The 72,089-nt window shown below is 38.5% G+C and overlaps 4 protein-coding genes across 23 annotated transcripts; 2 read left to right on the plus strand and 2 right to left on the minus strand.

The window, feature by feature from the left end:
* The first annotated feature begins 328 nt into the window (after positions 1-328).
* On the plus strand, positions 329-9,538 carry LOC105051154 (pentatricopeptide repeat-containing protein At2g33680-like). 4 transcript variants are annotated; one of them, XM_019853747.3, is made up of 6 exons: positions 329-2,871; positions 3,816-4,157; positions 4,259-4,459; positions 4,549-4,713; positions 8,616-8,945; positions 9,162-9,538. In XM_019853747.3, exon 1 carries the CDS (start codon positions 555-557, stop codon positions 2,856-2,858), a length of 2,304 nt encoding a protein of 767 aa, XP_019709306.1. In that variant the 5' UTR covers positions 329-554; the 3' UTR covers positions 2,859-2,871; positions 3,816-4,157; positions 4,259-4,459; positions 4,549-4,713; positions 8,616-8,945; positions 9,162-9,538. The 4 variants fall into 4 exon arrangements, with proteins under 4 accessions (XP_019709306.1, XP_073107091.1, XP_073107092.1 ...); XM_073250990.1 differs by having other exon boundaries at positions 8,616-8,861; XM_073250991.1 differs by having other exon boundaries at positions 8,627-8,861.
* Positions 9,539-9,996: 458 nt separating this feature from the next.
* Positions 9,997-37,653, minus strand: LOC105051076 (protein PHOTOPERIOD-INDEPENDENT EARLY FLOWERING 1). 14 transcript variants are annotated; one of them, XM_019853742.3, is made up of 22 exons: positions 37,557-37,653; positions 32,538-32,596; positions 32,320-32,390; positions 30,204-30,287; positions 29,964-30,071; positions 29,748-29,828; positions 29,557-29,645; positions 29,267-29,409; positions 29,134-29,195; positions 26,458-26,593; positions 26,279-26,350; positions 26,035-26,183; positions 25,812-25,955; positions 22,103-22,141; positions 21,366-21,434; positions 20,621-20,683; positions 17,424-20,544; positions 16,928-16,992; positions 16,779-16,849; positions 15,638-16,403; positions 12,031-12,542; positions 9,997-10,852 (listed from the first exon to the last, which is right to left on the minus strand). In XM_019853742.3, exons 3-22 carry the CDS (start codon positions 32,377-32,379, stop codon positions 10,405-10,407), a joined length of 6,282 nt encoding a protein of 2,093 aa, XP_019709301.1. In that variant the 5' UTR covers positions 32,380-32,390; positions 32,538-32,596; positions 37,557-37,653; the 3' UTR covers positions 9,997-10,404. The 14 variants fall into 14 exon arrangements, with proteins under 14 accessions (XP_019709301.1, XP_073107079.1, XP_073107083.1 ...); XM_073250978.1 differs by having other exon boundaries at positions 32,320-32,400; positions 37,557-37,651; XM_073250982.1 differs by having other exon boundaries at positions 32,320-32,412; positions 37,557-37,643.
* Positions 37,654-50,625: 12,972 nt separating this feature from the next.
* LOC105050910 (protein PIGMENT DEFECTIVE 338, chloroplastic) lies at positions 50,626-59,465 on the minus strand. Its single transcript, XM_029263059.2, is given in 8 exon segments — positions 50,626-53,568; positions 55,904-55,974; positions 56,081-56,151; positions 58,658-59,006; positions 59,008-59,066; positions 59,068-59,149; positions 59,151-59,401; positions 59,403-59,465. Coding segments are annotated over 5 exon segments (525 nt in total). The 5' UTR covers positions 59,451-59,465; the 3' UTR covers positions 50,626-53,568; positions 55,904-55,974; positions 56,081-56,151; positions 58,658-58,921.
* Positions 59,466-61,560: 2,095 nt separating this feature from the next.
* Positions 61,561-68,707, plus strand: LOC105050843 (uncharacterized). Of its 4 annotated transcripts, none has more exons than XM_073250993.1 (4): positions 61,561-61,955; positions 62,966-64,593; positions 67,177-68,056; positions 68,250-68,707. In XM_073250993.1, exons 1-2 carry the CDS (start codon positions 61,662-61,664, stop codon positions 64,265-64,267), a joined length of 1,596 nt encoding a protein of 531 aa, XP_073107094.1. In that variant the 5' UTR covers positions 61,561-61,661; the 3' UTR covers positions 64,268-64,593; positions 67,177-68,056; positions 68,250-68,707. The 4 variants fall into 4 exon arrangements, with proteins under 4 accessions (XP_073107094.1, XP_073107095.1, XP_073107093.1 ...); XM_073250994.1 differs by having other exon boundaries at positions 67,177-67,207; XM_073250992.1 differs by having other exon boundaries at positions 67,177-68,707.
* Positions 68,708-72,089: the final 3,382 nt, after the last annotated feature.

A 72,089-nucleotide genomic window follows, 5' to 3' on the forward strand; every position in this document is an offset into this window, starting at 1 on the left:
GAATGGAGACACTCGTTGTACAAAGGTAATGCCGGCAGTATCTGTACTAATGAATTCAGCAAGAATTGAAGGAAAGCCTCTTCCAGTACTTTCTGATATTATTCAATGCACGCCATATTTGCCAAACAATTTTGTCAAATTTTTAGAATGCGACCGTTGGCGTTAGCACCAAGTTGAGAACGGTTCATTGATTCCATCCATGTCTTGTGTTTTTGGATTTTAAATTATCGTTTTGGATTTTTTTTTATTATAAAGCTTTCGATAAAGAAATCATCATATATCACATAAGTATATGATTAGGAAAAATAATGGGCCCCACCAGCAGTTCCCCCATGTGCAATGTGGGCCGCTGATTAGGCCTCCGGCCCATCCTGGACGGCTTCGTCATCCTCCTCTAGACGGCCGCTTTCCTCCTGCGCCGCCTCTATCCGGTGTGGGACTAAACGCTTATATTATGCGTTATGTTTTCTTCCATATAATTTTCCATCACAGGCTCCGATGCTCTCCGTATGAGCCACCCGAACGGATTTGCCTTTTGATGTGATACAGAGCAAATGCTAGAGCTGCTGATGCTCAGGAAGCAGATCCAAATCCTCAATTCCCCTCTGTTTCCTATAAAATTTCTAAATTTTCGATCCTTGACGATTTGCTCTTCGCAAAGCATTGATGTTACTTCACTAAACAAACGGATCATGTGCTTCTCTAAAGCTGGTGATTTGGTCTCTGCCCGGAGGCTGTTTGATCAAATGCCAGAACGAGATGCCGTCTCCTGGAATTCAATCATGACTGCTTATGCAGAGAACGGTCGTTGCGATGAAGTTATTCGAGTCTTCTCGGAGATGAATGATTCCAGACTGATGCCAAACCATACGTCCATTTCGACCATTTTGTCAGCTTGTGCGAAGCTCAGAGCGTTGGAGCTGGGCAAACAGATTCACGGGCTGTCTATAAAGACCGGTTCTTCGGTGAATGTATTTGTGGGCACTTCTTTGGTTACAATGTATTCGAAGTGCAAGGTCTCCGATTGCTTGTTTCGGGTGTTTGATGATATAGTTCACCCAAATCTTGCTACGTGGAATGCTTTGATATCGGGCTTTGCAATCAACCGCAGGATTAGCTATGCTCGTGAAGCTTTTGATCGGATGCCGAGGCGCAATGTTGTTTCTTGGACTGCCATGATTAATGGGTATATCGAGGTTAAGAAAGTGAGAATTGCACTGGAGTTGTTCGACTTGATGCCTGCCAAGAATACAGTAACTTGGTCTGTAATGTTAGGAGGCTTTGTTAGTGATGGACAATTGGAAGAGGCAATTGAATTCTTTGCCAAGATGATGAATGATGGAGTTCCAGCTACCGCAGCTAGCATTATCAAGGTAGCCAATGCATGTTCTGGTATGAAAAATGTCAAACAGGGCAGGAAAATTCATGGCTATGCTATAAAATTGGGATTTCATCTTGATCAGAGCGTTGAGGCTTCTTTGGTTTTAATGTATTGTGAATGTCTGAACATAGAAGCAGCTAAGCTAGAATTTGACAAATTGGAAGGTAAGTTTATCGGATCATGGAACTCCTTACTACGTGGTTATATAAATAAGAAAAATATCAATGAGGCTCGGATATTTTTTGATCTTATAGATAAAAAGGACAAGATTTCTTGGAACTCAATGATTAATGGTTATTTGAAACATAAGAGAATTGATGCTGCTCTAGAATTGTTCTCAGATATGCCTGAGCCAACTGTGGAGTCAGCTACAGCTTTGATGTCAAGTTTTCTAGAAAATGGAAATCTAAATGGAGCACAGAAACTATTTAACAAAATGCTTGAAAAAGATGTAATGGCATATACGACTTTGATACATGGTTACATGGAAGAAGGCCTAGTGGACAAGGCATTGCAGCTTTTCAACAAGATGCCGGAAAGAAATGCTGTCGCTTATAATGTTATGATCTCTGGTTTACTTCAGAACAGGAAGGTTGCTGAAGCCTATAAGCTCTTTAATGAATCTCCCGAGCATGATGGTACAACTTGGGATGCTTTAATATCAGGGATTGTCCAAAACAGGTTGTATGATGAGGCTTTTCCACTCTTTAAAAGGATGCTATTATCTGAAATAAGCCCGAGCGAGTTGGCTATAGCTAGCCTTCTCACTGCTTTATCAAGGCTATCTCTACTGATCCTTGGGGAACAAATCCATGCCATTGTTATCAAGCTTGGGCACGAATCATGCATGGTGATCGGAAACTCGCTAATAAATTTGTACTGCAAGTGTGGGGATATGTTGCTAGCTAAATTAATCTTTGACTGCATGCCTGAGCAGGATGTAGTGACATGGAATGCAGTTATTAATGGGTATGCATTTAATGGTCTTGGTAAAAATGCTATTGAAATGTTTGAGATTATGAAAAGGACGAGTACCAAACCTGATGAGGTCACTTTTCTTGGTATACTATCAGCTTGTACACATATGTGCCTTTTGGATGAAGCTCAGCATTACATTAGTTCTATGAAATATGATTATGGAATTTCACCTACATTAACGCATTATGCTTGTATAATTGATCTTTTATGTCGGATGGGCATGGTTGAGAAGGCTGAAAAATTGGCTTCCTCAATGCCATTTGAACCGGATTCTGTGATATGGACTTCACTTCTAAGTGGGTGCAGATTAAATTGCAATATTAAGTTAGCAGTAAATGCAGCTAACCAGCTATTTGCATGTGATGCAAGGGATCCCATGCCATATTTGCATCTTATCAGTGTTTATGGATCAGCTGGGAGATGGGATGATATGGAAAAATTGAGAACTCGAAAAAAGATACTTGGGTCTAATAAGCGAGCTGGCTGCAGCTGGATATAGACTTCCATCCAATGTAAGTATGATGAGCACTCCTCAGGAATTCTAAGATATCATTTTATAGCATATCAGTCTCTATAGTAGTAGTACTAAATTAAATTTTAAACTAATACTAGAGATCAATTTGTTGATAATTTGGTTGTATACTGATCATTTACTTATTTGACTGTTTTAGTAAATTGCTCAATGCTGTTTTTACATGGGTAGAGAATGCAAAGCATCATTGTTTACTATCTTTGAAACTGGGGCATCTTAAAAATGTTTTATCGTTGAAAGGAGCTTTCTAAGCAGTCCCAGGAATTTTATGCGGTAAGGACTGTTCATAGTTAAAATCGACGTTCTTTCTTCCATCCAGAGATCTGGGGTTTTATCTTTTCGACAGTCTAAAATTTTGAGACTGGTCTGCTCTCTCAGATACCACGACACTTTTTGGGTGGTTTAGGAGTGAATTCCTTTTTGAGTACGGTGAATGTGTACCCATCGAATCATGATTTTCTTTTCTCATCACTCAAGTTACTATGGGAATCTCTGTGTAGGTTTCTGGTGATATGGGCTTCTATTGGGTCTTGCCTTAATGCCTTTTGATGCTCGCAAGTTTCTTAGCCCATCGAAGAAGAATAGACTTGGATCCAGATGATTGATAAATTCTGATTGTTTATCATGGTAGTTTGGCAACTAGAAATTTATGTTATACAAAGCATAAAAATGACTTCTTGCGGAGTGGCAAGCACTCAGCGGCACAATTTGCACTTCCTTTTCAAGGAATTGTAGCGCATGATAATGCAGTACTTGGCAAAGGAGTTCTATTTTGAACTATCCAACAATATCTTATCATTTTTGTTATAAAAAAAAATCATTTTCTTACATTTCACTGATTCTCTGATAAATGTTTGTTTTTTAATTTCTTATATCCAAATTTCTAGAATGTTCTGTAGCTTATGTCCTTGCTTTTTGTGGAAGCTGTGATTGATGGAATGATCTTCTATCCATGTCACCTGTGGAGGCACTCTCTGGCAAGATCTTGGGAAAGAGCTCTGCGAAGATGGTGTTGTTTCACATAGATTATGAGAACTATGATGACCACCAGAATGTGATGAAGGTGGTTGGGATATGGAGATCAAATGCGGAGAAAACAGTTGATGACTATCATTATCAAGGAATCAAGAAGCTTACAGAGAGGGTTGCCCCCATGGCAGATGATGGTTGAATTGACGGGCTATATGGTTCAAAGGAGGGTAGATTCTTGATGAGCCTGCGGTCCTATGATCCTATCTAGAATGAATGGAACCATTGGCTTGTCAGGTATAAACTGGATGCTTTAAATTTTCACTGAGAACATGAAACCAAAGCTTTTCAAAGTTCTTTCAGTATGTAAATCATAGTTTTACTGTTGCTTGATGCAGTGATAAGGAGCTCGAGTTGACAAGTGCAAGGGCACCGGTTCGAATCCTGGATGTAGCTACATTGTGCAAAAAGTGTCAAAGGTTATGTCTGTTCCCAGTTCATCCCTCCCATGATCTTGGATGGCCAATATATTTACATTCCTTCGTAAATAAGTTTCAATGGTAACCCTGTGATGATGTACCTGGAGCCAAAGCCATGAGGTGGGCAAAAAGATGATTTTTGGATAAATAAGAACTGCTTAATATAGGCAAAGGCAATAATTGGTTTCTTTCTGTTCTTCATGACACAGCAGGGAAAATCTGCGTACCATGGTAAGGTGGTGGGCTTCTTTCCATCCACAGAAGTTGCGGTTAGAAAAATAAAGAGTAGATTATTGAGAATAAAGCACTTGCTGGAGTTAGTTGCTTTTTGTCATACAAAGGGTGACAACTGCTCGGAGGTCTTGGTGGAAGGAGTAAGTGTGCTTTTTAGTGACTCTTTCTATTTCAATGTTTTTTTTTTTTGGTTGACATGTCGCAAGCTCTCTCTACTGAAGGTTCCATAAGTTTCATTTATAACCATGCATCATCTACGTGTGGTGATAATATTGAAGAAATGAAAAGAAGCTTTGCTCAAATATCTAGCCTACCTGATCTGCTGTTGAGGGTTTGCCTTCAGATCAGTATATATATTTTTGAAGTGTATATTAAGCATGACGACAGGTACATGTCTGTTAAGGCCAGTTGGTTGGCAGGTAGATATCTTAAAAGAAAAATTTCCGGCATATTTTATCTACTGCCATGTATCTTAGGAGGAATGTATCTCTGTTGTTTCTCATTCTTTTTAATTAGATATCTATGTAATTATCCTGGTTACTTAAACGTCATTAATGAACAAGCTTGTGCTTCTTATTTTCGTGTATTCAGCTAAAATGACCTTCAGGCTTGTGTGGAGTGGTCATAGTTTTACTAGAGATTTCAAAAGATGTGCAACTTCTGCGGGAACAATGAAGTTGTCCAAAACATAATAAAGGAATAACTAGAGGGGCCTATTATTGATATTAGAAAAGATGGTTATTAAATGGAAATACAGAATCTGAATTCGAATGAAATTTTAGAAGAATCTGGGGACCTTCATTTTTTTGTTCTTTTTTGTTTCACATGTTCTACTTAGACTACTTGGTGACTACCATGTGAAAATATAAACGATGGACTTAAAGAAAATCGAAGTACAATCTAGGTACCTAGTTCTTTTTTTTTTTTTTTGCTGTACATGTTGCAACCTCTGAACCATTGTACAGGCATTATGTAAAGCTATGGAAAATGAATCAAAATGACCGAACTATCTAAGGATGTGGGTTAATTTTTTGGTTTTATGTGTTTCATAGAGTAACTACCTCATGGTCATTATATATTCCATGGGGAAGGCTAAATTATTAAAAGATCCCTATCTAATCTAAGGATTATTTTTTTGATCCTTCTCTCCTTAATCGGCAACGGAAGCTCATCACCAATACCAAGATTGGTGGGTAGTGGAGATTTGACGTCAGGAACGCTTGGACTAGAAATTGGGAACCCTCACAAAAATAAAAAGAAATGCACTAGCACCACCGAGCTGAAAAAATTGATGATCAAACAAAAAACTAATATCATCTCTTGCCATAAATCCACTAGCTCCTATTCCCATAGAGTCATAGACCCACATATTTGTGTGGTTTTGGTCCCAAGGTGATGTTTTTGTCTTTCTAGGTTTTTATTTTCTGAAATTCTTTGGCTTTGATACTTGAAGTTCTCTTTTTAGAACTTTCTTAGATTTCTCTTATCAATAGATCTTTTCTCCTTATCAAATTACCATTCTTTTTTCCTTAAGTCAACTGCATTAGATATTAAATTTTAGGTGAATGTCACTATTGACAACCTTCTTGAACTCATTCGGAATGAATGAATTTAGTGGATTTTTCCATATAATTGGTTAACCATAAGTTAGTCAAAACCAACTCAAATATAAATAGATCAGCTATGAATCTGGCATGTTGACCCAGCAGGTTAAGAGTGTAGCCCCAATAGGTCAGCATGGGATAGACAAACCGTTAAAATAATGGTAACTGATGTCTGGTAGGCTGCATGGTTCATGGTTAAGAGTGTAGAGCTTGGTGCACTACTCTCGCCATTTTTGATAGAGGTTTACCACTTATTGTGATATTCTAACATCAGTGTGGAGCCCTACTGCATCAGAGCTGATTGATCGCCACTTGACCATTTGCTACTAAAATATCTCGTTGATCATGGGAGTTTGTTATTTGTTCCTCCTCCTTATGTTAGAGTATGCTCAGCTTAAGGATCTTTGTTGTTGACGACTACCAAAACAAAAAAAATAGGATTTAGGATTAGACTTATTGGAGCATAGTATCCTGGTCAATGCATACACTAATGAGTGGCCTAAGGTGGGAGGAATGGAGTGTGAGACACTCTCTCCTCCCCTAATAAAAATCCCTTAAAAAGAAAAGAGTAGGTAGGTCAAATGCCTATTCTAGGCACATATATTAGATGGCATAAATAATGATTGCACATGGGAAGGTAAAATAAAGAGAGAGTAGTCCAGGTGCGAGATTCAGCAAAGCTCTTGAGTGTCTCCTCCAGCTCTGCCCTCTCACAATTTAGGACGATCCTCTCGAAGCCTCCAGCTGCTTGAGGATTAGAATGTTATGCTAGTGACTGACCATGACCCAAGAGGGGAGCATGAAGGGCTATTTACAGACGTCCTAAGGGAAGGATAAGGTCAACTTCCACTGCATTAAAATCATATGGTGGACAGGAGCTTCTGACGACAAAACACTGCTGTCAAAATGCTCCAACAGCAGAAGCTTGCTATTGGAAGGACCTGATGGTAGAATCATGCAATCAGGTATTGGCATGTGGTTAGGCCATTCCATGACATCATGGACGATTCCAAGGGTGTCAGAATTCAAAATATGAACCGATGCCAATGCTTCTTGTCAAAAAGTCCATGGGTTAAAAATCTGCCGCTAGACCCCCAAAGATGGGAAATTTGACAATTGTTTTCGAAGATAGGACTCCACCATCGAAAGGTCAGTGTTTCTGTTAGAACATCTAGGTCTAGGACTGGTTAGAGGTGATGCATGATGCATGAATGAATGATCAGAGGTGCAATAGGCTTAAATTTTGGGACATCACATCTTAAGACACCACCAAATGATATATAGAAGGCTAAAAATATGGGGGCTTTACAAAGAGGAAAAAAAGAAAGAGGAATAAAAAATATAATGCAAGGAATGACATTTTTAAATTTTTCCTCTTTTTTTTTCACTTTAAATTTTTTCATCTTTATTTTTCTCACTTGCTAAAGAAAGCAATTCTAAATTTTCTATCTTCTCTCATACTTTATTTCCATTTACTGAGATTGGCGGTACTAGTGCTATGATCCATATTTATTGCCTAGGCAGCTCTATGCGAAGACAACAGTAGCATAGGCTCTACGAAGCCTGAATCGAATCTTTCTATTGGCTTTCCTGTGAATAAGAAATGATGGGCACGGTGAAGCGAGCGCTTCTAGCTGTTTTGCTTGCTTTTTTCTTTTTGTGGCGGCTATTATAGGGTGGTGGATATGAATGAAAGGTAAAATGAACCTTATTTTCAAATTGATTAATAGATGGCCTGATGTATTCTGAGAGATCGAAAGAGTAGGAATGGATAGAGAAGAATGAATCTTTCAAAAATAGAAGAAATCCCCTATTTCTATCTATTGATGATAAAAGGACACAGGCGAGGAGAGAGAGGAGAAATTGATATCAAGGGATGGAAGTGGGGATTATTTATTTATTTATTTTTATAAATAATTTTGGGCAAACTAGGTCAGTATTACACAAAATTGGGCAGAATTGCTTGGTTTGGCATGGCTTTTCAAAAAATGGTCTGTTCAAGACGGTTCAATAATCATTGCTATTGGGTTAGACATGGATGTATACTTCTTGTTTTCAATCTGGATGAATGTGTCGGGTTTGGTTTTAAGGGTTTTCTTGCCCTACCCAAGTCCAACCAAACTCAAGCCATTGCCATCTGTAGTTCCAGTGGTAAAATGACAGCAACATCCACACACAAGCTTTTACATAACTATGATTCACAGCAGCAGGATGTGACATGAACCTTGATTGGGGCCTTGAAGTGATCTCAAAGGTAAGAACGACTGACCTGTTTTATTGTTTTATTCTTATTTTTATATTTGCCTGTTTTAATTTGGAGTCTTAGTCTCACATAGCTTGGCTCTTCCATGATGGTTTCATTTTCCTTTGAACTGTTTTTTAATTGATTTTGTCAGATAAAATAATCCGTTCTGTATTCATAACATGTGAATTTTCAGTTCCATGCCAGGACCATGATTTTGGAACATTTCCAACTAGATATGGCATGGTGAATGAAATCTTTGAAGCTTCGTGCCTCGCATAACACTAACATGGACGAGAATCTTCAGTTCCTGTTTATAGCCTCAAACGGCATGGTACGTACTACCGCGTTATATAGCCTAAATGGTGGGACCAGTTCTCAGAATTAGGCCTCATGACTGGGATCAACAACACCCTACAATTGTCTTGCGTCTTCGACTGAGGTATCCAATGAACGAATTATTCAATCCGTTAGCTGAGAACTTTCATCTCTTTACAGCAAAATCAGGGCATTTGAGATTCCTTGGGTATGGAAAATATTTGATTAGTTGAATGCTAGCATGTACCTTTTTCATATATACATCTTTACTGCTAGCAAGCAGAAATAATGGGAAAAAAATCTTGTAAATAGCCTTGTGATCAGGTTAAAACTTGAACATTTGATTTGAGGTTCTCATGTTTAAATGGATTATAGATACATCCAGAAACAGGGAAATGACAGCTTCCATATTTTATTCAAGCAGGAGCTACGAAAGCCTCAACGCAAACCAAAAATGTGCAAGATAAAAGGGCTTCAGTACTCCAACCGCTTCGCTGCAGCTACCTCAGCCCGAGTCAGGTATTATGCCATCATTCCCTCGATTACAATGTTTCAGTGCTGTACAGGTTCATGTAGCCGAAAGTAAACTAGTGAAGCCTCCGGAGCTAGACTTGAGCAACGCAGGAAGAGCACAGTTGTGTTAAGATACAGCAATCGTGGCATTATTGATTCTATTAGACTACCGTATCAGTGTATCACTATTAGCAGCAGGCAAAATAAGTATGCATTTCACTTGACAACAAATACGTTTTGGTAACAACTACTGGTATCAGCATACACACATACGCATCTGAGATGGAACCAACCGGCCCGAATTCGAAGCAATAGAACTTGAGTGTTTTGCTTCAACCCAAGCATGGACATCATCCTTTTCAGATCCTTCAGGATAGGATAAAAGCCAGAAGAATAGGACGGCGAATAACCCACTGATAACCATCTTCGAATCCCTGCCTCGGCTAGGGAGGCGGTAACACCATAAAGATGATATCCTCCTCCTGTGACCAGTGCCGCTCCCTCACTATGTATCACAAAGTCAATGCTGCCTGCCTTTGGCTGGGGGCCGCAAAAGAGTCAATTTTCCCAGCTGTCTCGATCCTCCCGTTAGCTTTAGTCAGAATGTGTTCAACTGCCTGCACCTTTATCTGATCTTAATCTACTTCATCCTTAGATAATTCTCAAATCATGTCTGACAAAATTGCTCAGCAGCATATAAAATTTTATGCCTCACAAAATTCTTAAGAACATCTAATCATCCATCATTGTTCAATTGCTCAAACGCTGGCTTTTTTTAAAAAAAAAATTAATTGGAGGCCCTTCATCTTTTCTTCTCAACGGGTATCCACCGAACAAAATTTTCTGCATGTGAAAATATTTCCTGTGGTAAGAATTACAAGCTTCCCCTGTGCATAAACAAGGGAAAAATATATTACATCACCGAAACCTAAACTAGTATTATACATGCATAAACACCCAATGACCACATCCATTGCCGTCCCTTCTTCTGTGCCTGCCACATACTGCTACCCTGTCCTGACTGGCCCATCCTTCAAAACCTGGATGCACATAATGTGCGTGGCCGGTCATCACATCAAACCGATCCTGCATGTAACAACAAGATCAGGATCCAGATGGCAATTTTGGACCAAATTCACCACTTGTTACAAGCATCATCCGATATCTATTATATCCAGCAATGATCCAGGATCCTCAAGGTCAGCAAGAAAGTTATCCTCAAGGTCAGCAAGAAAGTTAGGGTCATATTCATGCGGAACAAGTTCAAAGCCTTCGGTTTCTTGTGGGAATGCATCCATGTCAGGGAACAAAGAATAGTCACTCCCAGAATCCAAAATGACGTGAGGCAAGCTGTGGCTCTCGATAAGAGGAGTTTGCCTAGATGATGGCAAGAGGGATTTGCCAATCAAACCTGAATCTTCATTTGGTTCTGTAGTCCTCTGAATTTTGGATTTTGGAGGCTTGGTTGAATCAGATGCAAACTTATGCTTGCCTAAAGACTGAGACTTCGAACCAGATTTGTATCTGATAATATCCGCTGGAGGAAAAGCTGGTAATGCCCATCCTGAACCTTCACCTTCAAAGCAAGCTCCTAAAGCCAGCCTGCATTATAAATCAAAAAAAGAAACAATTATCAGATTTTTCTCTCCAAAAATACTTAGCTTCAAGACGTAGAAAGCTTTATCCCTGTATATGCATAAAATCACGTCAAAAAATGCAAGGCAAAGGGTATCAATCTTGATGTTGGATTCGGTTACAATGTTACCTTTCTAAACTTCAGTAAGAACCTCACGTTTACGTCAAATCAGGTGTTGGTGTCTAAAGATCAAAGTATTTAATGAGATCATATCAACACATTTCTCTGACATTTAAAAAGAAAAAAAAAATTCTTGCAGCCCACTCCCTCCTCTGAACAGTGAAAATAACTAAAAATCAATGCATATATGTCCCATTAAGGCATAAGACACAAGAAACATCTCAAGCGAGCCTCCCTATGTAGTTCCATGTTCACCACTTCCTTCACGGTGAGTCTCAAGTGTTTTTGAAGAGCCTCACTTTGAGGTGTAAAGCGAAGCGAGACTCACATCAGCCTTTCCAGATAATGCAACAGATCATGAAAAAGATTACTCAGATCAAGAAATTCAACACATAATCAGTTCAAGTGTTAAATGCGGAAGCTGACCTAGATTTTTCCATAACCAGCAATTAAAATGCACAATACACGCAACTAATTCAAAATGAGAAATAAATGGTAGCCCTGAGATTCTGTTAAATGATTAAATGTTCAGGATAAGCTATGTACATTGTCAATAAGCTGAGTATTTCATCAAATGTTTTCTGTTTTCATGGATGTCTGAAATCCCATTACTTTCAAACTCAAGTGATTCAATTAATAGTCACACTTGATGGACGGCTCCTTACACTGTCAACTGATTATTAAGGATTATGGTATCAGACTTCTTTAACAATGTAGATTATAACATTCTGTGTGATAAATATGTCCCCAAATCAGGAGCATTTGATGGTTTTTATAATCTAATCAATGAATGAAACATTTAGGACCATATTTTTCCTAACATTTATCACCATAATTTTTGTGTGATAAATATGCATCCAATTTTGCATCCCTAAAACATTATTTGCTGAGAGATACCAGGAATGCTTTTACTCAAAAAGTTTCTAGAGGATTCTTGGCTCATGGGAAGCATCCACCATTCTTCGTAGGCAGAACTACTAAATATTCAAAAGCTATATAGATGTAACAGTATGTTCCTGCTTACCTGAAGCGGTTCTCAGCAGTTCTGCAAGAAGATTCTGCTAGCAAAAATCGTTCAAGAGGTACATTGTCTTCTTGTCGAGGTTCTGGGCCACGTATTGACACAGTAATTGATGATGGAAAAGCAGTGTCTTGATTAACTTGGTCTATGGCGAAATTCAATGTTAGATCCAACTGATCAACTATAGAACAAGCCTCTGGCTGACTGGGCAGACCTACTGGTTCTTCTTGATGTTCCCTATAAGCATCAGCAATGGCTGTCATCACCAGCTTGCTGCTCTGTCTCAAATTTGCCAGCTTCATTTTTTCAGTTGGTCTTCTAGAATTCTTCCCAGATGAATCGGAGATAAGCCTGCTCGAATAAAAACTTTGTCTAGAAGATGGCGTGCTTTGACAGCGCTCGACACGACATCTTGCTCTCCATACAGAAGAAAGTATTGCAATAAAATGTTTTTGAAGAAGCAATTCATTGTCAGGCAGCTCACTTGTCACATTGACCAATGCATGAACTTGATCCTGCCACACAATGAAACCTAGTCACTTTTTCAGGGCATGTACTTCATAAGGATTGAACATGATCATAAGGTCCCCACACGAATATTAACCAAAATATCACTTAAATTGCCAACAGAAATTAAAAGTAGAGCAGCATGTTTTGAACAAGATTGGGACATTTAATAACAAGCAAATAATCACATATCTACCACTCATTCAAATGCACAAATATAGGGAACCTCTAATAAACGATAAGGACTAAACTAACATCGAGAACAAGAAATCAAACACTTACTCTAATGCATCAATGGATTTAACCATGGCGTGATGCCAAATATGTAACTAAAACCCAAACGTTAAGCTACATAAAAAAATAAGTAGAATATTTAATCCAGACTGGAATTACAAGAAGCAAATATCAAGAATTTCCCAGCTAACTTTTCCTAACCTCTGCCATATTTTTCATAGCTAATAAAACATCCAGTTGCCTTTCAACTTCAAATGAGTATATAACTATCAGAATTTTGCCACTTAAATCACCTTTTGATAGTAAATTAGTAAGACACGTTGTGGCTTTCCATCAAAGTGCACACAGAGAAATGGTCAACTGAAATGAGATCAAAATTTTGATAAAAGTGATAGCATCCTACACAGGAAAGGAATTCAATATCCATGTATAGACAAATCCAATCAGTACCCATTAACATTCCTATTACATATACTAAAACTAATTTATTCATAAAGGAGTATCACAAATAATTGCTTAGTCTTCCACTTTTCCTTCTAATAACAATTCCTTTGTTTCACCTATATCCATTGTTTCCTCATTCAAATGAAAGTGAAAGCTCAAAAATAATAGATCTGCAGCAATCACTACTAAACATAATTTCCACTGCAGAATAAGATTGATTTAATATCATTTACCAATTGCCACCAACAATATCAAAAACATAATACTCTGTTAACTGATCATATAGCAAATCTTGCTCATGATTAAACTAGCAAAAAATCTAAACTTGAGAAAGCACCAAGGAGAAACTTTCTACTTAGCTTGCTCAACAGGGAGGTAAGTAGGTTAGACTCGAACATGACCAGTACCGATCAAATATGGACCTAATCTGCACCCAGAGATGAGAGCTATAGGTTGTATACAGGTCAAAACTTGTTCTATTAAGCATACATCTCACAAAAATCAATTGAACTCTGATAACACCAATGGACCCAATCAAACTCAACAAAAATTAATTCATAGATTAGTCTAGCCATGTGCTCTTAAAACACATCAGGATCTAAAACAAGAAGTCCAACATTAATTCAATGGCTTGGATTTGAGTCCAAATCAAAATTTAAAGCACCAACCTATTTATCTATGCTACATGCTGGTAGGTTGTTGCATAGCTACATATGCCCCTAACATAAACACCCTACGCTGCATATTGACTTGTATCAATGTGTATTGAAGTGATGTTCAGTGCTAAATGGCAATAAGCAGCAACCAAGGCTGGTAATTTTTATCTCATTTGAAATTTAGTTCAATGAGCAGCCATTGCTTAGAGCATAGTAAAAGGCTGGGGACTGACAAGTACAGTGGCATGGGTTCAAGTCCTGGGGCAGCCACCTCAGGTCAAAGAAAAAAAAAGACAGACAAAGGTTAGTCTGTCCCAGTTTGCCACTCCTGGGACTCCAGACTACCTGAACCATAATTGGGTAATGTTGACTGGTGCTTTCATCACAAATTTGACATCTAGCTCAATTACACTGAAAAGCCTTGCATCTTTTTGAAAAAAATCAAAGACTCTTCCTGACTGAATTTTACTCAACAATTTCATCTTTGAGGCTTTGAAGGCACACATTGCGTTATAGAACAATTAATTGCCGATCCACATAAAGACGAGGACTAGCATCATGCAACTTTTAAGATCCTCACCTTACAGACTGTGTATGAATTTCTGATAATACTAGCATTACGTGTACAACACCTGTGAGACCGTTAATGCATGATCACACTTCCATATTGACCCAAGGTTTTTATCATGAAGTGTGAGTTTTATCTGTGTTGTCAACATAAGTTCATATAACAATTTACTTAAAGTAATGCAATACATACATGATCACTTGATTCATCTTTTATTAGAAACTATGTTTATCAGTCTAAAATTATCCTGTTTTCCAAAAGAAATTAAAATTATATAATGTATCTTCACATGCCAATTGCAAATTCTGACATTAGCATATCCTATTTTGGTTGGTGTGTGCCAAGTCTTGGTCTAGGTGAAAGCAAACTAAACGAAGGCACCCTCTCCTCATGTGGCTGAATCAATCAAAAAATTTTATTCCAAGACACTTTCAAGAATACCAAATTATAACTCAATGACATCCAAAGGAGGATCATAAGAAATAAGATGATCATACACTGCAAGTAATCAAGATGGAAACAATGCATTCCATAAATTATTGCATTATAAAAATATGTAGGTTAAGGGCTCTAGTAGGATTCTATTCTTCCATGTCATCAAGCATTTAAATCATCTCCAAGGTCACTGTCAAACAAAAGAATTTCATTTTTAGTAGAACCCAACAACTCTAACAGCCACTAGACTTCACATTCATGTTTGGGCCTATCTAGGATACTAAAGAATAAAACTCAATATGACATTGAGATAAAAGATGGATCAAGCAACCAACCAAACTAAAAGGAGTAAGCTTTGGAATAAAGATACAGTTCAACACAAATTATGGGTGTCAACACATACATGATTTGCATAATTTAATAGCGCTGCATGTATAATATGAAACAAGGAATGAGACAGAGATGCACGTATGCCATTAAAATATTTGCAGCTCCATATAGAAAACACATCCTAGGATTGATAAAAAAATGAAAGATGGAAAAATGATACCAAAAGTTAATAATAAATCCATGATTCCACGTGGCCTTGAAACAAAAAGCAATTGTCCTATTTGTCCCACTATTTTACAACAGCAATTTCAAAAACTAGTTTACAATCTGATAAAATCACCAACTACCAGCTACTAGTTAGACTGCTAGACCAAGGGTTTTACAAATATTAACTGATTTTGATGCCATAAGAATATGAAAATAAGATGCTAATTACCTCGGTCACTTTTAGGAGAGCCTTTCCAGATCCAGAAGGGTTAATCTTTTCAGTGTTAGAAGTGTCAACAGCAGACATAACATATTTAAAGAATAGTTCTCGAAACCTCTCACAACAATGGACAGGATGGCGAAACCTCCCTCTATAAAACCCACCACCAGGAATACCATAAAGCGTGTCACTCACAAGACTCCAATGTGCACCAAATTCATGTACAGCTGCACACAATATGGCATCCTCCTGGGATGACCAAGAATCTGGAGAAGGAAAGCAATCTTTTGACCAAACATGTCCCCTCTTTCTTAACCTTTCTGGCTTGACCACCACAACACGTTTTACTGGCATGTATGTGATTGAAATCCTGCCTCCTGTCTTGATTCTGTTTGCTTGTTTGAGATCAAGATCGTTAGTTCCCTCTCCATATTTGATGGCCCTGGTTTCCATAAGTTTCTTAACTGCTGAGTCAGAATCTGCTGCAGAATTACTCTCAGGAGCTTTCTTCATTTTTTTCAAGCATTTTCTTGAGCTCTTTTCTTCTGGTGCAGCTATAGCCTTCTTACGCTTTTTCATGGGAGGCGAATGTGATGGTGACTCAGGAGAGATGATCTCTGGAGAAAGAACCTTATCATCAACATGCATGGGATCTACTGGTGGTTCATGCACAGTTTCTGATTCAGATGCTAGAGGTCCCTTCTTCAGCGACTTGAACTTTGTCTTCTTCAACTTCTTTTTCGACTTAGGCTTACGTTCAACTGCTGCCACATTCCTGTGCACACTAAAAGGTTTAGTAAATCACAATTTAGACGTAGCACCAATTATCCTACAATGTGGCGACCAGGAGGGAAAAAAAAAGAAGAAAAAAACATCTAAAGCTTGCATGAATATATTAAGTGTTACAAAATGTGTCCCAAGTGTAAATTGCCAACTTGTTAGTTGATTACTTTTTGTATAGAGAACCAGCATGGAATTTAAAAATTGAAAAAAATATATGATAGTAGCTAATCTGGAGTCATAAGAAACATGACAATATTGCTCAGCAACCATATTCTTGCTTGATTTTTCCAAAAACAAATAACTCAAAAAACTGCAAATAAGCAGTGATGTAAATTCAAAATCCAAAAACTGATGTTCATACAGTTACCTGACAGCATCATAATTTTCATCATCTTCATCTTTTTTATCCTGAGCTTCACCTTCTAGTTCTTCCATCAACTGCAAAATGATGCAAAGTAAAAACAGGCTCACTGCCAAAATTAGAGCAGCATTAGCCATTAATTTGTACTGACAAACCTGGCGCTGAGTCAAAGCTTCAACATGTTGCCGGTATGCTGTAGTTGCAAAATCAGCATCCCATCCTGTGATTAGTGGAGCACTGATAAGTATCCCAACACAGATAAATGAATCAAAATAAAGCAAGTAATCAGTAAAACTGGGACACTAAAATATGGCATCAAAATACTTGTTCTAACATAAAATAATGTGGATACCTCATTTTGACATTAATAGAATAAAGTGATAAATCAAACAGACTACAAATATAACGTAGGTAATAGAATAGCAAAGGCTAAGTTTGAATATTATATAGAGTGATTAGAAGTAACAAGAGAACAACAGAGAAAAGCAGAGTGTCAGTTTTCAATCCAAGATTGAGGGCTTGAAAGTCGATACCCTTAATCATGGAAAAATAGCAGAAAGATCCTTTTCTCAAGGCAAAAAGAATTACCCAGAAAAAATGCTTCCTAGATCATGAATTTACATATATAAATGCATCCTAGACTGTGCTTACTTTCATATAAGAAGGGCTCCTGATCTTCATCAATCTCAGCTTCTAGATCCTCTTTGAATTTTTCAATCCGATCGAGCTCCCATTCTTTCTCTTCAATGTTCACTTGATATTCTATAGCTGATTTGTCAATTATTGGATCCCAAAGATCCAGAAAACGCATAGCATATCTATCTATTGGTCGAAGTTGATTTTCGAAAGATGAACTTGCTTGTCCAGCAGCAGCAGCTGCAGCAGCCATCTGCTTGACATCCGCAAGCATGTCAATATCTTCATCTCCCCCAGCCAACGTAAGAGCCTTTTCATCATTAACATTACTCCCACATAAAGTACTTTCATCATCCCTGTTTCCAACAGAAGTCCAGCAACTCTGTTCTTCAGCAATTTTTTCATCAGGCTTCATATCATCTTCATTAGCAAGATCGTCATCATCTAGCCTTCCAATAACCTCTTCACTGAATTCTTGATTATCTACAGCCTCTTCCTGCTCTACTTTCTTGAGGGCCATGTAATCTGCTTCATCTTCTGCATGTTTGATAGCTGCTTCAACATCCGCATTTGACAAATGCACCCCCATTTCATTGGTGGAACATTCAACAGCACTGGAGTTCCCCTTATGCAGATTTTCCATATGAAGTGCTCCATGACCAGAGAATAGTTCCATTGGATCCAGCTTTTTAAAGAACTCTGTATTGTAACTGCCACTCTGAATGACTAAATCATCAAGAGCCCGCTTCTGATTTGCTTTCTTTAAGATGTTCTCCTCAATGGTGCTCTCACTAATAAGTCGATAAATGTGAACTTCTCGTGTTTGTCCAATTCTGTGGCATCTATCTTGAGCTTGTTGATCCATTGCAGGATTCCAATCACTATCATAAAAGATGACAGTGTCTGCACCGACTAGGTTAATCCCCACACCACCACTACGAGTGGATAAAATAAAAAGAAAATATTTTGGATTTGTATTAAACCGCTGCATCAGAGTCTGCCGCTCTTCTGGTTGTGTGGATCCATCCAAACGCATATATGTATAGCCATACAAATTAATGAATGCCTCCAGGATATCAAGCATCTTAGTCATCTGAGTGAATATCAAGGCCCTATGACCTTCTGATTTCAAGCGCCTCAGCAAGACAGCAAGCTCTTGTAACTTCCCACAATCAAATTGTATAAGACGCCTATCAGGAAAATACACTTGTCGACGAACAGTGGCAGGTCTAATGGGTGTAAGGAGAGGAGAAAAAACCTGAATGCATTTTTCCTTATAAGCTGGTTCCAAAAAAACACAGGATCTACCTCTGCTAAGCCAGCAAACAGGAGCAGGGGCTCGTGATGCAGGGATAGCAAACATAAAAGATTCAACTACCTCAAGCATCTTCTGAAAGCGTTCAACAGGTGACAGAACTATATCTGCCAGTCTAGATGAAAAGTTCATGTAGCATGAAGGTTTGTTCTTCTGCTCATGAATATCATGAACAGGATCTTTTATAGTAACAAGCCCCCTTAGATTAGTTCCATATATAGGTTTCTGACGGCACTGCAAAGAATTCCACCATGCAATAGAGGCTTCCCTTTCTTTTAACTGTTTCACTCTTTCCTCCCAAAGGGCTATCTGAATCTCTTCAAATATATTAGTTCCATGAACTCTTCTCTTTTTCTCATATCTACTATTGCAGAATGACACTCCATCCAAAGTCTGCAGTCCAGTGCCCTTGGTTAAAGTTGGAGAAGAAGCAATTGCTGCAACTTCATCAACCTCCCATGAGGTCATATTGAATTCATGCTGGGTGAATACAAAATTCAAGCCTCTCAGATCAACCTCAGAAAATGGACCAGAAGACAGGATTGTGCAAACAGAAGAGCTTAGTTGCATTTCTATACCAGCCATGTCAAATGAACTTATGATTGGACGGCCTTCAAAAAGATCGGGATGATTGCAGACCTTACGGAGCTGCATTATAACACTAATCATGCCAAAAAAATTTGCACTTGCCAATGTCGCTTGTGTTTCCGAGCTGTTAATGAAATCCTCATACAAATTCCGCTGTCTTCTAGAAAGTCGACAATATATGACATGTTCATGCTTCTTTGGAAGTTGCTTTTCAACATCCCTTTTTAAACGCCGCAGTATAAAAGGACGAAGCACATTGTGCAACCGATCTACAACTTCTTTATTAACCTTTTCTTGACCCTCTACCATACCAGAAATTGGATTGCTAAACCAGTCTTTAAACTCCTGATGAGACTGAAAAATGTGAGGCATTAAAAAATGCATTAAAGACCAAAGTTCCATGAGGTCATTCTGTAGAGGTGTTCCAGTCAATAAAATCCGGCGCTTTGAGTTAAAATTTAATAGAGTCTGCCACCTCTGAGATTTCCAGTTCTTTATCAAGTGAGCTTCATCCAAAATTAAATATTTCCATTTCTTCCTTTTGAATACCTTTGAATCCTGTATAACAAGCCTGTAAGTGGTTATGCATATATGGAAGGAGTTAGGTTTTAGCCAACCCTGTCGCTTATGCTTCCGTTCTTTTGCACTTCCAAAGTATGTCAGTATTTTGAAAGCAGGGCACCATTTAAGAAATTCGGTTTCCCAGTTCAGCATAACACTAGTTGGCACCACTATGAGATGAGGTCCCCATATTCCCTTTTCACATGCTAGATGTGCAAGAAGAGCAATTGTCATGATTGTCTTCCCTAAACCCATTTCATCTGCCAAAATTCCATTAAGCCTCTTCTCATACATTGTGACCAGCCAATCTAGGCCAATATGTTGGTATTCACGAAGAGGGTGCTTAAGAAGGAATGGGAACTTTGTACGCACTTTCGTTGTTGAGAAAGTGTTACCAGTTGGTTGTGCTGATCTTGCAGCAGCAGCTGCATCAGCAATTATATTCTCGCTCTCTCTTCCATCCATTATCCGATCATGATTCACCTCTGCTTCTTCAATAGCAGAGTCTGATTCCCTGGGTTCAGCAGGATTGTGCTCTTGAAACATACCATCATCCAAGGTGGGATTTTGACTGCCATATTGAACATCCTGATGCATTGCACAATCCACCTGATCATCAGAACTTGAGGAGGCACATTCAGATTCCATGGTGCCATCATCAGTAAAGTCATCCTAAAAATTACAAAGATGTAAACAACGGTAATATACAGGAAAAGCATATCAGATAAATTGCATAAAGTAGTCCTACCTTTTTGTATCTTGAAAGCAGCTCTTCAATAGGCATTTCACTCTCTTGTTGCAGTAACTTGATCTGCAGAAAACAAACTGAATTAAAGAACTCAAGACTAGAATATGTGAACATATCATTGAGAATGACCAATGAGAATTATGGAGAGTATGTTACATAAAAATCTTTTTATTGATACAGTAGCCACTATGTTGATGAAATTGGACAACTAGAATGGTTTGCATGATATTAAAGTGGAGCTTCGAAGTTTAACGGTTAACACTCCATTAACAGCGGTTACAGTACTAAGAACACATAGGTACAGACAGCATTGTGCCTTGCAGACTCACCTGAACATAAGCCTGGATGAGATCATTACTATGACTAGAAGAATAAAAGAACAACAAATTAGATAGCACTGAGTTGTCACCCTAGGCAACTAGGTTTGGTTGACTGCCTAGGCCTTACAACATAATGCAGGAGCCTCGTACATTCAGAAACATCTAGGCAGCCAACTGATGTATTCATGATGGAATGAATTGTCTATGCTCTATAACAAGACAAGTTGCTCACTAGGGGAACCTTAGAAAACAGAAACCCACCCACATAAATATAATTTTGTATTTAACAGTCATTACTCTAGCTAAAAATCCATGGGCTAGTTAATATACCTGACCTCTGAACTACCATCTTACTGGCAATAAGAACATTAAACCATACCACAAAAAAGTAACCACAAACAACAGGAATTGAAATGCCCTTTTACCTCATCCAGAGGGTCAGTTGCTTCTTTCTTTGCCAACTCTTCCTCTTCAGACAATGTTGTTTCATCATCCTACATGCATATAATCACATTATACTAATTTACACACTATAGAAACCCCCCAAACCAAAGGAAAAAAAGACGTAAGAAATCAAAAGGCGAAAATCGACAATGCAATGCTATTGAACAAGCAACCATTAATTTCACAAAAAACCATCTTGTCAGTATGAAAAGTACATATGTTATAGCTCAAAATAGTCAAACTATTATATTTTGTTAACAAAAAATAGAGCATCAGAACTCATACAGAAAAAAAAAAAAGCATTGAGAAAAGAGTTCCTAGGGCATAACTGAATGGCATCAAAGTGACAGTAGGTAGCCCAAGTCAATAATCAACAGTCAACACAGTCATCATCTCATGCATATATTAGAACACATGTTCTTCAGCATTCAACTGATTTGGATACTTTCTGAGAATGGATCAGAACATTTCATGTCCTATTGACAAAAGATTAAAGTTGACGTCCTGATCACCTGAGGCATATGTTATAGACCGAGGTGAACAGCATTAATAATCAATTTAGATGTTTCGCCATGCATTTTGACAGTTAATTATGAGAATACATCAATTTTAACCTAACAGAATTCTATAATAAACAATGACATAACATGATAAATGGAATGAAAAAGAAGAAATCACACAATGAACAAACTTAGACAAACAAATAGATCAACAATACCTTTTCTTCCTCAGCAATGACATTATAATCTCTATCATCCTGAAATTAAAAGTAGTGGACTGTTGAGCAAAAAATCATACAATAGAACTAAGAATTAATTACAATCACAATTTCCCTCTACAAAGGAAGATCGATTCTAAAATAAAATTATAAAACTTTTGTATGCATAAAGTAAAAATTTTACATAGAATATAAAATGCAATATATTTATACCAAATGTAGGGTCAAGAATAAGACCAAAAAAAACTCTTATTTCACAAGGATAACAATGAATGATTAAAAAATTAGACTGATAGAAAACTAGAAATAAAATAACTAAAGCTAACAATAATAACTATAGAAGAATAGGGTAGAACATGGAAACAGACTGGTGAAGGCAATACTAGAAGCAATGACTCGAAACTCGTGCATGACAGCCACATACCAGCCATGTATATGTGCTCCAATAACACCTCATTTGGCTAAACCAAGGTTCACTGTGATAGTATTCCAGATTGATTGGTCAGCAACACGGTTCAATACACCCCCGTGCCATTCCGTATCGGGCTTGAATCGATATAGTAGAGAGGGCGGAGGGAGAATGGGAGAGTGAAAAAAAGAGAGAGAGAGGGAGGCAGGAGAGGAAGAGACAGCATCCGGAGGCCGCCGCACCACTGCCAAGGTTGCTAGAAGCCGCCCGATTGAAACAGAGGCTTCGGCCCTTGTTTGGCATTTATTTTGTTGTTATCGGGTGAAGTTGGCAATGACGTTGCCAACTTCACCTAAAAATCGTGAAAAATAAAAAGAAACAGTGAAGTTGGCACCGTTGCCAATTTCACCCAATAACAACAAAATTAAAAAATGAAACAGGGGTTGAAGCCCCTATTTCCATTGGGATGGCTTCTAGCAGCCTTAACAGTAGTGTGGCAGCCTTCGAAGGCGCTCTCTCTCTCTCTCTCTCTCTCTGTCTTCTTCTCTTTTCTTCTCCCTCTCCCCCTCCTCGGTGTCTTGTTTTGAATGCCAAAATTGTCCAGATCCACGATCAGTATGATTTGGCATATGCCTTGAACTAGGTGGTTGCAGACGGTTCCACAATCTATGAGCTAAACCACCAAGATCATGTTGGATCAGGCTTGAACAAATCTAGAATTGGTCCAAATTAATTAGTACCACTCAATACGTGAAGCCTTTTGAAACCCCTTATCATGTGTTTTCCACCATTTGAAGGTGGGAACAACAAGGGAGCAGCAGAGTACTAACAATCAAGATGGGTACACTACTAGATACAAACTTAGTTAGATGAATACCACTTAAATAAATGTCCTAATCCAAATATTTGTAAATAAGGAAAAACCCTCAATATGAGATCAATAAAAATACTCAAAAATCCAAGTTCCTTAAGCACAAAAGGTAGATTTCTCGGTTTTAGTCCAACTTTCAGAATTTTGGGGATGGCTCAAAATTTCATCTTTCAAATGCTAAAGTATTTCTAAGATCTTCAAGACAATCTTATTCTAACCAAGCATCAATTTCAGCCCGATAAGAAAGTCATATATTTTAATCGTCAAAACATATTCCCTAGAAAAGGATACTAAACAACACAATGCATAAATAGGAATATCACCATTTGAGTCTTACACATGTATAAATATATGCGTGCTGGGTTACAACACACCTATAAGCCCATTATTGATGGTTACATTTTTATACCAAAAACATGGTCATTGTTTTTTTGGGGTAAACAAACACGGTCATGATTGTTCAATGCAAAGTCTACAAAACCTGAACCACTTGGTTCAAAGCGTAATGAACCAAACCGCTGCAATACCAGGTCGATTTGCTAGCTTGATTCAACAACGGGTCCAAATTGGTCCAGACCAATCCGAACCACAATTTCAAGTGGTACCATATTGCGAGTGAAAAAGAAGTGCCAGGAGCTATCTTGGTGCCGGGTATGTATCTACCGGAACATACTGAACTCGTAAACATCCCATTACAGTCCCTAGTACTAACTCTACAGACCTTTGTTCAATGATATGACAAATATATTCTTTATTAGCTCATTTGCCCAATCAATGCTAGTAGTAGACTATTCATCTTGAAGGATGCAATATTTGGCATCATTTGTAGTTCATTTATTTTCAATAACCTAATTATGTTTTGATTGTTGATGTGCACAATTTTTCAATATAGTTTTAATTGCAGTTTTTGTGAGGGAATGTTTAAATTAGCAATAAACCACAAAAAAAAGGCCAAAAGCCAAAGAAAGCACTAAAATAACAAATCACAATAAACAAAATGAATTGGCGGCCAAAATAACCAATGGCATGCATTAGATGTACCAAAGCAAGCTGGTAAAGATCCTTTCATTACTATCGTGTGCGATGTGGCACATGCCATGTTGATTGGCCATCAATAGTCCCTCACACCTTGACATGTCAATCCTTGCCTAGTGATGATTATCACTCAACTCAACTAAGAATATATGTTGCATTGCCACATTACAGACCCCTCTTTTGCATTTTCCTCGTGAATAAATCACTCAGTCAATGGTTTTTCCTTCTCTCACATACATTGTTGCAAAGGCAAAGTGTTTAACATAAGCACTTACACCATCTTAGTCTGAAATAAGAAGAGGCTTAATATCTTTGTAGACTCTTCCTTGCATTTACATATTGGACCACACTAGTCCATACCATGCTATATCAGTATGGAGTCAGTATGGTACATGGGCACAATATGATACCGCATGACGCATGGTATGGGACTACAGGTGTTCTAACTTATAATCTTTACCATGTGTTGGTACATTTGTGTATCATACCGTCTCATACCATATTGGCAAGGTACCGATACAAAACCCTTTACCGATGTAAGAAGACACAGGGCACTCATATATCATTCATTAATTTCCCCTCTTTGAGGAGAGTTTACACAGAGGCAAAATTTAATGCATGCACAATTTTCATAGATATTGCACTTTACACATGGATGATCTAAACCCCAAACCTTTTGTTAGAGTCTGACTGATATTATAAGCAATCAACGCAATATTGCACTGCATACGTGTTCTAAGTATTAAAGAAGTTTGTAGCATATTCTAATCTCCCGTATAGCACTAAAAGATCATAAATTTATCTCATAGCATTACAACTTTCAATGCCGAAACCTTTGCCCCATACTAAACCATTCAGTTTCACAACATTAATGGTCTTCCCGACATGGATCCATTGTGCCATCATATACGATGACCAACAAACACTCTTTGATATCTTCATTTTAGATCTAAATGATTGACTTATTCAAAATTCATTATCTCATTCATGGTCTCATATTTTCCAAGAGATTCTATAGTGATTATTTTGTCATCTCACATCTATTTATTAGATTAGTGCAGAGATTAGTTATACATGGTTAATTAATTTAAACTAGTGGACAAAGAGAAAAAATTTTCCCTCTAACTTAACCAAGAATATGCACACAATATCACATCAACACATCTGTATGAGAGTATAATCTACATGACAAACAATTAATGAAAACATTTTGAAGAAGATAATTTTTTAATGAAGCGCCTCTCCATGGCATAGAATATCAAGGCAGACAGAAACCAGAGAGATGCAGCAGTAGACATAACATCCATGAAATTATCTTGGGTTGTATCTTTGGGAGAAAGATAACTAGAAATGTTTACACAGCATAGGATCCTTGTAAGCAAATAATTACTCACCTGTTCATCACCAGAACCAGTAGGTGAGAAATCCATATCTGACTGGTTGAGAGGCTCTACGTAAAGTTTTGGTTGTGATTTCTTAATGGTTGATTGGCCTTCCGGGCAGGAAGAATCACCATTGTGATCGCCCTGCAAATAAATCTAAAGCACAGTCATAAAACTTTTTGCTAATAATCATGCAAGAAATGCTAAATAATGCAAGAAATGCTATCCAACTCACATGAGGGTGCAGACTGGAACCACGGCCTGGGTGGCTGTTTTCAATCATTCTGCCCATTAAATGAGGCCCTTCATTGTCTGCAAGCAGATGATCAACATCTGATGAAATCTCAACAGCATGATTAGAGCCATTTACTTGGTTCCAAGAATCTGCAAAGTCACTAAAGAATCTGAATTAATCACTTTTGTAATAAGATGTTGGCATCAGTATTTCTTGAAGATTATTCAACTTACTGATATCTCACCCTTAATCTGATCTCTCTTCATAGGTGGTTTGGCCGAATTTTCAAAACTTTCTGGACTGACTTCCCTGCTAACTGAGAATGCTTACTTTGATCATGACTCGGGGAATGGTGGATAATTGAAATCATAAGCTCTTGTGACACGACAGTAAAAGTAAACTACAAGAATTTGTGAGATTTACATTTATTCATTGTGTAGCGCTTGATAACTTCCTCGAGTGGTATATCAGCTTCAACTTGCAAGGCAGCCAGTTCTTCCTTCCGTTCTGCCTCTGTAATTTGAGCCTCATCCTCATCAATAGTACATTCATCATCTTCCTGAAACATTACCGCAACATATGTGGACTCCATCACATTCTTCTAAAGTAATAAAGAAACAAAGAAAGAGAAACATAAAATATCAACAACAGATCACCCAATTTCAGTGATACTGGGATAATGTTAGATGTTGGCATGCAGAGAGATAGAAAAGCTACATGTGAATATGCAGAATGCTATGTTCACACCAAAATTTTCTTCTCTAAATAACTTGACCTGCCAAATGTTGAACATGGCAAGGATAAAGGAGACGCTTAAGCTGTAATTGACCAACTGAGCACCTGGTCACCCCCTGCACACCCAACCTAGCACAGTTGTCCATCATCTTAAATCAAAGCCCATATCTCTCATACATGCATCTGTATGTACATACAGATGGACTGGGCATTTATACAAACACATCACAATACATAAACATAGAAATACACATTTATGCAGGCATGTATACAGACATCGATTTTGAAGAATCCTGACTCCCGATATACTATTTTTATAGTTACAGGTCTGGCTTAAACAATTTCATGGACCCATATGGAAAAATTCATAAAATCATAATAATATTCGGAAAATAAAAATCAATAAATAGATATAATATAAATTGATGCAGTGTATTAGCTATTTTTTGATTGCAATCTAATGTATGTTGACAAAAGGTCAATTAAAATTGAGCTCTAAGATAACCAGACCTATGCCAAATGCCATTTTCTTTTTTTCCTTTTTCCTGTAAAATTTCTTGGAATATAATTTTACAATGCCTCCAAATGTTCTCATTCGCAAATTCTACACAAACAATAAATTTGGTCCATAAGTTAGTTTTCACAAAACTTTGATAGTACCCCAATTTCAGATCAACCCTGGCTAAAACATAACGTTTTGATTTCAAATTTTCACAAAGAACCTAAAACCATGGTTTGGAGACAATCTATTAAAAAATAACAAAAAGGGAACAACTGATGCAGACGTTCATTACAAGAGGATGATCCAAAGTTCCTAAGGTCTAATAATAGAACACCATAATGAATTGCATCTGTTATAAATTTCCTTTTACCAGCAATTCCCATTAAAGTCCTCAAATTTTAATCACAACACTTATCCATTTTTTTTAAAACTGAAGACCAGTACTTCTGAGTCCTCTCGTGATCTTCATATGAAGGCTCAGATAACTTCTTTATCCATTGGTGCAAGTCCAAAAAATTCTCCAACATGCCCATCCCTTAATAATGTTTTTGATGACTTCAGTAACATAACAATTCTCATTTTTTAATAACACTTATCCACATGACACCTACCTCCTTATTTATCAACATTTTGACTTACATAACCAGAACAAGATTGGCAGACTATATCCCAATTATCTGAGATTCTCAGATTTATCAACACTTATTTGCCAATCATTCTTGTTGACGTTAGTTTAACTTATGTGGCACTATGTTGTTTTTTAAAAAGTCTGCCATTTAGGTAGAATATTCAACAATTACATACCATTTTGCAAATACTTTCACTTCATCCCTCCACCAATTTTCGATTTGAAATATTGCTCTACATAGATATATGAAAATCGCTATATAATAAATCCCATGGAGTAAGCATTATAGCTTTCTTTTTAACATTGATAATTAGCTCCTCCTCTATATTCCAAAATCAACATTCTTTTTACAAAGAATATATCAATGACTAATAAAATAATATGCTTTAATTTAAGTCTGTAAATTCGTGTCCTTTCGTGCTTTTCTTAGTACTTCCACCATTTGCCTTGCCCCACATTTTCTTCTCAGCACACAACATACATCATCAGCAAACAACATACAACATGAAAGTCTCCAATATACAATTTACTAATTATTTTACCAATAATATACAGAAGACATGGCTTAAGGTTTCTCAATGAGCTATCACTTCATTCACAACTTTAACACTCGATGGGATTCTAGGGAGCACCATTGAACTTTTCACACTCTGCAGCTTTGTCCAATTTAACAAGACCTATGAATTGCTTCTATCTTTTGTCCAAGTCCTCATGTCAATTGCCTATCTAGGTAGGTTACAGTCAAATCAACAATTACATCATTTTTAATGGGCTGCAAGTTGACAATTTTGACTAAGCAATCAACGAGTCCGGTTTGGTTTGGTTGACAGCATACACAAAATCTACAGACTCACAAACCAGATCCCAATCCCAAAATAGACTTCATTACCCACAAGATGGATCCAAATATGGCAAAAATTTAGAGACAACCCACTCAATCACATTTGAGATAACTCAAAACATATTAAGCATCAAAATTGGAGGCCATCTATCTGAGTCTAGGGGTTCATGACACACTTGAAGCATTAAGTCATTATAGGTAACCGAGTAAATGGGAAAAAGACCCAGATGATTTATCAAGACCACCCTGACACAGTAAAAAATATAAGTTCTTGCAGTTGATCCCCCAACTGGAGAAAAACTAATGATTTCATAATAAAAAATTCTACATTCATAAACACAAGGAATGCTCAACTGGAGAAAGACAAGAATGAAAGAAAGAAAGATGGCATACCAACTCATCATCGGATTGGATTCCATATTCATCATCGGTCTCCACATTATATAACTGTGTCTCTGTAAATAAGTTACATAAGCTTCTAGCAATTGAAGGACGATCAACGTATAATTGTAAGAATAGTACATACCAGGATCAGTTGTAGTATTTTTAAGGCTACTTTTATCCCCCTCTCTCTTTGAATTGCATGGTTGTTCCACTCCAGAATCTACATGCACTGTTTTAGAAGAATACGGCATATCTACAAGGTTTTCTGCTAGCATTGTGGAATACCTGGTGAAATGATGAAAAAAGAAAGGCCATGCGTATGGCATAAGTTCTAAAAAGTTACATCCCAAGAGAAGATTTTAAGTGAGAAAGGTTGTCTTGAGATTTATCCAATAAAGAAATCATGCAGTGAACTAAGAAAACTATAGATACCTTTCAGTTTGACCCAAAAGAAAATCAAGCTGTTTATCAAGAGCCTTTTTCTTTCTTTCCTCAAGCTCCAATTGATACTTATAAAGAACCTGCAATCACAGAAGTCCATAAAGGACCTATATCAAAACTCAGGAGGGCAGCAAAATAAAGTTTTACTGGATCTGAAACGTTCCACAAAGATATAAACTTGCCAGCTTCTCGATTTTCAACCAAAATTTCTTTACATCCTTCGAAATATTAAGGGCAACTTTTCTCAAACGCTGCTCTTCTTCCTATATTCCAGTGACAATAATAAGCATCGGTATGAATGAACCTCATTAAATCCATATTTAGTATATTTCCAAAAAAATGAATTTTGAAATATTAAGATGCAGAGCATTGATGACATGCCAGAACAAATGGCAGACCTTCACTTTTTTCTCTCCCCGAGTGGCATGGTCCAGAACACTCTTACTAGCTCTTGCCGCCACCTTTTTGGCCTGAGCCAACTTCCACTTTCTCTCTGATTCAAAATCCTGAAAACCAATGATGATAAATCAAAAAAGAACCTTGAGACCTGCATCACCCATGTCATGTATAAAGAGTAAACCTGCAGGTAAAAAGTACTACTAATTTGATGTAAGAATCAAATGAAACAATTAGCCAACCTTTGACAACCAAACCATCTCCTCCAAAACATGATCCCAATGAGTTTTTGGTCGAGGAGGCTCCCTTGGGGCTTCTAGAGCCTGCTATAGAATAATAGAAACACAACCCCATGAATCGCATCAAACTATGCTTCCACTAAGTAATATTACCGAAGGTTAATGAAACAAAAACAATGCATTACATATATAGGTAAAGTGAAGATGCAGCCACACTGCTGTCAATCAAAAATCAACAAATCAACTCTTCCAAAGAAAAACCAAGCATGTGGAAAAACTCAGCAAAAGCCTTTTCTCAAGGAATTTCCAGTTCCAGTGCATGGCACAATAAAAGACAAAAGATAAATGCGAGACTTGCAAAAGGAGTCCAAATCTAGAGGCAAATTAAAAAAAAAAAAAAACATATGAAAAAAAAATCCAATGAAGAAAATCACCGAGTAAGAGAAGCATATCATGTGTTGGCTTGAAGAGACAGATAAAAGGATTGGGTCAGGTTTAATTTTCCATAAAGGGGAACAATTTAGAGTTACCCTTGGATATAGTCATGGTCTCTATATATTTTTGCCATGACATTTAACAATTAACCATCTCCCCCCACCCCCACCCTCTCTCTCTCTCTCTCATTATCTATCTAATCCCATCATTCTCTTATTCATTCTTACCCATCCCAGCAATTAAAAGACGGCATCACATACAAAACCTTGAGGGTCAAAATAGTTTGAGTTTAGCACTTAAAGGCAATTAACTAGCTCTCTTCTTTTTGACTACACGTGCATAGCCATCTAAGTCAAACTTCTGAAATTTAAGGGATATCATAATATTAGGAGATGCCTTGGATTTATGGTTATTCATAGGGAGAAATGAATTATTTCAATGTGCCCACTTGGTTATTGAGTTTTATAACCTCTATCTTTTAATATTCCTAAATAATTTTTCCACACTAATTATATTTTCTAAAGACATGTTGATCTGGTTTTGGAGAAATAATTTTTTTTTTCTAGAGCAGTTCTACTAAAGCATCTTAGATCTAATTTCTATCTATAATTTTAAAACTTTAAAATTTATACAATTTTCTTTGGTAGGTTTTTGATGTCTTATTACCTTTTAATATTTTAAGTTTAGAAAATATAAAGGTTAACCTACATAAAATTGAAAAGTTGTTAACTCCTAGAGAAAAGCTCTGGCTTAACTTATGATCTTAGCCAAAGTTTCAGGTTTCGATGGGACATCCTGTGAGACACCGAGACGAGATACAATCCTATGTGTTGGGAGAGGGCCATTCCGCCAGCATCCCAACATCATGATCGGGACATCTTGGGACATCTCCCGTCCTAAGTATCGGGATGGGGCAGGACAGCAGCACATCCCATTCCAAAAGAAAATCGGGACAGCCCCATCCCACGGGATTTAAAACCTTGATTTTAGTCTCTTATTTCACATTCATAATTCAGAGTAGCTCCTTCATCCTTCACAGCTCAACAATCTAATTAGCAAAGGGCATAAGAACAGTTGAACAGAAACAAAAGAGAGTTCTGATCAGATACTCCTAGCGCAACAACTTCCTTAGGATAATCAATTAAGGGCCAGAATCCAGAAGAAACTTGTAGTCCAAATCCTCTGATTTCTGATATGCATTCACGATCAATTGCCAAATCAACAAACAGAACAGCAAGAGGGATCATAGAGAAGCAACCCTGATTGTCATCTGGAGCTCGTCTGTTCATTGTCTAATATATGGTCTATCAAGCCCTGATAAACTGAAGCTCCACAAGAATAGCTTAAGCATGGGATCGTGTTTCCTAATTGCACGTTAAGTTTGTTCATAATATAACTGAAATGCATCTTGGTCTTTTATAACATCTCTTTAATCAAATACATGTTAACAAAAGGCATCAACATGAAAAGCTTACAACAAAGGACTAAATGATCATATACATTTCAAATCCAATGCTTAACTAGACCGCATTAATTCTAGTTTCTAGAGAGAGATCAATTTACTTACAGAGTTTTAATTTCCAAATATTGCAAATTTTGTAGAATATGAAAATAATAGCATCCACATGTAAAGCCCACAGAACTGCAAGTAAAGATAGCAGAGAAAAAGGCTTCAAACACCAACCTTTTGACGCCTAGCTCTTGACTCATGGTCTAGCTTTGATCTAGGACCCTTTGAGGCCATGGTTTTGTTTTCTGCAGATACCTACGTCATAATCTAAGATATGTATAATGGGATAAGTGAAGTAACTGAGGTGAGACACACACAATCACAAATTGGTTCATCAATAGACAAATGTCCAATTTCATCGTGCAACATAATTCAAAGTGTAGATAAGGTACCTTGATATGTTCCGCAATCTGCAATAACATCACATGCCGATAACAATTGTATTTTCAGCCTGATCCATGATAGGAAAGCAGAACTTAACAATTTAAACTACATATATCCATCTAAAGACACATTATAGAATAAACTAACAGTCAATTATCCAAAAAATAGTTATCAAGGCAGTAATGGAGCCTATGGGAGCTCTTATGCCCTCAAGTGGCCATAGGCACTCTGCACCATACTGGACCTAGGTTTGTAGCTTAAGGAATTTACAGATGAGTTGTTTGAAGAACAATATTGATGGAAAAAAAATCATATTTATGGAGTAATTTTCACTTGAAAACAAAATTAGTAAAAAAGATTGCTCATAATTGGCAATTAATTGGCACATTTTCCTTACCAGCATTGGTTGCTTGCATAGTGGAAATATATAATTAGCATACTACATGAACAAAAATTAAAAATTAAGAACCTTAAAATAATTAAATATTATTTTGACGGATAGAATGAAAAAATATAGAATACAAGACATATTGGCAGAATAAACCAAAAATAAGTCAACTTGGCTGACCATATCCCACTTATGGAACGAGATGCATATAAATAGCAAATGTTAGTCTAATAATGACAAGTTAAAACCAGTGCTGAATGCTATAACTGAAAGCTTTGGGGACAAGCATCTGAAAACACCAGTTGGAATGATTCCAAGTATACACAATCTAACTTTTTTTGGAATCACAAAAAAAAAAAGGGTTAAAAATAAAGTTCAACTTGAAGCGATAGTAAACTAGCTTCCCAGTTAGTTTGCTTTTGTTGTCATACATACAGCTAGAGAGGATCAACAGAGCTAGATTAGCAACCTAGATAACATGGTTTGTTGGTCCACTTGGTTCAGGCCCAGGTTCATAATTCATAATATAAAAAACCCCAATAGATTGGGTTTGTTAGGTTAAGATACGAAAATTTTGAGTCAATGTATCGAAATTCGGAAGTATATCGACAACAATGTTTTGACAGATGGAAGCATATAATTAGAAATACTACATGAAATTTTGGCTTGGAGAAAGATGCCAAAACATGACGAGACATATTACCAATTTGCAATTTCTTTGTCCTTTAACGACTATGGTTCAAAATTTTCAGAAAAGAAGGTCCAGAAATGCAATATGAGCACAGCAAAGAATGCAAAGACTAAGATAAAAGTACGATAAATTAAGGATAATGAAAAGTAATATAAGCACATCAAAAGAACAGATGTGTTGCACTGTTGGTCCTAGTAAAAGGTAGGGCTAAATTTTCTATTAAAAGATTGAAATGAAGGAGAGGAAGGGCAAAGATGGGATGTGCCATATTTAAGAGGAAAGTGTGAAGGTTTGGATTTTTCCCCTTTCTGGCTGAGAATCCTTTGTAGCTCAACTTTTTCAGAGTTCCAATCTTAGTTGCCAGAATTGAAGCAAGTATGAAAGAAAGTGCAGGTACAGGTGCTACGAAGCAAATACTTTCAAAACAATTTTAGTAACAAAGTGCTTAGGAATTGGATGCATGTTCAAGAAGCAAGTGTATGGCCCTAGATTGAAGATTGCAACTGCTATGGTCCCAATGCCACAACTCTTCATAGGTATTGAATTTCCAAGGTTAAAAAAATTCCATGGACAAATCATACATTAGTTACCAGAAATTGGTGTGGATGTGGTAGCAAATTCAAGTACAGATATGAGGAAGCGTATCTCCTTAAAAAAATAAATGGGAAATAGTTATGATGTTTCCTAGAAAGAAACCAAAATGGATTTGCCACCCTATGTGGAAGCTTCCTGCCAGTAAAGATGATAACGGTCCATCGGTCCTATAATTAAGAGGCTAACTAAGAAAGGAAAAGAGTATGATTGCCATCATTAATAGAGTCCCAAAATAGTAAAACAAAAAAGATTTCATATCTTAAATGGAATAAATGGATTACAGAAAGAGGAAGAATTTCTGACTCTCAAAAAACCACACTGGCAAAGGTGGGGGGAAAAAGAGCATAGTACTCATCCTTCTCTCCCATGCGTAGGACACGTGGATGGTACTTCAAAGATTAATATAAAATTTAGAAATTCTACATCATAACATTTATATTTTGTTATTCTATACATAGTTGAATGAAACTTTGCAAAAATGTAGACATGGGCAGTCAAGGGACTACATGGTGCATTGGAGTATTTGGCCGCATATGTGGGTGCATATGCAATTACTATCTTTTAACTATGTAAACAAATAAAATGCACTGCATGTAAAAAATATGCTAGGAACAGTAATGATACTTTTTTGGTAACTTGTAACAATATCAATAGCAATGACAACAAATAATTAGTGCTTAGTAGCTAGTAATTAATAGCAATAATTATATCATGATTAACATCATTAATACATGTATCAGGTGCACCTAAAACAACATCAAACCTAACCATCAGTTTGACCATGCTTCATCAGCATAGCCTCCCATATGTGGCCCTAAATTTTGATATTAGTGCTATATGGAGCCCACAATGCAAAGCAGTCCATGTATTCTTTTACCTATATGCAGTATGACTGTATATTGTAATTGCATATAGGCAATGCGATGTGGTCAAAGGACCCCATCCACAAATGCAGGCACGTGCAGCCACACCCACCAAATTTTAGAACAAGGTAGCACGGATATGCGTCAGATGGACAAGCCAAAAACTAATTTAGAAGGTTTAAAGCTATAAATGCAAGGATTTCTGGTTCATTAACCATGTAGTATAAACACTATATTCTTTATATTATTCTAGCTGGTGCAAAAGACAGCCTGAATGATCAAAGCCACGGCCTGCCCAAGAAGGTCTAAAACCATTGTTGAACCAAAGGTTTGTAGTACCGGTGCATACCGACCAGACCATATCAATACTGAATAGGTACGTACGGAAGACATACCAATACTTGGTATGCCAAACCGAGTACTATGCTGGCATACGACACTGTAATAAGATAGTACTGATATGGGGTTTGGTACCAAGATAGCAAACCTTGATTGAACTCTTCTCTTCTTGGAATATGATAATTCAGCATAAGCTGTCCTACATATATAGGTCAACCTTAATCCAAAAAAAAGAGTTTAGGCAAAACTCAAATCCTAGTAGCAAAAAACACTGACAAACTAAAACGATGTCAGCTTTCTCTTTTCTTTTGACATTTAGAATGCAAATTAGACAAAATTCATATTTGACTTTGAAGTGTTTTTTGGTAACATCATAACTTGCATTTTCTTGGTTTCCTTTGTTCAAAGTTATAGAGCTGGATCACCAATAGTTCTTGTGATTTAATTCAAGCGCTGCTAGTTTCCTTTCCTCCTTTTTGATACTTAAAGCATAATGGTTCTTCCACATTGGATTTATAAAAGCTGAAAAATTTTATATTCAAATTACAAAGTGATTCGATCATATAATGACTTGCATTTCCTTAGTCGTTCTAAGTTAATAGGACAGAACCACCAATAGGCTATCATGATTTAATTCAATGAACTCCCACATTACCAATTATATTACTTAGGATTCTAAATGGGCTAAATTCAAATTGGATCATGAATCATCTAAATCAAAACTTGATAAAATAAACACAGTCCAAACCACATTACGAGTGTATAGTGCAATTTTATGGTGCTCGGACCAACTGCAGCAGGACTACAAGTTCGGATCTACTGTCAAGTGTCAATGGTAACTTCAGAATTGACCTAGAGGTAAATAGAAATCACTATTATGACCCAAAAAAACGACAAAGAAGAAGAGAAACTTAGGCACAACTAGTGCACATAAAAGAATTACAGCAAAATGTAATCTACATTCAAAATGACCAAAGGGCAAGTGACTGAGCCATTCAACTGTAAATGCCGACTTAACAGCAAACGATATCGGTAAGAATGTTCTTGAAATAGGCAGTAACCCCAAGAACATGCACAGATGTAGATAATAAATGACAAGAATAACATTTTTACCACGAAAATTTCACCAAAACCCATTCCAAGAAGATCAGTAAAGATTCCAAACACAAAACGTCCACATTTCCAGCACTAGCACGGATCCAAGAATCAATGCCAAAACCCTAACACCGATAAACCACCCAGAGAAACCCAGACTAGTAAAAAAAATTAAAAAATTACTTCAAGATCAGTGCGAGAAATAAACGCCCAGGGGAAAGACGGTCTGGTACCGATTCAGCTATCTCCCACCATAATGGACAGGAGGGGGTGGTCCGACTGGGCAGCAGGGCGAGCCACTCAACTCCCAGCACTCCAACCGCAAGGCACCGACCTACAGACCGCCGCGGATCGCCGGAGAAACGCAAAGGAAGGGGAGGAAGGGAAAGAACAGAGGAAGAGGAAGCCGCCGGACAGAAAGAAGGTGGCGATGGCAGCAACGGGGGCGGTGGGAGAGGCGAAGGGTTAGGGTTTCCAAGAAGAGGGCCTGACGGGGGAGAGGAGCGATGGGGGCGAGAGAGAAGAGATCGAAAAGAGAGCCGATGGGTGAGGTAGGATATAAGGCTTCCAACTACTTTGCATTGTAGCTAACGCGCTCTACTTGATATCATCCGTCCACGTGTGATCCAACGGCTAAAACTGCGGCTACAAGTCAAGAGTGTCGCTTACGGAATCTATAAAATATATAGAATGTGAGGATAGTGGGGACCCGTTAAGAGACGAGTCCAGAAAATGAATCCGATATCCTTATCGGGTAAAGTTGCAACCGAGCCGGCCCCACGGCCAGGCCGGACCCGAAACCAGTTCGACAACTGGCCTCCCAAATCCCAATCCCTCCAATTTCGCAGCCGAGAGAGAGAAAACTCAGAGAAGAGGTAAAACGTGAGAGGCCGGAGATACAGCGAGGAAGACTGGAAGAGGGGAGGAGGAGGAGAAAGGAGAGGGAGAATGGGGAGAAAAGAGGAGAAAAGGAGAAAGAGGGGAAGGAAAGAAGAGGGAAGAAGAGAGAGAGAGAGAGGCGGGGAAGAAGAATTAGAGAGGATGAGAGAAATCTAACCTGCGGCAGGCTGCCGACGAACCGCCGCTGCAATCGCTGCCTTGAGGGGAGAAAGATCTGGGGTCTGGAGAGAGACAGGATGCGAAACCTGGAGTCGGGAGTCGGGAAGAGCGACTGTCTCGATTTTAACCTAGGGTTTGATAAGTACACTCCCCTCTGTTATCTGGTACGCCGATTTGCGGGGAAATCGAGATTCACAGCGGAGGCTTTTATCAAAGACGGGGTTTAGTTATCACGGTGGGAAGGTTAGAGACGGGCCCGACCCGTTTAGAGATTATATCCGTAGGGCGTAGAATCTCTGAACCGACCCACCCATTTGACCTTTTGATTTGGATCACTTAACGTGTCACGCGGTCTGAAAGATCGGCGGATATCGTTAGTTTTCCCAGGGAAAGGGTTTTCGTAAACGTACGGGTTCTACATAACATAGGAAGATACGGGTTTTGGAAAAATCATCGGATGAAAGGAGCATTTTATAATGAAATAGAACTAATTCTGGTCATTGGTTTTGAAATTAAACAGCTTAATTTTAACTTGACCATAAAGCAGGGAACTCAGTTTCATTATTTTTATCATGATATTTGAATAAACACAGGTTCATAAAAAAAAAACTAGACATTCGATTGAGGTGGACCGCATGTTAAAATTGAGCAGCCAATACCAAGAAAGCCCGAGTTTTACCACCAAAAACAACTCATCACTTCACCATGAGCAACATGACTAATCAACCTTCACTTGTTGTGATGGCGTCCGTTCAAGGAGAAATTACTTTTGGATGAGAATATGGCCACAGGTACTAATGGCAAACTGTCATATCATTCTTAATAGAATAAATATTTGAAAAATTACACCCCCACGCCGCTCAAGATTAAAAATATATTACGCATACACCCAAAAGTTCAAAAAGTTCATGCTTACCCCATTGAGATTTATTTTTATCTAATATTTTAATTTATAATTCAACAAAATATTTATCAAATCGTAACATTAAATGTGACTTAAATGCCGCATCAAAAAAATAAATATTCAAAAATAATCAAAATAACTTTAAGTGATATAATAATCATGCAAAAATATAAGAAAATATGAACATCCTCTCACCTAAGTATAATTTTAACTCAATAAGATAAACGATTTCACTAACATCATTAATTTTTATTGGATGTAAATATAATAAATATAAATATCAAAAAGATTTTATAATTGACTCTAAATAATTTACCGATGTAGCCGCAAAAAAAAAAAAAAAAGACTGGTCCTTAAAATAATATAGCACTCAACATGTGGTTTTGTGAGATCCATTCAAGTACGTGTTACTGACCTTAGTGGGCACTTGAAAGACGGATGCAGCTGACATTTGTTGACTCTATATTTTTTCCTCAATTTTTTGATGGCTGCATAGTGCAAAGAGCCCATCTATAACGTTGGGCTAAATGAGCAACCATGCTTCGACCATTGCAGTGAGCAAAACAAACTCGTTTGCTTTGCGATATAATGGTATCCTCTGAAATTGCCATTTGCTAGATTTCGGACCAATCGGATGGTAGTGAGGACAGGTCTTTCCGATCAAAACAAATTGAGCGTGGCTTAAACCGAATCAAGCAACTAGTTTATAGTCTTTATTACTATCACCATATGGTGCTGGTCACATCAACAAGTTGCACTTGGGTTTTGGTGGTTTGAATTTTAAAATCATTATTCATCGAGCAAAATTCTTAACATTGCATCTATCTAAACCCAAAAAAAAAAAAAAAAAAAAAGCTTGTTCTTCATCATCAATAAGATTGGGTATCAATCAATCAAAATAAAAATAGTCCGCTTTTAGTTATCAATTGAATATGATGCATGTGCTTCTTTTTTCCCTAAAGAGGGGAGGAGGTTGGGAACAAAGTAGGTGCTTCAATGATCTCGTCATCAAAAGCAACTCATGTTATCAAATTGATACTTTTGAAGCGAGAAGTAATATCCCTAATGGTACAAAAGTTTGGTATTGAACTCCAAAGTCTCCTGGTGATGTTTTTACGTTTTATTATAATTAGAATATAGATATTTACATAGGGTCATTATCTCAACTTTCTATCTTTGACTAAAGCATTAACAAGAATGGGCCACACACTTGTTTGACAAATAATACCAAATATTCCTACTAATGTCATTTTAATTGATATTGAAAATATTTTTATCAACTGATCCAATGCATTGTTGGAACTTGACATGCTATTATTGTTCTCGCAAACAAATGAAAATATGTTAGCACAAATATTGCACAAAATGCCACCAAGAAAATATATATATGCGAGAGTTGTTTATCAAGAATAAGTATTTGGAAAGCTAGCTGCTTTCTCGTAAATTACGATCTATATAGTTTTGCATCTTTTATTTTCTTCGTCTATAGACCCAAAGGTAGAGCTCCTACATACTCATCAGGCATGGTGCTGCAACGAACCTTGTGATACAACTAGCACACCCATGGCCTAATTAGGCAAAAAATAACATGAACAAAAGGACAATTCATGAGTGTGCAATGTATTTAAGTACTATGGAGCTATAGACACACCTGATCGGCAAGCTGAATGATAAACTATAAAGAAAATGCACATGAGATAAGGACAAACCTAGAGCTAGCATCCGATCAGGAATTCATGATAAACGTAGCAACAACAGGCTCTATGGGAGGAGCAATACCTATAGCTCGTTGGTGACATGGTGATTTAATCCTGCACTCCTCAATACTGTGCTTAGCGCATCGGCAGTAATACCAAAGTTCATTTATATAGCATCTGGAGGGGAGACCTAATGCTAGTAGGCCGTGTACCATCAACAGCCAAAATAAAACTACACTCGCCAATCTGAAATTGTTGGTATATGAAAATGGGTTCCCTCTATCATAAAGTCAAATCAAGCAGCATCCAAAATAGGAAGTGGATTAAGATAAAGCACTTGACCATGAACAGTTTCAACCTTAAGTTGGAGAGCCATAAGAAACCGAGGATGTTTGGTTGGAAAAAATTGAGATCTGAAATAGAAATAAAAATAAATAACTTATATTCCAACTATTTAGTTGAAACAATTCCCTTGAGACCCAATCCCAACTCTTCTTTAACGATTCAAATCTTCGTTCCAACCTTGTCACGAATCAAAAGCTTTTAGGAATATGACCATTTCAATTCCTATTTCAATTCATTTCAATTTCAATTTCTATTCCAATCATGAATCAAACATCTCTTAAAAAAAAATGTTGTGGATCAAGAGCCTTGCACTGCTCATAAGTGCGAGTTGAGCAAGTGGAGCACATGCCATGGTGAACTGAGTGAAGCTGATGCCACAGTTGCTGCATCTAGTCATGGAACTCCAATATAGAGCGGTCATGTTGATGATTGGCAAAGAGCTCTTGAAATACAGGATATGCATAAGCTTGATTTGTTTGCTCACGTTGACTACAAAGACAGTCCCATAATTTCTTAGCACTGACATCCGGGCCTTCCATTAGATGTAGAATTTGAAGCCTGAGGCGGGTGTGACTGTTCGAGAAATGGCACCAATGAGACGACGATCATCCATTGTCCAAGTTAAAAATAAGGGGTTCTGAGCTAGTTGGCGGACTCGGCTTAGTCCCATCAACATGGCCCATAGCAGACGAGCAAATGGTTGAGGTTGACTAAATGCTGCCCATAGGCGGCACAACCATGTAATTGAATGTCTACAATGATATTGGAATTGGAAAAAGACGCCATGGCTATAGGTGCGTTTGAGGTTCCTATAACTCCTAGAGATAAGCTGGAAGGAGTTCCAAAGGGGCAAAAGGAGGAGGTTGTTGATTCATGATACCTTAGGTGGCTGTTGCCGTTGGAGTGTCTGCTAACAAATGGTTTGTAGGAGCTTGTAGTGGCTTTCCAAGTGATTAGATGGCTTCTCATAATGTCCGAGCATAAGAATGATTGTAGGTTGCAGCATCTAATTGAGGCAAATTATCAAACAGTTATCTGCAGTTGCTGTCGCTAAATTACAATGCTATAGAAGCGCATTCGGATACCTTAAAAGTTAGTGCTTGTCTATGGAAAACCATGAAAACAGCGACTCGTAGCTCTTCTGGGTGTTAGCTGATCAGGGATCAAGCTCAAATGAAGACTTAAAAATAATTCGGCAAAGCATGATTAAGTAACTTTAATTCACAAGGTAATAAGGGATGGCAGCTTTCACATGGCTGTGGATTGCTACCATGCATGTTGACAGGCACTCGGTGCTTGGGGTGGTTTGGACCAACTATCGAGTAGCTGGTGGGTGCAGATCTGAGCATAACATGGAGATCCATAGGTAAAGACTCTGACATCCCAAAGCTTGGACAAGATAGTGCACAATGGGAATTAAATGGTGGCGCTCAAATCCGAAGAACTAGAGAGCCGGAAGTAGAATGCCCAGCCACTGTGGTTTGATCATGCCGAGGTCCCCGGGCAGCAGGGCGATGAATGAGGCTTAGTCTTGAAGCTACTTTCAGAGATGGGGGCAGCTTATTTAGGGGTGCATGAACGATCGACGAATTTGCTCTGATACCATATTATAATCGAACCAAAAGAATTTGGTTGGAGAGGACTCTCGTTCTGTCTACATTATACCATACATGTTGGTTACAGAAACCATCGCGTGGGCTTACCACCAACGCTACATATCATATACGCTGCGGAGAGGTTTGGTGACCCAACTTCGACCACCGTGATGATCAAAGATTATTGATGATTCAAATTTTAAAATAATTTAATTTTTAATAATATAAAATTATTATATTTAATTTATTATAATATAATAATTAAAGATCTCTAAATATATATAAACTATTTATTTAGTATGTTATAAAAATTTAAGATTATCAATTATATAATATCAAAAATATTTATGATAATTTTTTAAAAAATTAGATCGAAAATCGGATGAAAAAAATTTTAGAACAAAATCAAATAGATTTTTTTCTCCTTCTAATTAGCATAAAGAGAGAAAAAAAAATTTCTTCTTTTCTCTGAAGATAATGTCCCAAATGCCTACGTGCGTTTTTTTTCTTCAATAAAGAAGACAACTCAACTATCCACTCTACGTCCATAAAAAAAATATCACGGCAAAAACAAAAATAATTTTTTCTTTTGAAAAATTTTCAACTGCAAGGATATTTTAGTTAACATAAGATCTCCATGATCGAATGATGTTAGATACCTGCCCTCAAAAGCGGATTTCCTATCACCACGTTGGATGATAATTTGAGAAGTAAAGATGATTTGAAATCACCGTTACGTAGGATCATCATGGTGCAACCAAATATATTAATTTCATCACCTTTATCCATATCATCCTTAATCCTAGACGGATCAACCCATACTAAATGCCCACGATATACAATATTAATATTCTAGTACTACTTTTTCTTTTGCTTGTAGACCCAAAGGGAGGGTTCCTACATCCTCACGACCCTACGATGTGAGTAGCACACCCATGGCGTAGTCAGGCAAAAATAACATGAACGAAAAAAATAATTCATGACTGTACAATAAAAAAAGAAAAAGAAAATTCATGAGTGCAAGCCTGCTCATTGATGATGGCTTTTGGAGGTGACATGCTGCGAGATTGGTCTCAGTTTCTCCTGGGCCTTTATTAGGATTGGAGGAGAGATTGGTTGCACTTCCTTTAGGGCCTTCATCAGGACTGGAGGAGGTCTAGGAGTTTAAAAGGGTTACCCCACGTTATATACTTCATCGGAAAATTCTTCATCTCCCAAATAGAAGAAGGGCGTGTCCGGGGATGGGAGCCCAGAAGCATTGCCGAAATAGTTCAAACCCAGGGCCCAGTGTCAATTCATAACCGAACTACACGGATGCAAGCATTCAAAAGTCTCAAATCTAGTGTTGCTGTTCACAAAGTAATAAAAGTCTCAAATCTATTTTTCATGTTCAAAAAGTATCGCTACAAATTATTCTCAGCTCGGCTCCCAATCTCGTGCACGTTCACGGATCAGGGTTGGGCCCATTCGCTGGACAAACACCGCAGAGTGGGGGAAGGAGGAATAGCGTGATGCACCTGAACATTTTTCTTTTCTGACAGACTTCACCTATACACCCGGACATATACATAGGAGTGCATACATCAATGATGCACCTGGACATAAATAGGTGTATATATTCACACGTAGTTATGGAGATGTAACCCACAACCTCGAGGGAGAAATGCAAAGTGCGAAGTCCATGCAAGATTACTTTTTATCTGCGGATCGCAGAGCATCTCTTTGTACAAAGCATGCATTAATTCAGCTTCACTCATGGTTCTTAGCAGTTAAAAAAAAAAAAAATCTGCTCAGAGGCCCGGACGAGTAGATCCATAAAATAATAGATCGGTACTCATACTAGGGAAGATGTTGTACTGTTGATACAACATGATGGGTGGTGATAGGATTCCTCCATGATATCAATGATCGGCTGAACAAATAGCGAGAAACAACATCTTCCTTTCATAGTTGGACAATAATTCTGAGCATACATGCTCAGCCCCTTCTAGTTCTGTGTAACACAATATCAAGAACAATTCATCCCTGCATCTCTGAATGACAGAGAATGAACTGCGGTTTAATTAGTCCTTTCTCAGTTTTGAAGCATTTAGGCTGCAACTTGACCAAAGATATGAACGATCTCATCTAAAATAGTGGCAAAATATCTTATCGTTATCATCACAACACAACATTGTCATTATCACTCACTTCATCGTGCTGTTCAAATTTGAATCGTTTCCGGTTCTAGTATGATCTATCTTCATCATCAAGGGGAATGCATCAGCTGGGAGTATGTGTAACAAGCTGCAGAAATGACTGGTGAAAAAATATCAGATCGATGAGATCGGTGCTGAGCTCAATTTCTATCTACCTCCTGATCAATACGATTATTCCGGTTACTTCCATTAGATGGATGGATCAACAGCTTCGCAACTTTCTCTGGAGATCTGAGCGCGATCGTCATCCACTCCATCTACTCTTCTGGGAAGTTGTGTCAACTTTTGCAGAATAGTGGCCTGAGAATTCATTCCTTATTGGCGAAGAGAGAAGCTTTGATTGCCAAACATACTGTCGGATTTTTCTCCAACCGAACTGTTTGTAGAGCTCGCTACGATGAGTGGAGCCACCGGATCTCCATCCAATCAGCTAGAGGGTGCTCCTTCATCTAAAGGAAGATTTTTGCTCGGAGGCCCGAGGTGATGGAGCAGGTCAGATATTTGATAGACGACGGTCGCGATGATCCAAGACATCTGGGTCTCCAACTGTCCTCTATCTCGCTGGCCGACTTTTGTAAGCACCAAGGTAGAGAACCACACGCGGGTGTCTGATCTCATCACTGCTGATGTTTTGGGCTGGAGAGTACAGAAGATCACTCGCTACTTTGGAAGGCCACTTGCGGAATAGATCCTTGCCATCCCGCTTCTAATGTACCCTACATAGGATGCAAGGGTCTGGAGTTGCTCCTCCTGCTTGAAGGTTTCCTTGAGAGATCTCTCCCGTTTATACACCCGACTACCTTCCAAACAAATTGAGGCCGCCTAGATTTGGAGTCACTGCACATCCTCGGGTGCGGATTTTTCTTTGGAAGCTTATCTGGGACTGGCTCCCTAGTTGGACTTTACTTCGAGAGCAAAGCATAGAGATTCCGATGTTATGCCCGATTTGTGGGATGGAAGATGAGTCAGTCGAGTATGTTGTCCTGTGCTACCCTAAAGCGAGGGCGATCTGGAGACGAATGGGCAATTACCCTTGGGAGAGGAGTCCTAATCCTTGATTGGCATCCTTTTTGAGTTTGATCCGTCAGAATGTTGCTGATAGGATGTGTATTGCTGAAGGACGACTAACTTATATTGCCTACCAAATCTGACTGTCCTGGAACAATCTTATCTTCGATGATGAGATAATTCCTGCTTATTGGATGCTGGAGCGAACTGTCTGTTTAGCTCAAAAATACTATTAATTTGATACTGCCACTTTGTTCCTTGACATCCCTGATCTCTGGAGCTCCTTGCCTGCCCCGACAGTGACTCATAAGATTCTTTCTATTTCATGGGAGCCCCCACCCTCGGAGTTTGTTAAGATGAACTTCGATAGCAATGTCTGAGCGAACGAGAGCGGAGCTGGCTTTGTTATCTGTGGTCCAGATGAGAGACTTTTAGTAGCTGGTGGTTCTCATCTTTTTGAGCTTTCGATCTCGACTGCGGAGCTTCACGCTGCTTAGACAGATATCACCTTTGCTAGACAGCAACTTCATATGGAGTGGATTATCCTGAAGGATGACTCTGCTACTGTCATTTCATAGATCCAAAAGAAGGCCAGACAGCTTGATGGTCATCCGCTTCTCTGGGATATCAAGATCTCCCTTTGTCGAGCTACTGCTGCAAGAGTTCGATATGTTTATAGAGAGATGAACATGGTAGCAGATTAGATGACGACTTTTATTGCTGAGCAATCTAATGTCTAGCTATGGAGGCAGAACGAGATTTGCCCGCAGACTCTACAGGATTTTCTGTATCTGAACTTATTGGACTGCTCTAGCACTAGATTAGTGTGACTGTCCGTTTGTATCCAAAAAAAAAAAATATATCACATCAAGCAAAAGCAAAATAGGCAAAGATTAAAGGGACATTACCTCTTTGTTTAAAAGAAATAGTCCAGCTCATTTTCAAGACCTGCCATGTTGTTTGTCACATCATTAAAAAAAACATTTAAAATCTATTATATGTTATATGGCAATATATATTTTGTAAGGAATTACTGTATCTTCTATCTTCATTTGCTACCAGAGTTGATATACATAATATTTGTTAAGAATGATTGCTTTTACGATTACTCCAATAGATTATTTGCGATAGGGTTCGATTCCATATGGCTTTGGACCTTAAGGTGTAGGGTGAGCATAGGGCATAAGGTGGGGATTAGCCCCTCCTAATCTCAAGCAGGGAGGGAGAGAGAGATACATAGGGAGAGAGATTATTTGTGATGTTCCATAAAGTGTGAGCATATACAATATCCCACTATTCTCAAAAAGATAATATGGTTTAAATTTGTTTTTTCATAAAATAGCAAGTTGTAGCAATTTGCTAAACTTTTCAGTATCTTTTAGTTATAATTTCATAATCTAGACTTAGGCCTGATAAATCAAATGCAAAGAACACCTGGGATTTCATTTTGTGCTCACCTAAGGGAAATTTTGCCAGGAAGCGTTGACTTCACCAGGAGAACTTTCACCTTCTCATCAATTTTTGATACATTGCTTCCAGGTGTGACATGGGAATGAGTTATGTTTGAGATATACCGTAACCCACTGCAACAAAATGAATTAGATATTCATCAACAAGAGCAATTACAATGCATGACCATTTTGTTAGAATTTGACGCCTCGAGATTCAGCCCACATTGAACCCACAGTGAGGTTCACGGCGAAAAACGGAGTCCAACGAGACCAAGATCATCTGAAACGGAGCTCGGATGGAAGAGATACGAGCTTTTGAAGTCGGCACGAGATTCAAGGTGGTGGAAGACCGACGGCGGGCAGCGCACGGGACGCGCGACCCAAGCCCGCGGCCCACGCAGGCGGGAGGCCCAGGCGGGCGCGCGGCCCAAGCACGCGCAGGCCCGCGTGCGGGAGGAGCGGGCCGACCCAGGCCAGCGGCCCTGCTGGCCCTTTGCACAGGTCCACGGCTGGGCCTGTGGACTGCGTGGGCGTTTCCCATGCATTTTTCGCGGTCCACGGCACTATTCTATGGACCGAAGCGCAATCGGACGGCCCAGAGAGATTGCGGTCTTGATCCGACGGTCCAGGAGGTTTTTTGGCTTTATTTAGGACTCCTAATCCCTCTCTAATCAAGTTTAAACCTAGTTTTAACCCTTTAAAAGCCTTGTGACGAACAGTGAAGGTGTGGTCGGTTTTCTCGCACCGTACGAACCTGAGAAGAAAGAGAGAGGCAGAAGCGCTGAGAGAAAAGGACCAGGAGGCTCCTGGACAGCGGTCGCCAGGCACTTCAGGGGTTCAGGGGGTCTTCAAGAGAGAGAGCTTTTGTGAGGGAAACTTCTAGTGAGAGAGAATTGGGTGTACAAGGGTTGAGGGTGAGGTCTCCTCTTGTAAAATTTTTTTTTCATAGTAAAGTTTGCATGCCCTGTGGAGGCGAGTCCTTTTGTGGCTGATCCACGTATTTTGATTGTTTTTCTTTTGTTTTGTTTCTTCTTTCTTCCTGCTGCATCGCGTGGTACTGAAAAGATCTTGGGAGGTGGTGTCTTGACCAGACATCCACCCAACAAGTGGTATCAGAGCAAGACGGTACAAGGACGCAGATTGCAGCGGTGGTGAGCAAGACTCAAGATGGAGAAGACAGGAACAATCAAGATGGAGATCAACAAGTTCGATGGTAAGAGCAATTTCTCCTTGTGGCAGGCAAGGGTGAAGAACGTGCTCATCCAACAGGGGTTGATCGATGCTCTCTTGTGCGATGAGAAACCGACCACCATGGAGGTGAGGGATTGGAAGCAGCTACAGATGCAGGCAGTGAGTACCATCTGCATATACCTGACGGATGAGGTGGTGATCCATGTGCTGAGCGAGACTTCCCCGACGGTGCTGTGATCGAAGCTCGAGGAGTTATACATGGCAAAGTCTCTCACCAACACTCTTTTTTCTTTGGAGGCAGTTTTACCAACTGCGGATGACTGAGGGACAGAGCGTGCAGGAGCATCTGAGCCACTTCCAGAAGATCCTCACCGACCTCCTCAGCGTTGGCGAGAACGTTGAGGAGAAGACTAGGATGCTGGTTTTGCTGGCGTCGCTTCCCCCTTCGTACGAGATCTTGGTGACTGCTATTCTAGTGGGGAAGAGCACTATCAAGATGGACGAGGTCACCGCGGCGATACTCCAGAACGAGGTTCTCAGGAGGGAGAACCCAGCTTCGAGCTCAAGTGACGGTAGCTCAGCTTTGATGGCTTCTGGAAGAGCAGGAGACGGTAGACGGAGCGACAGGAGATCGCAACGAGGGCGGTCTAAGTCCAGGAGGGACTTGAGCAAAATCAGGTGTTACCGGTGTGAGGAGTTGGGGCATCTAGCCAGAGATTACCCTCAACTGAAAAATCGGACGGTGGCTGCTGTAGCGACGACCGGCAGTGATTTAGATGGAGATGTCCTGGAGATATCTGACGAGGTATCTACTTCTTTCCAGCAGTGGATATTAGATTCTGCATGCCCCTATCATGTATGTTGCAGAGAGGAGCAGTTTGACTTCCTGAAGAACAGTGAGGGTACTGTATATCTGCCGGATGGATCGAGCTGTGCGATCAGAGGCATTGGGACGGTCAGCTGGAGGACACATGACGGTGCAGTGAGGAGATTGGGGGAGATCCGATACATATCCGATTTCAGACGGAATCTTATCTCACTTAGCAGACTGAATTCGAGAGGCTACAGGACGGTAGCTGGTGGAGGAATCCTGAGGATGTTATGCGGCGATAGGATTGTACTGGAGAAGAAGGGGAGCAGAAGACATTATTACCTGGCAGGGAGCCCAGTGCGAGGTGGAGCATCGGGAGCCAGGCGGAGCCCAGAGCGAGGTGGAGCTCCAGGAGGCGGATCGGACACGAGACAGGAGACTCAAGAGGACAAGAGGCGACGTCGCAAGGTGAGATTTCTATTGCCGCAGGATGATGCCCCGAGCAGATCTCAGGTCAGGAGGAGCACAGCATACGATAGAGATGGGATCGAGCAACCTGGCTCGACTCCCATGTTTGTCCATCCATGATCAGCAGGCGATTGCCCCAGGGCATGGGGGCGAGGAGATCCAGAAGCTCTCGAAGTTTGGAGGAGACCGAATATCGAGTCGAGATGGAGATTGTTAGGATTTGACGCATCAAAATTCAGCCCATAATGAGGTTCGCGATGAAAAACGGAGTCCAACGAGACCAAGATCACCTGAAACGGAGCTCGAATGGAAGAGATACGAGCTTTTGAAGTCGGCACGAGATTCGAGACGACGGAGGACCACCGGCGACCGACGGCGGGCGGCAGCAGCGCGGCCGCAAGCGGCGACGTGCGGGACGCACGACCCAGGCCCGCGCGGGACGCGCGACCCAGGCCCACGGCCCACGCAGGCGGGAGGCCCAGGCGAGCGCGCGGCCCAGGCGCGCGCGGGAGTGGGCCGACCCAGGCCAGCGACCCTGCTGGCCCTTTGCACCGGTCTACCGTGGACCGAACGGTCCACGACTGGGCCTGTGGACCGCGTGGATGTTTCCCATGCGTTTCTCGTGGTCCACGGCACTATTCCATGGACCGAAGCACGATCGGACGGCCCAGAGAGATTGCGGTCTTGATCCGAGAGTCCAGAAAGTTTTTTGGCTTTATTTAGGACTCCTAATCCCTCTCTAATCAAGTTTAAACCTAATTTTAACCCTTTAAAAGCCCTGTGACGAACAGTGAAAGTGTGGTCGGTTTTCTCGTGCCGTACGAACCCGAGAAGAAAGAGAGAGGCAGAAGCGCTGAGAAAAAAGAAGCAGGAGGCTCCTGGACAGCAGTCGCCAGACACTTCAGGGGTTCAGAGAGTCTTCAAGAGAGAAAGCTTTTGTGAGGGAAACTTCTAGTGAGAGAGATTTGGGTGTACAAGGGTTAAGGATGAAATCTCCTCTTGTAAAATTTCTTTTTCATAGTGAAGTTTGCATGCCCCGTGGAGACGAGCCCTTTTGTGGCTGATCCATGTATTTTGATTGTTTTTCTTTTGTTTTGTTTCTTCTTTCTTCCCGCTGCATCGCATGGTACTGAAAAGATCTTGGGAGGTGGTATCCTGACCAGACATCCACCCAACACACTTGTCAGTTTCTAAAATAGTTAAAAAGCATCACATTATTCTTCTCATTTGAATTTGGGGGGAAAATGATTCACTTAAAGAATTGATAATTATGGTATCACCTTTCCATTTCAAGGCACCCAATAACAAGTTCTCTTAAGTTGCAATTATGCACTACGGACCAATAAAATGTAATCTGAGAAACACTGCCACAACTCATATGGAAGTTCAGTTGAGCCGATTTTGACAGATAAAAAATATAAATTCAGTCGAATGCAATATCTCTCTGTGCACACATGTCCTGCATGCTTGCACATGAGTCTAAGACTCTGACAACCAATAAAGAAGAGGCAATGCCAAAATATTAATTGACAAATTATGCTTATTATCTTCTATGCAGCTGCCTATTATTTAGCTTCAAGTTCTGCTGTTAAATTGTACAAGTATTGTGCTAGATTGCTCGAAGAATTCCAACTGCCTGATGTTACCCACACCCTCCAATGAGTGAGTGCCCCTCCAGCGAATAAGCTCAATAGAATTCTATAGAAGTGAATATGATTATTTTATACAAAACCAGAATGATGCGAATCAGCATCCAAAAGAAACTTAAGCCAGTAAACAACATATCACGGTTTAATTTTGACATTTGGTTAATTATTTGGGTCCCAGAGAGAAGCATAATAATCCATGCTGTTTTCCTTTTTCATCCAGACATTTTTCCATGCTCAGAGAGTCTAGGAGATTGGACCCAGATTGCATGAGTTTAAACCATAGAATGTGCTAATTGTTCAGGTAGAACTTGCTTCATGATCGATTTTCTTGGCTTATTATAGCTGGCCCTTCATTTACACGCAACTAACTAGCTAGACATCTTTCTTGGCTTATTATAGCTGGCCCTTCATTCACACGCAACCAAATAGCTAGATGTCAAGCAGGAACAAATAGAGGGTTGAACTCTGGTTCAAAGTTGGTTATATGAAGTACAGAAAATCAGGATCATAATCCGAGCCATTAATTTTTTTCTTGTAGCTGTATACAATGTCTAAGCTTAATGAAGCATTTTATGTGCAGACACATCCATATAAATTCTGGATCAAATGTAATTTTCATATTGTTGTCTGGTTAAAGATGCCTGTAGACATATAAATGATTTGGACATATCTTAATATTTAAATCCTATCATATGAATTTTATGAATCACTGGATATGACACATGTCAAGAGGCATGGGCAGTGCCGGAGGTGATTTAACACACTATGGCACATGATGGAAAAATTCAGAAAAGCCTTCTCATCAGAATGCTTATCTGAATAATAGGACATATGACCCTGACGGAGGGGAGGAAATGCCTATTAAATGCAAACAGAGGCAGAGGGGACATGTTGCATTGAACCCTGATGCCAATCAAGTTGAAGAGCACCAAGATCTGGACTTAGAAACTCTCGGGAGGTGATCAATCATCAAGAGGCAATGTGTCAACCACCCAATACCAATGCGATGCAGGGAACTATCTAGGTGTACAAAGACAAGGTTTCATTAAAGAAGGCATGGTTAACTAAGCATGTTTCTCTGGCTCCCGAACCTCAAAGAAGAGCACTTAATGATGGTATGGTTAGCATCTAGATGGCAGAGGAAGCAACAAGCCAACTGCAGGGCTATTTGACATGTCAACAATTGAGGTATGTGCTGTTGAAAGGCCTGAGATCATCATTGTGAAGATCTCTGCATTTAATGTAGGATATTGTAAGTATTATTTTGGTGTTACAACCATATTTGGATCATTTCTTTATTCATTTAAGCACATAGTCCATATAATATTACTTATCAATGATTTCTTTCTTTTTCTTAGGTCAAAAGGCAGGGTAGATAATGAACATAATCTTGATGGGCTGAGGCATCCAAAAAATGACCCTTTTGACAACATATTAGAAAGACTAATTTGAACAACTAAACACAAAACATTTCAAAGATATAATATTCTTATTATAGTAAATAACATTCTTTAACTGCATGCAAATGATTAAATAGCCACTTGACTTCAAAAACATAAGAACTCAATGTGTTTGTGACTTCCACTGGAAAATATGAAAAGATTTGAATGTACAAAAAGGTTTTAAAATTGGTCAACCTAACAACCTTTCTAACATCTGACATTCATGGAGAAAATATTGCATATTTCATGTAGCAAAAACTAGCAATATACTTTCACTCGCTACAATACCTATGTCAGCCTAATATTGTCAAAACTACATGTAAAGAGCATATAGAGCACAAAATACTCAAAAATGTTGTCTAACAACTTTTTTGACTTATGTACCCCCAAAAAAACTTTTTTGACTGATCTTTTTTTATATATTTTTTTAGAATTTTTAGACTTTTTCTTAATTTTTTGACCGAAACTCTTGAAACTTGAAGCAAAACTTCCAAAACCATTGAATGTGCCAAAACTGAAACTCCACAAACTTGGCCAAAGCGAAAGCCAAAACCAAGTTTTCAAACCATAACACAAATAGATGTTATGAGTATGCAAACCGACAAAACCGCTATTCAGAGATGAGCAAAATGTAGTTATCTTGCAAATCTTTCCCAATAACACTTGGAAGCTTCCCACTCTGAAAATAAATGGCCACACAACTGTCAAGGCTAACTTTGCCAGAATCATTGGCCTTTTCCTTTAAAGAATGAGGGTTGCTTAGATTTAGTGAATGGCAGTAACACATTACTAAAAAGCTTTAGTCTATGCAGCTAGCAGTAGAAAAGAACATCTTCCGAGTCTTTGCAACTCTGTAAGCAGGCATTACATACTATTATCCTACAGCTCTTTTAAAACATAAAGCGCTGCTGATGTGGTTTATTTAAAGTATTTTGTTGGCAATGCAAGGTGTTGTCATGTCAATCATCATCATTCAAAAAACAAAGAGAACAATAAAAGCAAGAAATCTTCTGCAAAATCTATATAGAATAATATGTGACAAGCTAGTTTATTTATGATAGTAAACTTAGAATCAAATTTACTTCTAAAGCTGCGCAATCAATATATATAGAGGGTATAAATGCAATAGGAAGGTTCCAAACATTTTTACCTCCTGTTAGTCTCACCTATCCTAGCTTGTGCTTGATATGTAAAAATCTTGCGAACAGTACCTTCTGAAAGAGTTTCCTTCTTTACGCATAACATGGCCTGCTGAAGAACAAATTAGACAGAATATGCAATGAGGAAGGAAAAGGACAGAACTCAAGCTAAAAAATTGCAGCAGAAAATAATATAAATCTTAAAAACATTCATAACTGAAAATACAGGCAAATCCAAAAACGTGCTTTAATGCCAATTCTATCTCTGATTTCCTAATAGTTCGGAAGCACATTTAACCAAGAAGCACTGCTACAGATTAGACAGCCTGTATGAACTTCATTTGACAGATGGAATATGGCACCTATATGCAATAATCATGTAATTCAACAGCAGGCAATGAACTTCATATGGACTACAATTGATTTGTGCCAGGACCCTATGATTGATTACATGAGGAAATGAAGACAAGCAACACCACCCTCCACTGTCACTTTCATAATGGAAGGTAGAAAGATAACCAAGAAATTATACAAGGCACAGCAACTAAGGATTGTTGATGTGGCATACAAGCATGAGTTCTTGATGATTGGGTAGATGTTGTTCGGGTAGCAAAATTGAACACCAACCCTCTGCCACTGTTCAGTTCATATACACTTCCATCATGGATTCATTATGAAGAACCTCTATGGGAATATTTTGAAACATAGGTGTCATGACTGAATCTTATACAATAGACAATTTAAACTGAAACAACCATTAGGTTGCTAGACAATATTGGAAGAGACCACAAATGAGTTAATTGGGTGGCACATGGAGATCTGAATAAGAGAACCCCACATCAAAATCCAGATATAAAGACATCGCAGTGTACATCTATATACAATAACAGATAGATGCCTGAACCCCTATGCACACGTATACATATATGTATGCATGCATACATGCCAAGGTTTGAAGTTTTGGCTGAGACCAGTCCTAAATTGACTAAAATTTTCAGTTTCAGCTAGTTCCAGCCACATTTCGACAGTTTCAGCTGAATTTGACCAAAAATGATATTTTTCCATCCTTTTTTGTTTAACAAGCATATATGTTCAATGTATTCTAATGCTTTCTAGATTCTTTTCCATATTTTTGAACATCACATTTATCTATGGATCTAATTGTCTGATTTTTTTTTTTTTTTTTTTGGCGGGCGGGGGGGTAGGGGGCGGGCCTAATTTTGTTATGATAATGAGCAAGATACAAAATTCGCTGTGTATCTTACTAATTAGAAAGCGTTACATGCTCCCATTCTTTCTTTTTAGGGTGCTGCTTCTCAGCACAACTCTGTTCCCACTGAGAGCACCAGTTCCCTGTGGCAGTTGGGGACAGGTGCAGTAACATGGGTTCAAGTGGCTCACAGTCATGCCCTATGTACCATCCTACCACTCATCATGCAGCAGGGACTTGAGGAGGGAACCAAGTGGTGCAATGATGCATTTTCTTCTTATTATTATTTATATAAGTTTTTATCTCTTCTTTTAGAATAAATGATGTATCAAAACAGAATATGATATCTCAAGAAAATAGGTTTCTAACCAGAAGAATCTTTTCTTGCTTAAATGAATATACAAAACAATGTAATGAAATATGTTCGAATGGTTTTCTTGATTAGGTGAGTTATTAAAATGAAAGATGCATAGAAAAAAATTTAATGGAATAAAATAGAACAAATATAAAGCTATAGAAAATAGAGACAAGTGTAAGGAAATTTCAAAAATTAGAGAAAAGTATAATATATCTAACGCATTAAGCTTCAAAGCAATCCAGTTCCAACTTAAAACTACCCAAAGTCACAACATATATAGCTAAATAACTCAAAATACAAAGAAATGCTGATAACACAAAATTTTCTTGACTTTTTTTGGCCGAACTCCAAATCTTGAGTGAAATTGTCGAAATCAAAATTCTATGTAAAGCCTTATATAAGTACATACCTCTTCATTGGTACAAATGATTAAACACACATGATTCATAACCTTTACTTGCATGTCAAGGCATACACATGCTTATGTGTTGGAAGAATATCTGAATTTTGAGGCAGCAGCTACATAATTTTGTAGTCAACTAAAATGGCAGGTTTAGCTTGCAGAACATTAAAACACAGAAGGGTGGCCATATATATGCACAAACCCAAGCATCTTTCTCCCTAATTATTAGGTCATAGTTGTTTCATCAATCTTGCTAATACATGCATGCATCAGGCAACGGCCCTGCATAAATAAGTACGGACCAAAAACACTCAATAAATACATCTGCCATTCACAAATCAAACTTTACATATCAACAATGATAACAAGTCAATAGGGAAAAAAAAAGCATAAAAATTAAACATGCAAGACCATGCAATAAAGGATGCAAGGAAAAAGCTAATCTTTAGACACAAAATCCCGGTAAAAAGACTTACATTATCTTTCAAACTGGTGAAACTATTAATTCTGTTCATTAGCTCAGCTTTAGGAAGGAACGCTCACAGACCTGGAGTTCCAAATAAGCAAAATATGAAACTGCAATAAAACACTTCCGCAAAGGATGCAAGGAAAAAGCTAATCTTTAGACACAAAATCCTGGTAAAAAGACTTACATTATCTTTCAAACTGGTGAAACTATTAATTCTGTTCATTAGCTCAGCTTTAGGAAGGAACGCTCACAGACCTGGAGTTCCAAATAAGCAAAATATGAAACTGCAATAAAGCACTTCCGCAATTTGGGACATAATAATAATAATAATAATAAATCACACCTCAATTCTTGTGAGAAGCCCTTCATTATTCCTTTTAAACTCTGCCAGTTACCAAATGTGGATCTCATCCACAGTAAAGGCATCATCTTTCAAATTGTAAGAACCATATCTAGAAGTTGCATATAGAGCATCATTTTTTTATTGTTGGTAAAGAACATACCATCAGTTATAGCGATAACGTGAAACCTTCTTCCAAGGGCACCTATTTTGAACCAAGTCACTCCTATTCCAGCTTAATATAAAGCAATATGCAAGGCCAATTTTTTTGACTAGGGCAACCTAGCTATGATGGAGATGATTCATATGGTACCATAATGTAGTACAACTGTACAAGTCTGCTAGAACTACAGACGTGCAGGAAAACAACTCCACCACATATTACACACCTCCCAAGACACCATATGGGTCCCATGCCAACACTCCAGATGGGCCCACAAAACAACGTCATTTGTGTTCTACACAGCAACAATTTTGCCTGCATGTGTGTGCATATCCACATGGAAATGCGTGATGATTTCCAAGACCCAGAAAGTACTTCTTGAATTAAATGCCATTCTAATGCTAAATTTTATTATGACTTGGGAAGTAAGTCGCGCTACCTTTTGTTCCTCATCTCCATGGGACTTGGTCTGTTGAGCGCAAGTGCTACTTCAAGAGAAATAAGAAAGCACCAAACTAGAACAATAGTGCCCCTACCAACAAAAACTAAGCTATTTTTCTAACACACAGGTGTGGTTGGTCATCTTGCGATACTTATTGAGCGCATATCCTGGAAGTTTTCTTCTAAAAGTATGCAGGACAAAGCATAGGCATTGTTCAGATTTTTATCTCTGCTGTTGCAATGGGACAATTCTATTTTTCAGCTGTGCAGGTGCTTCACATCTTGGTTTTTATCTGCATAGGGAGGATTTACCTATTTTCTCTAATGCTTTGCTGTTGTCCTCATTTGCTGCTGAAGTTTGGCCAAAACAATTCATCCAATTTCTCTGTTCATCTCAGCAATATTCAGTGGTATATTTGTAGAGGTCTTTCCTTTGTTTATTTGATGGTTGATGCTCAATGCTCTTCACACAGGTTCTGTATCTCAGATCATGAAGGCTGAAATCTCCCCAATATATGTTTCGGCTGATACATTAATTTGTTGTTGGTACAGCTGTTTGGAATTCTATGACATGCATGGTGTTTTACCAAAACCTTACTCTTTACTCTGCCGGCATCATGATATCCAAGCTTTTGAACGAGCAGTTACAAGTGTGGGGTTAAAAGGGCTTTTGGCCTTACCCTGTTTCACTGAGTGTTTGATGGTTCATAAATCTATTTCCTTTTCATCTGAGATTTTGTTTTATTGTACTCCCGTGTGCTTTCTAATCTAGCAGGAGATTTTGGTTTGTTACTTAAACTATGTATTTACTAAACTCAGTGTATACTCTTTTATTTGCTTTAATGCACAGCCACTGGCTCCCCTGCTCCCCAGTTTACCCCCCCCAAAAAAAAAACACTAAGCTAAAGTGCAAGGATCCTGGAGCCAACCTGTTCAAAGTACCCACTTCAGAATTAAAAGCAAAAGAAATGAAATGCATAAGAGGGCAAAACAAAAGAAGCACAATCATAAGAATCGCCAAACACATTATGACAACAAACATATACCCAGCATAACCCTATTTTAATTGCTCCCAGAAAAATGAAATGAATCTGAAAACTGCTCTCTTTGTTCTCAAGATTTTCTTCTTAAGCAAAACCTCTCTCTGTGGAAAGCTCCTACCTGCTCAAGGATGTCTGTTCCATGGTTCGAATCATCTAAAGCCTTTCCATTAACAGAATCTTTATGGGTTATAAATTATGAGGTAACTGCTCTGTTGGCAGAGTCCTTGTAGAGTAGCTGATGCTTGCCAGCGAAACATAAGAGAGAACTTTTTTTTCTGGGAAACAGTTGAATTATTAGGACTTCTTTCCCTGACTACGATGAGTACCACCGGAATAGTGCTTTAGTAAAGACAACCAGAAGATCAGATAAATATTCCAAATTCCGTATTCCAAAGTTAGACGTCAATAGAAGCCTCACTGTGAACCTTAATGCATACTAATAACTTTCAAGGCATACCATACCGTCCAAAATTTAGAAATTTGCCAAGAAAATTATCAACAAGAGGATAGATATAAACAGAACATTTAAGAACACTAGAGTTTAGATTCTGGAATAAAGGTTCAGACTCGAACAACATAAACTCATTGACATAATAACAAGACATATGGTGATCAATAGTGCAACTGGATTTAACCCCAACATTGTTCCCAGGTAAATATCGAAGTGTTGTTTGTCTGGAAACAATATCTAATCAAGAAACTATTCAAGCAATGAATATCATAAGCACACTATACAGAATTCAGAGAGGGAGAGGAAGAGCGAGAGAAGAGAACCTGGGTCAGTGCCACGCGACCCTCCGGAACATCCTTCTCGTTGACAACAGCGGCCGCCGCGCAATATCCGACCGAGCACCTTGGGAAAAAGAACCGTCCCCACCTCGACAACCGGCTTTTTCTGGTACCCTCCCACCACTCAAGGCCTCCTTATCCTTCACAACCCCCGTCTTTGCCGGCAAAGAACCAAGAACTCCCCGGCAACCTTCCTCAAATCACGATCCCCATCTTTGCCGGCACTATTCAAGAACTCCACAACATCCTTCACAACAGGTTCCAAACATCCTCGGTCAGCATCGTCCCCAACATTGCGCCGATATTCACGTCGACCTCGTTCTCATTCCCCGACCGCCAAATCACCGGGCTTCGGACCATAGTACTAAACCCGAAAGCCGACGACCTTTTCTTTTTTCTTTCTCCTCCTCGGCGGGTTCTCTGGTGCCCTCCGGCTCGCATTCTTCTCCGACCTTGGCTTCGGAGTCAGTCCCATGGTTTAAAGAACTTGAAGAACGGGGCTAAGGCCCCTCCCATTTCTGTTGTCAGGGTTGGGACCGGGGACGGCTTGCCGAGGGGCTCGACCTTGGCTTCCTTGCCGACGCCATCGACAGACGAAGAGAACGGAAGCTGTGTTTGCCTCGGGAAGGGGGTTTTCAGGGAGAGGACGAGGGAGAGATGGGGAAAGAAGGGAACTTTAAGCCTTGGAGCTCGCTTGGGTTGAGGACAAGGGGAGGGGGAGGGAGAGGGAGAGGAGATTTACGGGGCAGAAAAGTGGAGAGGAGGAAGGGGCTTGCATCACTCTCTTATTTTGCCTCGCCCTCTTGGTGGCAGCTGGAAGCGCCTCCTAAATCTTGTTCCGCTTGTACCCGTTGTGAGCTCATGGTCGCGTCCGGCATACGCTGGGGCACGAGTTCATGTAAAGTCGGCAAAGGATGTTGACTTAACAGATTACCCGTTGTTGTTGGGCTTTTTCAGAGTTTCAGTCTTTGGGAAATTCTTTGCGCATCACGGTACAAAAAATCTCATTTTATCTAATTAATTTATATAATTATCATTTTTTAATATATATTTAATATTTATAATTTTATTTTTTAATTTATAATTTTAAATGATAAAAATATTTTTTATTTTTTAAAAAAATTACGATATCTTGTAGCGTATTATGATATCTTGTGGTCAAATTATGACTTCTCGTGCACAGAAAATCATAATTTAATCTCAAAATATCGTAATATGTGAAAGACATTTTTATTCGACCACTTTCTAATGCGCATTTAATGTCTGTAATTCTATTTTTTTTATTTAAAATTTTGAATGATAAAAATATCTCTTCTTTTTGAAAAAAAATTATGACATCCTATAGTATATTATGATATTCTACGTCAAATTATGACTTCTTATACACAGAATGTCATATTATGATCCAGAATGTCAAAATATAGTAAGAGCATTTTATTCAACTACTTTTCAAAGTATATTTAATGCATGCAGTTCCATTCTTTCATTTGAAAATTTTGAATGATGAAAATATTTCATTTGTTAAAAAAAATTATAACATCCTATAGTATATTATAACATCATGCATCAAATTATAACTTTTTATACGTAGAATATCATAATATAAATATAAAATATTATAATTTTAAAAAAAATAAAAATATTTTTGTCATTCAAAATTTTAAATAAAAAAATAAAAATATAAATATTAAATATGTGTTGAAAAATGATGGCTACGTGGATCAATCAAATAAGACGATATGTTCCGCATTGAATTTTCTACGCTGCCTGTTGTGCATAAAAAATATCTTTTCAATGTATAGCCATTGGCTTGGCCAGGATTTGAACGAGAAAGGCAAGATGTTGTAGGGGCTTGGGCATGCCTATGAAAAGGGATAGGCGAACAGGATCAAGGATATCTTGGGATTTGTAGAAAGAGGCTGCAGAAGCTTTGGATAAACAGGAAGTTGGGGGCCAAAACAAAAGGGAAAAAAAAGATGCAATCGTGGGAGAAAGGATTGATGAAGTCTTGGAATAGGGCGGGATGTGATCTGATTGCATTTTGTTTTTGTCAAGGCGTCTGATAGGCTTCTATAGGTTGACTTTAAGGTGTTGGGTGAAGAAGCGAAGAAAAAAAGTTAAAGGAGTAGTGGACTGTTCAAGATGTTTGGACTGTTTGAAGAATAACAAGAAGATTTATGTATATTATTTGAAATAATGTTTAAAGTTAAAAGAGTAGTTGTGGATTGTTCAAGATATTTGGAGTGTTCGGATTGAGAAGAATGGCAAGAAGATTTATGCATGTTATTTGAAATAATGTTAAAATTGATTTCATTGTTTTATGTTGCTTTGCACCTTAGGATAGTAGCTATTTGGATATCTGTTTTAGAGGTTACCATCAAAATCATTAATAGTTAATTTTTTTGTTCCAGTTTCTTTTTCACATGGCTCCACTACTTGGATATTTACATCTTAAAAAATCTGGTTTAGATTACTTTATCTTTAATTGGTTGAAATTCTAAATATCTAAACTTTTTGGAATTGGTGAAGGACTTTTTTTGGATATGAGTTTTGTTGTCTTTGTAGAATTCGTGCTAATTGTTATTTATTACTTTACATGTTTTGATTTTTGGTTTTAGTAAAACAATTTTCATCCTGTTTTGATGTAATTCAGATTTCTATGCTTTTTGTTGTTATTATTATTATTATTATTATCATCATTATTATTTTTCATTATCTCAGTGAACTAGGTGGGAGTTATCCCTTCAAAAAAAAAAAAAAAATCATGTATATATTTGTACAGGTTAAACAAAAATAGAGGAGGGAAAATCTTTGGCTCTGACGCTGACTTCATCTACCTACTCCAATTTTGATATTTACAACCTGTCAGTCTACCGCAAGAAGAGGAGAGGAACGCCAGACACGGTTACCGGGTAGTGTCGTGACCTAAGGCCTATCCAAAGAAAAGAACGTCGTGGCATCGAGAAACCGGCCGCCAAGTTATTCGAAAATGGCGACTTCGCTGGCCCTCGATACCACCCTTCTACGGCCTCCCCGCCGCCAAATCCCTTCCTCCATTTGTAGCAATTGGACCACCGCCAACGGGCTTCTTGGTGGCCGGGGAACCGCTCCTCAGCCTGCTCGCCGGAAGTCGTCTCTCGGGACTCGGTTCCGGGCGCCAATTCAAGCCCTTATAGGAGAGGAGAAGATTCCAGCTCCATTGGTGAGGATCGTCGCGGTGGTGGGGGAAGGAAGCGTCAGCCCGCTAAAGAATACTCCCTGGGAGCAGGTCATGCTTCACACGGTGAGTGAACGCTGAATTCGATTCGATGCTGTGCTCATCAAGAATTAAATATGTGATTCTATGTTTACTTTTTGTTTCCGTTTTTCTGTTGAAGCCTGATTTGGAATTTATTAGGGAGTTTAGAAGCAGCCATATAGAACTCAAAAGGTTTGCTTCAGTTATAGATGTTACAGTTAGTTGACCATTAGTTGTTATATTAGAATAGCGACTTAAGTTGGCTCACTGGAGGGATAAAAGAAAGCATAGATTTGCTATTCACAATATCATCAAAGGCCAGGCAGGAGATATTTTTTGGGTTTCCGAAGGCATGTGTTGTTTAACATTATCTATTGTCTCCGAACATCATTTCCTCTAGAGACTTTGCATCTTGAATCAACAAGGAAACGATAATAGTTCGCAAAGGGATTGCCTGGAATTTGAAACTAAATTGTTAGAATGGTAAAGATTTCAGCAATTGTATAGCCACGTATAGAACAAAAATTCCAGCTTTTACAACTTCAGCCAGCTGAAATTATTTTTTCCTATGATTAGGAATTTAGCAAAACACCATACTCGTGCCTGAAATCAAAACAACTGAAGACAACATCGAGAGAATCCCATGAAGAGCTAAAAAAAAAAAAAAAATAAGGACCTCAAAATGCATGCCACCTTGGTGCCATAAAAACAGTATACTGTAATTTTGGTCCTCTGACCTGTTTTTGGACCTTTATTATGACAAACGGATGCATTGTTAATTCATGGATGTGTTTTACTTTGTCTTTTACCAAGAATGTGTGATATTCCATAAATCTGTGTGCTTTTGTTGCAATTTATGGTTATGGTGGATGTTTTCATACATTTCAACATACTCTACTTTTATTCTGTGATGGTGAATATAAAGATATATTTGGCATTCTATGCTACCTAAAAAGAGTATATTTCTTTCTGGATGATAAACCTAAAGGGAGCAGTTGAGGGATGCAATTCAATTTGCTGATCACTGCCTCTTTTTATCTTGCATCTTGTTGCAGGCAAATAAGTTAAAGTGGGTCGACGAGGGATTTGAAATGCTTGTATTTAGCGATAAATCTATTCATTCTAATGATACAAACCATGAAAATCTCAGAAAAGAACTAGCTCATTCAGATATGTTGGTCAATGTTGCAATCAAGAGTCAGCAATCAGTTGAATGGCTACAGACAAACAGTGCAAGCGTTCCAAATGTCATCTGCTTTGAATCATCTCCTTCCATGAGAAACAAATTAGGAGGATCATATGCTAGAACAAAAGGAGAAGAAAACATGTTTAGCAAATTAGCCAACATTGCAACATCAAGGAGCAGAAAAGAATCCTTAGAAGTTGTTAAAACCGTATCAGATGCTTGGGAGAGGCATAATTCTGATGATATCAGATTTTGTTTACTCGTCATTGTTAACACTTACATAAAACCTGTTCCAATGCTGAAGAACTTAAGGGCCAAGGGACTCTCCACTCTTAATTGCATGGTAAAAAATTGTGGCTCGAAGATACTAAACTGTCTGCTTGATCCCAACTGTAGGAAGGCTATTCAGTGTTTAAATACCTGTTCTCCAACGGATCAGGTATGCAATTATCTATGTGTTGCCTCTTATGAGAGTCCAAATCTAGAGGGCTTTTCTCTATGTGTGTTGCAAAAGAACAATTGTCTTGAATTGGATGCCGAGATCCCAAGCAAGCCCTCAGTAGCTCCTTTATCCATGTTCAGGGGAGAGGCTTTGACCCATGAAATTGCAGAAGACCTCTTTATTGGTTGGTTGGGTGATCTGGATTGGAGTTGGCGGGTCATAGCAGGCCAAAACCCAGCATATGACCAATTTCCTTGTCAGTACCAACTCTTCTATAGGGGAAAGGCTAAGGGGTCATTTTGGTATGAACCAGTTTTTCAAGTCAGGACCCTTGAAGGGAAACTGGTGTGGAGGAGAAGAAGGTATCGAGTGAGGAGAGCAAATGTTCCAGGCACATTTTACTTCAGCGTGTTGGATAATGGTGTAGTTTCAAAAGAGTTTTGGACCATCATAGATGTCTGCGATGATCTCAGCTGGGGTTTGTTTCATTATCATGGAGCTGCTCAGGCTGCTGGGCTGTCCTATACTGGAGCAGTGCTTGTCAGCCCTGATGGGGTGTATCCACCTGAGATGGGAGGACGGAGGTTGGTTGCTGCTTTGAATAAATGCGGCATAAAAGACTGGGAGCTTTATACAGTTGATAACTGCTCATGTAACAACCCACCTTTAGGACTTCCTGAGGGTTCCAGTCTGCATTGTCAGATTGAGGCCAGGGATTCGTGCTATTGATAAAATGTGTGATGCACTATTATATTGTAAGAAGAGCTGGTTGGGAGATGTTTTCTGTTTCTAGACCAGCTTGGTTTATAATGCTGACATCAGAACTGTAAGGACTGGGTTGCCTTTTATCATGGATTTTGACAGTACTCAGACATACATTTAGGCCTTTCTTGGAGACCCTGGACATTCTGCTCTCCATTAATACGTTTGTCTCATTGTTGACATATCGATGAATTTATCTGATAACATAGGAGATTGATGAAGATAAAGATGGGAATTCGATAATCATCTCTGAGGTTTTCAGTGGAGCCATTCTAATATTGGTTTCCTTAAAGGTACCTCTTCAATCTTATCTTGAATCTAGTGCTTTTACCTATTGAATCTGACTGCACTGAAACTGCTATGCATCTTTTTTAAAGGTGGTGCAATATTTCTAAAGAGATAAACTATGACCATCAGACTATTTAGTTCAACAAACATCTAAAGTATAATGATGCGAAAAAAGGTTGTTTGCTATAAGTGTAATCAGACTTCTCTAGGAGTAGTACCAGATGGTTGAGGAATTGGTTTGGATCTTTCAGGGTTGGCATTCAAGATGCTTAAATTCTTGGTTATGGAATTGCATGGTTACTGATATTGATGTGTGTTGAAGATGCCTTCATGATCTTGTTTCTCATTGTCTTTCATTTTTTTTTGATTTTGGGCTTGATGGATCTATTCATTACTAAAAATACAAAGGTTGGACTGCTTAGAGCACTTGGACGGCAATGTAAAGTAGCATCAATAGGCTTTAAGGATTTACTTATGAATACTGAGTTTCTGATCAGCTGGAACTAGCTCCCTCACCTGCAAGAGAATTACTATCTTAAATCCTGATGTTTTCTGCAGTACGCTAAGAAGTCTTCGGATTATTATTTCAAATTTAATTTTTCATTCATGTAGCTGATAACTGAAAATATTTCATATGAACCATGTCAGCTAGCCGATGACCATGATTGTCCTGCTAGGGTCAAAATTTTTGCTAGTTTAGGGCAAAACCATAAATAACTTCTATAATTTTGTAATGCAGATTATTGAAGATGCAACCAAAAAAAACAGAAAGATAAGTTAAGATCCAAGTTAATATCATACTTAGTGAAATCAATAGTATGATAAGGCTCCCATAGGTTGATTGGTTTTTAGGATAAGAAAAAAGAATTACAAAACAATGTCATGGATTGAAAGTTCCTGGATGACAATGGTGTAAAACTAAGCCAAAGTGGGTTTAGATTATTTTTGTCCATCCCTCTGATTGTAACCTTGATGGTCATAGAGGTGATAAGGATTATAGTGTGCTATGTGTTTGTAGCTAATAGTGTGCTATGAGTCTGTTGCATTGAAGGTAGGTAAGTAGTAACTGTTAGTTAATTATGCAAATAATTGTTTTTCATCATTCTCATCATTACTAATACCAAAATGCTCTGTGCCATAAAATGGACTAAGACTATGTGGTATATTTGTTGCTTTCATAATTAATCTATGCTTGCATGATATTTGAAAGTTTTTAGACCGCCTCCTATTCGTTCTGCTTGCTTGAGCTTTCAATTATCAACGAAAGAAGTCCCACTACTGTAGTGCATTGACACCATCATCATCAATAGTGACAAAACTATCATCTCCACCCTCCGCAACCACCATAACCATCCCTACCAAGGTTTAAAGTGCAGGTATTGAGTGTTATGCTGATTTTGTCCCAACTCTGGGTAGGACCAGGACACCACTATCCCAACGCTTGGGATGATATGATACTGGGATGCCAAGTTTTTTTTTTTTTTTTTGGTTATTATTGTTTGTTCATTGTATAATTGTTTTATCGTAAATGAGTATTTGAGTAAATATTGACATATTTTGGAGTACATTTCTGATGCTGAGACCAGATTGCTGTAAGCGTAGGCTGTATCTACCCTCCTTCTTCTCCTTTATCCTCTCCCTTCGTCACTCTTTCTGTCTCTCTTTTCCTCTCATTCCTGGTCTTTGCGTGCACGTCCCACCTCCCACCATGACTAAGCAAAAGAGAGATAGCATGGTTTCCTACTATTCTCTTTTCTCTGTTTTTTCCCCCCAAATTTTGAAATCAAGCAGCCCTAATCCAGTTGCGCCTATTACTGACCAAACCACTCTTTTTACTAGCCTATCCGCAAACCGGTTCTAACAGGGATGGCGAGACATCCTGGCCCATTAGTGAGCCAGTGTCTCGCATGTGTCTCTGTTCAGGTTTGTTGATTCATGCTTGCTAGAGTTATTATACTCCCCCACACCAGTCCTTTAGCTCGATATTTTTCTCTTAATTTTTGCTTTTAAAGCAGAATGTCAATGCCCTCGCCCTGGGAGGGGGGGGGGGAGGCGGGGGGTTTGTGTGGAGAGAGAGAGAGAGGGGGAGAGAGAAGAAAAGTAAAGCAGGGCATCCAACCAACCCAGAAACCCAACAAACCAAAGGAGACCCAACATAATGTCTCACACATGATACATAAAGGAGCCCTCCCACAACTCAAATCCTTCCGGCCCAATGCAAAAGCAGGCCACTTCAGGTGGCTTTTCATAGACAGCATAGCCCAGTCTTGACGAAAAGTAGATTCCTTATAGGAGGAAGCTACTCACATTGAATTAATCTGCAGATTGCCTTCAATTCTCTCTTTGTTGATATCACAGAATGCATGATGACGCTTTTTTTTTTGGGTGTTTTGGGTTGTCGATTCGGGGGGGGGGGGGGCGCGGGGGGCCGGGATGTTGTTGGAGGGTCAGGTTATTTAATCTCTTCTCAGGATTATGATCATTGTCTCTCTTGATCTAATGTTTTAATTATAACAATTATATCTTCTTTTTTATAAAATGTTGATATTAGTGGAAATGTTCTGAGATTAGTTTGTCCATAATTGCAGGTGGAGTTACACCGATCAACACCAAAACATGGTACCAGAAATGCATTTCATGTTATAAAAAATCTGTTCCCTCTGGATTTGAATTTCTAAGGAAGAATTTGATTCTAGCATGCCTGTGGGCGGGTTCAGCTGCATAATCCTGACTAAGCATTGAGGCCTTGGTTATCTCCTTCCTTTTTTTCCTTTTTCCTGATGGAACATAGGGATTGAGCTACACAACAGGGATTGCAGTCCCAGAAATACCCCTAACCCCCAAATCCTGGTGAAGGTGGGATTCAATCCCAGGACACTTGGTCCAACTGCCAAGAACCTTACCAGCTTGATAAGTTGTCACCTTTCCCTTTGGGTTTATGTATTAGTCCTCCAGTCATGGTCAACCTTTATATTGCTTAGTTGATTCTTAACAAATTGTAGTGAAGGCATCCTATATGCACTGAAAAATTTCAATGTTAAGGAATTTGTCTTTCATCAGCACCACATCATTTTAAGCCGAAATGCTTCACCAACCAGGCAAGTGTGCTATGCAAGTGCTGTGTTATAAAAGGACTGCAGTCTATCAGAAATTGCAACCAGTACTGGGCCTGAGGCACACAGGAGTCGAGCTTAATAACTTTGATTATGATTACTTGTAACTATTTGTGAAATATTGCAAATTTCCAACCAAAATTTGTATTTTCTTTTTCTTTTTCCATTGCTGAAGGTATATGAATGCTCTTGCAATCTTTACAAAGCCAGCTGACATCATGTATATCTTCCCCACATAAGGCAAGAGGAGGGGAAAAGATGAGTGCATGTAAAATTCAGCTTATTCTTCTGGCTCGGTGGATGTCCCTAAGATCGACCGGTCTCCCGGCCAGCTGATTCTTCTTTTTCTGTACACGTATTTATACCACTATTCATACTTCTGCTTCTCGCTTCTGCTTCTTGATTGATATTGATTTCTGGGAGATGGACATCTGGATTGTTCCAAGATTGTGTTTGTGTTGTTTAGCTGTGGCTTTCTTCTCAGAAACTTCAACAGGAACTTCACAGATTATATTTCACCTAACTTTCTCCTCTTATCAACTTTGCAGGACTCGGTGGAAGCTTGGCCAATCTATAGCTTTCTGAAACCCTTGGTTTCAATTCGATCCTGATTCAGGATTATCATTACTGATGTTGATGAAGTCTTCAACTCAGTCGCCGGTGCATGGCTGCTGAATGTTGACAGTGTCATGATGCTCCTTTTCTCTCCGGTGATTGGTCGATCCTATAGCAGCATACTCAGATGACTGATGTGTCCTTGGTCTGGCCATTTGTTGCACCAAACCGGTGTTCTGATGAGTACTGGAGAGGAATTCAGTTGTTGTAACCCCATGACTCTTCTCTCTCCATTCGTGTTGCAATACAGCAAGGGCTTCTTACCATACCATCCGCATTTGTCACTGTCCTTGATCAGGTTCATCGGCAGACATAAGTAATGTATATCTGAAAGCATCTCTTGCAATGCTCCTAGGTGGAACTAATTAATTTAACATGATCTTGATACAAATTTGTATTATTGTTTGATTTGATCTGATATTGGAGTTCATCCTTGGGTAGGGATTTTTTTTCTATTTGAGTCTATTTATTTTATTTTATTTTTTTGCATCCAAGAGATTGGGCTGGGAGTCCATCACATGGAGGAGCTTAATGGAAGTCCGATCGCAGATGATTGTGTGCTTTCAAGATGGCACAAAATTGTTTTTTTGGCAAAAGAAGTTCATTAGGAGTCCAACCATCGAGAAGTCCAATGGGAGTCAATTTTTTTTTTTTTTTTTTTGCATGATAGTTCGACGGGGATAGGATGTGATTTTTTTTTTTTTTTTTTTGCAATCTCAGAAGATTGCCTCTTTAATAGAAGCCATCAATAGGAAATCATCAATAGACATGGACAATAGATCAGACCGTATAATTAGAAGACCACCTATCTAATGGAAGTCATCAATAAACCATGTAATAGCCCGGCCCGGCATGAATCCGGCCGTGCCTAGGCCTGACTGCTACAGTAATGGGCCCTTTAAAAGGGGTCGGGTTGGGTTGAGAATTTGCAGTCCGTGGCCCAGGTCTGACACAGCCCATATGGGCTTGGGCTGGCATGCCCCGTGAGCCAAACACGGCTCGGCCCAACACGATCCAGGTCCGGTTCAGGCATGGCACGGCCCGCGTGCTGGTCTGATCATTTTTTTGAATTTAAAAAATATGATTTTTTTTATAAATTAAAAAAAGTTAAGGAGCAAAATTAAATATAGATATTGAATTTTTTTTTGTAAAAACAAAAAATCATCTTGTAATGGTGGGAGGTTTGGTGTGGACCCCTATTGATTTATTAATACAATTAAAATGGTACAAGGGAGGGAGAGGGTTAGGCTTGATCTTCAGAATATAATGAGAGAGAGAAGAAATAGAGGTGACTCACCTCAATAATTAAAAAGTAAAAATTTAAAAGTTACAAATATAAGAAATTAATAATTAAAAATCTTATTGATCGTCATATGTCGGTAGTGTTTGTGTTGTCGTCGTTATTGAATATTGTATCATGCCTATCTTTATCTTGAAGTCTCGCCTTGGCATCCAACCAATATTTGAAGTAGAGCAACATCTCAATTATTTTGCTGGTCATCCTATTCCTCTTTTTGTCCAGAACACGTCGACCTACACTAAAAGCAGATTTTGATGCTACTGTAGACATCGGCTTAGAAAAGATATCATGTATAATGGCAGACATTATAGATTATTAATTTTTAATACTTTTCTATCAAGTTAATACATCAAGACTCTCTATTTAATTTTTATGATATGCAAATTGAAGATTATTTCGTAAATAAAATTCAAGTTTACTACTTAAAGGTGAAGATGTAGATGAACTTGAAGAAGCATGTGTATATCTCCAATATACAATGAATGAGAAAATAAATGATGAACGAGAAGTATTAGAAGAAGAGATAGAGGTTTGTGAATGAGAAGCATTAGATTCATGAATATTTTTATCATATAAAATGTAAATATCATAAAGAAGTTGGTTTACCTCAGCTTTAGTAGGTTCGGGATCTTAATTCATGTTTTCACAATATGCATCAAGTAAAATTAGTACACCATTTAATTTAATATATGGATCAAATACAACAGCTAAGTTATGCATAGGACATATCTTATCTCAATACTCATCCCATTTAGATTCTATTTCATAAATAATAGGTTCTAAGATATTATCATATTTATGTTGTATAAATTTTTGGCTGATAAGATATGCTTGTTATAAAAATGAATAAGAGGTTGAATAATAAACATCAAAAAAAATATTAATGGCATTATAAAAACTATATAATTTGACATATTTTTTATATTTTACTTTTAAAACTCTATCTATTATGACTTTTTCAAAATCATTCCATACAGCACTAGTCCTCTTACAAAAAAAAGAGGCAGAGCCTTGACCTTCGATATTGATTTCAAAGGGAGCAAGAATAGTAGTTTCTTCTTCCTCAGAAATCGAGAGAATGTCAAAATGACTCTCATTAAAAGATGCTATATCTAAATATGAGTTATGCAAATAATAAAAATTAACCAAATAGAGAAATTGAGTAGAGATAAGTGGAGAGATTTGTGAGCTTCCTCTTGTGATCCTCATGACCTCAACAAAGACCTCTAAGGCTCCAATAGATAGATTAATCCTTCTTTTGTATAGCACTTGAATACTTGCTAATTGCTAAATATTGAACACTTGCTAAATATTGCTAGAAGAGAAGGAGTAGTCGTAGAGAAGGAAAGGAAAATTGATTTAGTGTAATGAAAATGAAAGAAAAAAGGGGTATTTATAGTCATCCTAATATTTTTATTTTCTCAAATTACCTCTAAAATTAGTCGTTTTATAGTTGTTTGGGGGTTAAAATGATAAAAAAAAAAAACTAGCTGTTATCCAATCCAAAAAATATATATATAAAAATTGAATTACCCCTGGCCCATAATGGCATTAAACGGATTGTGCCTTGCATGATTTGTAACGGCACTAAATAGGTCATACCTGTCATAGCCCGTAATGGGCTTAAATGGGCCGTGTCATGGCCCATTTGGACTACTTTTTTTTAAAAAAAGAAAAGAAAAAAAAAGACCGTCCATCAGGACTGCATGCCGCCCATCAGGCCCACGGGCCTAACGGACCATGTGCAATGCTTGGCACGGCCTGTCAGATCTCGGGCCTAAGGTCATGCCAGGCTAGCGTTCGGCCCAGCCTAGTGGGTCTGGCCCATGACTAGTCATCAATGGCTATAAGAGTTTGTCTAGCATCACCGACCTTCTTTATTTATTTATTTTTTACTAATAAGAGTTCCAAACTTCGAAGAAACTAATGTAATGGAGGGAATTTTTTTGTACATGGAGTGTAGGATCAAAAAACACAGGAGAAGGACCAATTTCATTAATATTTTTATTAAATTAAGTAAAATACTCATTAAAGATAGGGGTAGGGATTAGTCATGGGCACTGGATCAGGTCGTGCCATATACAGCCCGTTTACCAAGCACGACCCATTTAGCCTGAACCCCGACCTAGCATGGCCCTAGGCTCGGGATTTAGTAGGCCGTGCCAGGCACAGCATGTGGCCCGTCAGGCCCACAAGCCTAATGGGCAGTCTTTTTTTTTTTTAAAAAAAAAAGCAGCCAAGCATGGCCCATTTAAGCCCATTTAGTGCTGTTATAGATTGTGCCAGGCACGGCCCGTTTAACGCCATTACGGACTAGGCACGAACCGTAACGGCTAATTCAATTTTTTTTTTTTTTTTTTGGATTAGATAATAGCTAGTTTTTATTTTTTTACCATTTTAACCCTCCAACAGCCATAAAATGACTAATTTTAGAGGTAATTTGAGAAAATAAAAATATTAGAATTCCTATAAA

The sequence above is a fragment of the Elaeis guineensis genome, chromosome 2 (assembly GCF_000442705.2).
Source record: "Elaeis guineensis isolate ETL-2024a chromosome 2, EG11, whole genome shotgun sequence".
Lineage (NCBI taxonomy): Eukaryota > Viridiplantae > Streptophyta > Magnoliopsida > Arecales > Arecaceae > Elaeis > Elaeis guineensis.

Coding starts and splice junctions, on each gene's coding strand:
- LOC105051154 (XM_019853747.3), top strand. CDS start 555: ATGCTAGAGCTGCTGATGCTCAGGAAGCAGATCCAAATCCTCAATTCC.
- LOC105051076 (XM_073250978.1), bottom strand. CDS start 32,567: ATGTTATTGCAGATTGCGGAACATATCAAG. Junction 26,351..26,457: donor GCGCTACACAATGAATAAAT/GTAAATCTCACA, acceptor AAGCATTCTCAG/TTAGCAGGGAAGTCAGTCCA. Junction 26,184..26,278: donor GAAGAGAGATCAGATTAAGG/GTGAGATATCAG, acceptor GTGACTTTGCAG/ATTCTTGGAACCAAGTAAAT.
- LOC105050843 (XM_073250992.1), top strand. CDS start 61,662: ATGGCGACTTCGCTGGCCCTCGATACCACCCTTCTACGGCCTCCCCGC. Junction 61,956..62,965: donor AGCAGGTCATGCTTCACACG/GTGAGTGAACGC, acceptor ATCTTGTTGCAG/GCAAATAAGTTAAAGTGGGT.